Source organism: Thermobia domestica, chromosome 2 (genome assembly GCF_964235325.1).
Source record: "Thermobia domestica chromosome 2, izTheDome1.hap1.1, whole genome shotgun sequence".
NCBI lineage: Eukaryota > Metazoa > Arthropoda > Insecta > Zygentoma > Lepismatidae > Thermobia > Thermobia domestica.
In genome coordinates, this window is record NC_137455.1 from 59,368,387 (window position 1) to 59,440,475 (window position 72,089).

The window sequence follows — 72,089 nt, forward strand, 5'->3', positions numbered from 1 at the left end:
CCGATTATACACATACTAACATTATAAGTAATATCGGTCGAATTTGTTATCAAATTATATTTCTTCATCAACATATATATGGACATGCGATAATAATTTTGGACATGAGTGTACATTTCTGTACATTTCATTGGTCTTGATTATTCCCTCTTATGGGTAAAATAAATACAAAAATATAAACGCATGCACTATCTTGTACCACGTGGAAGGTGTTATTGACCTTGAAGTTTAACACGTTATATGAATATATGGTTGTGTATGGGAATTCATTTCCTTTAATGTTCCTTTTCAAAATTTATGGGGTAAATAGGACAACTTGTTAAGTTTGGGAGTTATCAAATAAGAAAATTTTGTAAACGCTTCTAGACCTCACCTGGTTCTGCTTATTTCTCTCTAAGATGAACAATTGCCGGAGATTATTGACCTAATTGAGACTTAACTACAACGTACAATTGTCTGGTTAATTCTAAGACTTAGGTATATAGATGCACTTTGAGAGAGGTACGTAGGACCATTCTTTAAATTTGGGAATTGGGATAAACAAAATTTTAGCATGAGGCGCGAAGTTTGAATAATGTGCTTAACGTTCAATAATCGATTGATATGAAACAATATTTTGAACTTTAGTCACAACTCTTAGTCTAAGATCCTTGGTGCAAAGTTATCTTTACTGAAATCTGATTCGTTGATTGTACCTCGAGCTTTAAATTATGGATTGATAGGTAACGTTATTGAATCTTAAAGTTGTAGTTACAACTCATAGTCTAAAGGCAATATTTCAACACATGATACCAGATATATTACAACACTGAAATTTAGTCACAACTAACTGTATAAGGTGATGCAATCTGTTTGGTTAATCACTGAAAAAGTTATTGTTGATGCAATTTGATTGGCTGATCACTATCTTTCATGCAATCTGATTGCTTGATGACTTTCAAATCTATACTGCTTACAATTTAAAATTTTGCTTAACATCTATCGACTAATGTTTAATTATTTATTTAAGAAACTTGGTTTGAAAAAATTTAGTTTGAACATTTTCGTTAAACGTTTCACACTCACTGATAAATATGATCAAAACCGTTTATTTCTTAATCGAATAGTTAAAACCGGATAAAGTTTGACGGTTAACTGTGAAACATGAAATTATTTTAGTTGGAAATTTTATTTTGAACTTTTGTTTTCTTAATATTTTTGAAATTTTTTGTTTGAAAATATTTAGTTTCAAAATTTTTGTTTGAAATTTTTGATTGAAAATTTTGTTTCAAAGTTTTTATTGAAACTTTTTGTATGAAATATTTGAAAATTTTTAGTATCGAAATTTTAGTTTGAATACATTGTTTTGAAAATTTTTAATTTGACATTTTGTTTGATTTTTTTGTGTTTCAAAAGTTTGTTAGAAATTTTGTTAAGTTTGTAAATTCTTGTACTCGTTAATAAAGAACCGGAACTGTTTAGAACAAAAACATCTGGCAACACTGTCTCATTATGATGATGATGTAATAAGATCTCAGCAAAGGGGATAAATTAGATCAAAAACCTGATACGTGGTACAACGTATTGCTTGCGTTTATATTTTGGTAATTTTTTACCCATGGAAAGGAACGAAATAGAGCACCCAAATTTATAGCGCTATATATTTGGGTCGTATACTATTATATCAAATGTTTAAATTTCAGAATTTCCAAAATTTAAGGGGTGGGCCAGTGTACTCCTCCCAAATTTTAAGAAGTGTGTACCAATATACCCATTTCTTTTGAAAGGGTACCAACCCCTATATACGCCCATAAACCATATAAGGTAATAGAGCATCATAGATCAGAAACCGAACACGAGGTAGAACGTATTGGTTACATTTATACTTTGGCAATTTTTTTTACCCATGAAAGGGAACGAAATGGACCACCCAAATTTATAGCAGTATATATTTAAATCATGCTCTATTATACCAAATGTTTAAATTTGACAATTTCCAAAATTGAGGGGATGGGCTAAGGTACCCCTCCCAAATTTTAAAGGGGTGCACCACTATACAAATGACTTATGAAAATGAACGGACGATATGCACAACGATATAATCATATAAGGTAATAAGACCTCATCAAAGCGGGTAAATGAGGTAAAAATCCTTCGAAATTTGATTTTTTGAACTTTTTACCCATGAAAGGAGCAAGATGGACCCCAATACTTATAGACGTACATACCCTGGTTCTAGGCTACCATACCAATTTCTTTTTTTTCTTTTCTTTTTTTTATAATTTGACAATTTCCAAAATTAAAGGGGTGATTCTATGTACACCTGCCAAAATTTAGAGGGTGAGCCGAGGTACATATGCCAAAATGGAGAGAGGGTAGTCCTAAGTACCCGTAGGTCTTTGATCTGGACGTCCGGAATCCGGGCGTGCAAAAGTTAGATCAAGTATCACAATTGAATGTAATAAAGAAATAATGGCCATGTTTCTAAACGTTCAATTAGAGCTGGACAATCTACACGAAATTTGGAATGGACCAGTTGAAACGGCACTTTTGTAGCAGTTGTGGTTTTCCAGATGACGTTGTCGAAAATTGGGGACAACGTAAAACTATCAGTTTCATATATATATATATATATATATATATATATATATATATATATATATATATATATATATATATATATATATATATGTATATATATTGTATATGCAAAGATATGGTGCAGCAGTGGCCTAGCCGGAATGAAGGATAGTAGGAGAAAATTAATTATGCCTAAAACGTTATATTGTGTAGATTGTGCTTACAAATGTAAATATAAACAGATGCGAAGGAAGGTACCTCATCAACAGCAGCGATTTCTCTATAACTATGGGCGTGCCAGTTCAGGGGTATTTTTCGTTTCCACGTATAATCTGACAAGATATCAATAAGGAATTTAATATTAGAGTAAGGATCCACAGATAGAGTTCAAAGAAGAAGTTTTGTCTAGACTTTAATCTATCTGTTGAAACTAGAAGTTGTGCATATCTCTGATTTTCTGTTTTTAACATTGATCTTACAGTGCATAAAACTGATATAGATAGCGACATATAGTTGCTTTTATGTACATTCAGTACCATGAATATGTTTCATCTCTGATTTTGTTCTTTCTATTGCAGCTGCAAGTGGTAGACATCAATTACCACTTCCAGTTTTAATATTAATTTCCATAGATCAAAATGAGTAATGGATATTTGTTATGCATCCAGCGTCTAAAAAACAGGTCCTTCTTTGATCTTACTATTCCTCATTTACAACCAGTAATTCTATATGCCCTACTTCATGTTCGAGTATAAAATTCACATAGTTGGGAAGCTTACCGTAGTTTCACACTGAGAAATGAAACTCACTTGTTTTAGTTTACGAAATACTTGTTCTATACATATTAAATCTAATGTATATAAACAAAAATTAAAGTGACTATGTGTGTAGCTTAATAACACTTGAACAACCACACCGACCTCAATCAAATTTTCTACATAGATGATGTTCGGGTTTGTGATATCTTTCATCATTTCACTTTGAGGGTGCAACTTACTGTTAGGGGAAAGGAAGGGGAGATATTAAAAATGAACGAAAATGACTGATATTAGTGTCGAATTCATAGTTTTTCGGGGTCGCTGAGATGAACAGTGACACTTCCGATGCCATTTAAATCCAATTTCAAATCGGCAACTTGCAGTAGGGGGAAAAGAGGTATATAAAAATGATCGAAAATATCCGGTATTTGTGTCGAATTCATAGCTTGTGGGGTCCCTAAATTTATTGGTGACAGTTTTGGTGTCCTATATGTCCAAAATGAAAGGTATTCTTCCGTGCGAAGTATGGACATTCTCGTAGTTTTAAATATTGTGTCTAATATTTGCTTGTAAATATTATAACTTAACGCAGGAAAGTTAATCCTTTTCAATTACTGATTATTCTGCTATTGGTATTATTAACGACTCATACATGCTTCTTTAAAATAAACCAGTATAAAGCAAGCTTAGTTTTAAACTCTATTAGGAATAGGGTCTAATGATTAGTTTTTCGGTAGAGTTGTAGGGATCTTTCAGTTCTATTCATGAACCTGAAAGATTTTTTTATTCTCAAAGTAGACGCGTGGTCTATAAAATTGAACTTAACCTAATCGTGATAATATTTGTACTGATGAAAATAAATTAAATTTCTTGGTTAACGTCCCAGGTTTATACCTTTCATGCCGAAGGAAACAAATGATTATTGAAAGCAAATCATTATAAAATAATTTTTAGAATAAAAATGTGGGAAGAAATGGAACATACCTAAGAATCCCCCACACGTAGTTATCCACCATAAACTCACATGGCCTCTGATCTAGCTAGAAATATTTTGCACCAGAACACTAATACACTTGGTATACTAATCACACTATTATTAACAATACTTCATAAGATGTTTAAAATGCAACTTAGATTGTTCCATGGGCTAAATGCAAAATTTTCCTGATGCTTATTGTAAAAGGCAAATATTGAGTTCAATCAATTTTATCTTCCATAAACAAATTCTACCTATACAACTATGTGTACTTTCCATTAAATATTAGCGGGACATTGTATTTGCTATTCTCTACATGTGAATAAATAAACAATGACAATTGTGATTTTATGGGGCATATCAAACATATGTTTTCTCGATAACTAACAAAAATCAAAGATAAAATTTGAATAAATATTAGAATGTAAATGCGTGTTTTAAATAATGAAATAACAGAATGTCATTTTTGACACCTACTTCCTCGTTTATCATAAAACAAGGAAATGAACAAGGTTTTCAATACAAAATGAGGATATTCAGATAGGTCAAACACCAAAGTAAGCTTTTCACAGTTTTTCAAGTTAATCTGTTCGAAAATGTACAATATATCTATATTTATATCTATATCTATCAGTGGCGGTTGGTACTATATGTTGCATGGTTGTGCAACCGGATATTTTTTTAAATACTAAAGATAATTTTAGATATTAAAGTAGTGTATCAGTAAAAAATAAACCTTTGCTCTTGAGTGCAAGACAGTATTGATGCATTTCTAAAAAAAATTGAATTAAAAAAACTGAAAGAAAGAGAGAGATTTGCATTTCCAGTTGTAGCGAGCGTTGCCACTGGAAGCAGAAACGTTGAGCATATAGCGGCGAGCGCCTATCTCTTAACATGGGGTGCCTGCTTGCAGTTGCAGCTCGTTCCGCAACTTGTGTATCGTCAGCTTCTGTAATAGTTACGAATTCCTCCGCTTGGCAGCGCTTTATTCAATTGATAGGGTAGCGTACAGACGCTTGGAAGAATGAAGTTATTCACAAAACAAACTCGCAAAGAACAAATACGCGTCTGGTGGTAGTATTGTTTCCTTCTTTCTTAATATCGGGGGAGTAGGGTGGTTGTGCTTCTAAATATTCATCATGATTAAAAGTTAGAAATTATCAAGATATAATATAATTCTGTATTTTAATTTTGTGCTCGTATCAGTGCAGTTTTTAAAAATGTTTACTGCCTCAAGAACTGTCCCTATTGGTTCTCTTTCAAGCAAGATGTTCTCCTTTTTCCTGAGGGTATTGTCATGTTGGAATCTCTTGGTTTTATGGCTGGTCACATTACCAGCCATAAAATCAAGAGATTCCAACATGGAACACCAGATAGTATGTGTAATAAAAAACTGAAGTATAAATGTAGTCAACGGGACTTAATACTGTATTTATGATATTTCTTCCCACTCCACCCAGCTAAGTAATTTGTAATTAATTTTTCATCAATACTTTTTATGGCCATATGCTAAAGAATATGATGGGAATGAATGAAATGTTGGAATGAAGAAAGTGAGAGGAAACACACGTACACCGTGTTAGTCTAACACGAAGCCCACTTGAGACGACCTGGGATCGAACCAGGGGCCGCAATAATTTAGAATATAGGAAATAATTATTGACACTGAAAGAATAATAATCTTACTATTCACAGATGTATACATATTATTTTTGTGTTTAAGAGGTTGCTTGATTTTGTTTTCACAAAATTTCTCCAATTTAAAACATCGTTACAGTTAAAAACTGAAATAAAGAAGACACAATAGTCAAACATACATGTAATATGATGTACAGAATGATTGGTAAACCAAATCAAGTCAAATGAACATTGATAATAGCAGAAATATCTAGTCCTTGTAATCGCAGTTCGTTCTTTTTTCCTACTTTGAGGTATATACCTACCATTCCCAAAAGAGAAATTCCTATATTCAAGATATTTTCAGCATCAAATTCAGTGATTTAGAATTCACGGTTAATTCCCATCGATTGAAAAATAACAAATCATTCCAAATATTAATATTTAGTAAATCATGTCTTGAAGGAGAAAAAGTCCTACCACTGGTCTAATTCCAAGCTCCGTGTCTTTCATGCACATGATCCCGTGTTCGATTTCCGGCGAAAAGCATAAACAAATAATCTGAAATAATTCACTTTCAATAATCATCTGTCTTCTTTAGCCTGATTTGTTTGAATGTTAAACTATTTTTTTTTATTATTTTCGAAGGAAAACATTAGATTTCATGGTTCTTTATAGTAGAACAGCAGACAAAAATACGTGGTTACTGAAAATTGACTTTTTGTGCCTTATATTCATACAAAGAAATGCTAACAAAATGCGTATTGTTGGAAGAGAGACGTGTTTCTGTACCATAAAGAGAATAAAACGGGAAATATTTGCGGTAGCGATGCTTTTTATTCAGAAAAAACTTGGCGAGCAGCATTTTAGATTTCAATAAAGTCATAGAAAAATTTGAAGCTCGAAAAAAACGAAGAAAGACCTTTTATTTTAAAATAATGCATAGTTTATTTAGTTAAATATTTTTTTGTTTAACTCCTTGCTTGAATATATCAAATTTCCTTGCTTTTCTTCTTCTTTTGGGGTTAACGCCGTCATTCATGGCTTACAGCACATACTATATATTCGATTTATCTCGTGTTCAATAACACGAGTATAGAACTTTCGTACCTGGGTATATAAGTAGTTCATGGACGTACTTTGATAGTGGTTGTTTCAAAAAAAGAAAATAACTTATATACTAAATCAACATTAGAGAATACACTTTAATCAATATATATACAAATATAGCTTAAAAAGACTTTCCTCTTCATATTTCCTGAATATTGTTTTGGATAAAACTTAAGAATGCTGGGGGAGGGAAACACTTGCGAGTATCTACATAACTTTGATATTGCAACCGGTGCTTCTACAGACTACGAGTCGGTACTGATATCTATCTATCTATCTATCTATCTATCTATCTATCTATCTATCTATATATATATATATATATATATATATATATATATATATATATATATATATATATATATACTAAGCCAAACACGTGTTCTTCGCAGAGAAAAAATACCTTTCATTTTGGACATAAAGGGGTGAATTTGGATTCATACAGTATCGGAAGTGTCGCTGTTCATCTGAACGATCCCGGAAACTATGGATTTGACACTAATATCGGTTATATATATATATATATATATATATATATATATATATATATATATATATATATATATATATATATATATATATATATATATATATATGTCTGTGTGTGTGTGTTGTTCAGTCTACATTTGGCCAATTTCGACTTACCTAAAAATTTAGAAGAATCCATGGCGCCAGGTCCGTAAGTACACGATGTGTTTCTTTTGGTTCCTAACAATAGCCCGACAGCGTACTTTCCACTATAATAGGTTTCTCTGAAGGGCTGGGGGGAATCTTGCCCCATTCACTTTGCACAGCTTTCCAAAGTCCTTACACAGTTGTCACACGCCGTTTTCCCAGAGCCCGCTTCAGCAATCCAAGTCCACAATAGTCCATAGGACTTGCATCTAGAGATTTAGCAGATACCTCATTGAAAGGTATTACCTGTATACCACTTGCCTCCTCCATCTCCCTGTAGAATGTGAGGGTTCGATCGTGAGGTATGTGATGAGGCCTTGTTATGTGAATGCACAACAAATTGGCGTCATTTCCGTACATTGTTGGAATCTCATGCTCGTAGACCTTCCGCATGATCTGCTCCTGAAGATACTGCGAATTTATTTTGCAGTTCTTCGCCACCTATGTAACAGTAGCCATTAACGACCATGAACCCTTTTGGGAAGGATTCTTTACAGACACGGACCCACCTTTTGAAGTTCTAGGCGTCTTTCTCTCGGTACATGATCACTCTCGGTTTGCCGCAGTCCGAAAGTAAATACATTCTCCATCGAGCGTTACGACGTACATCCACTTTTGTTTTGCCAGATGCCGTTCGTACAGGTTCCGGGTGTTACACTTTCGTTCATTTTGGTGGACATCCGTGAGAAGTTGGCCGTGAGCTTTCATGACTTTTTCCAGCTTTAGTTGATGGTGTAACGTCCGACTCACAGTCTCCAAAGACATGTCAAGACGATTAGCCATACGCCTTTGTGTTGGCGAATTTTCTTCCATCGCCATTTTGGGAAGTTTCCTCTGCATGGTGGAGGTGGCCTTGGTGCATTCCCTTTCTTAGGCAACTTCGTTTGTGATCCAAATGGTGGAGCTTCGTTGTCCTTGTACTTTTTAATAACATTTTTTATTCCACTTAAACTGATGTTGCAACCATTCTTCTTGCACTGTTTTCTAATGACAGAAACACTAAAGTGGGCGTCATAAAGAGCCGCAACACAGCCTTCCCAAAACCGGCTTAGTTTGGGAGGCATTTTGGTCACAGAATGGAAACCCACACACGTGGAAACAAATTTAACACAACACTCACAACAATGGTCCTGTTTTGTGCGTTATTGTCGTCCGCGCGGAAAAACAACTCCGTTCCCAGGAAGCCACTGCACAACACTGCAGGATGCCATGAGTCAGGTCGGGTGAGTCCATTCTGCCCGGGAGAGGGAAGGAAATAAATCGGCCAAACCTATGTTGAACAACATCTGTATATCCAAGTAACGTTGCTAAATTTGGATTTAAATAGCATCGGGGTATCACAGTTCATCTCAGTGACACCGAAAAGTATGGATTCGACACTAATATCAGTCATTTTCCATCAGTTTAAAATATATCTCCCTGTCCTCCCACCTACGTTGCTCCATCAAAGTGAAATGATGAAATCACTCCCAGAACTAAAACTTATCTCTGTTGAAAATGTAATCGAGATCGTTTGGATGATTCAAGAGGTGCGAAGTCACAAACACATTGACTTTCATAAATATGTATTTGAGTGATGTATTTTTAATTTTTATTGCACGTATTAAAAATATAAGCCTTGGAAAAGACTGAAATAAAATATAAATTATTGAGAAAATAACCCTTCTCACTACTTGCTAATTAAAACTGCTAATACTACAGCTTGTAACAGATAGAGGATAAGCTCTCTCTTGGTTCTATTTCAGTGAAGAGTTTTTTGTGAGCAAAACAGAGATCATTAATTTTGAAACGAAAGTATGTTATGTTTCGCTTTAGACACACAAAAATAAATGAACATCGAAGAGAAATAACTCTAAGGTGCGTTATAATAAAACCTTTGGTGTTATAAAGAAATTCGTGAACTGAAATATTAATTTGAAGCAAAATGTGCGAACAATCTGTGTTACTAGCACCTTAGTACCTGATTTTGTTTCCTTTGTCCTGATTGTCCAGATTTACGAGAAAGATAACTTTGCCATTAAAAAAATATAAGTATTGTCCGTGGGTTCTAACACGAAAACTTAGGAAAAAGGAAAACAATCACAGTGAATTATTTATACACGAGAAGGTCTGTATGCAGCCCGAAACAAATAAAGAAAAACATCGTACGGTGGGAGAAATGCTCGTTTTGCGCACGGAAAGCGTTTTTAATATGAAAGTGTGAAAGTACGTGTAAAGCGTTTTTTTTCTGTTTTTAAGGAGCTTGATGACATGAGCTCGATTTCAGTACCTCTTCACAATATCAGCTCCAAATACATTTTCATGACATCAAGCCCAGATGGAATAGTTTTGTTTTCGTACTGTAAACTGTAGTTTTACTCAAATATTTGCAATAATTAGGAAACGTGTTTAGTTGATCTAGATTCCTCACGAAATAACATTTTTCAGAGTTGCAAGTGTGTTTGCCAAAGTTTATTTTAATTTTAAGTCGTCTCGCTCTCAAAATCAGAATAATATATCCACAAAGGTTTCTAATATCCGGCAAACGGAGACAAAAAATCAATTTCACTCGAAGTTAAACTTGTCGGAACCTCATTTTATCCTCAGTTCACGAATAGCTTATATGCTAAATTTAAATTTTTGTTTTTTTATGATTTGAAGATAAGAAAAAGAAAGCTTCCTTCTCCGTATCACCCAACTTGTCGGTCGAATTTCTCAAAACCCAATTTATTGTACAGCTTAAGGTTCGAGTTAAATATTTTTCAAGTTCCGAACAGTTTCGGAGATCTAATTGTGAGTTAATAAGTATCTTAATGCATTTACTAATACAAAAATACGTAAACTTTAAACAATACGTAATTCTGATTAATGTAACCTGCATATTAACTTTATATATTGATATACGCTAAATTTATATCCATAAAAATCAGCTTTTCCATACAAGGATCAGCAACTATTTAATTCGAGAATGTAAGATTCAGTATCCTTCAACTGGGATTCGATTATTCCTGCACTAAGCACAATAGAGACGATTATTACGTACATAATACAAAACGTATATAAACAAATCTTGAACTCTCAACGAACTCAAGCTGGTGTCACTGAAGACAATGTTATGTACATAACATTCCAAGAAGAGGAGCTATTTCGGTTCTTATCTCTCTATTGAAACTAAGGGTGCACGAATCTTATTATTATTAATATCACTATTTAACCCTATTGTTTGGATATCTATCTCACTCTCTCAATAAACGTAACTAAACTGATTCTGTAAATATATCCTGAAAATATTTCATGTAGTGTATATAAATTAATTCAAAATTAAACAATATCTATAACACTATTCTACTGATTAATGTACGCAATGTCATAGATGTGTTATACTGACACAAGTCACGGATTGTCCACCAGAAAATAGATACATGTTGTTCCAATGCTTCTTTCCAAATATTCTTATTTTTGCTCTTTCAGTGTTGTTGATCGTGTGGCAGGAAACTACAACTTCACATTTTGAGCACAATATCAAAACTTTAATGTGCCAATACAGTCAAGGTAATGAAATTTTTCTTTGGAGGGACCCAATATTTTCCGAACGTACCGTGCACTATATATTTTTAATACATAATTTTCGGTCTATGTAGTAAATTCACTTGTTCTTTATTCAAACCAAAATTAGTGTGGCGAGCTTCAGAATAATCTAGAAAGAATTATATTTTGGGGAATAATTTCTTTTATTTATATAGTATTTCATTATATACTCTGTATATGGACATTTCAAATGGATGGTTATTGAAATTCGACAACTTAATGCGATCCAAGAACGTAGGCCCGCAATTGGACAGCAATTCTTGAAATTATCCACCAATCTGATGTTTGTCAGAATACTTTAGACCCTCTTCGTCCTTCTGAGATGCCCATATCCTCCCAAAATAAGGTTTCATCCAGTGTTTTACTATTTTTCATTCGTTTTACATTTTCCGCTGCCAAATTTCTTTGCTTTGATTGGACTTATTTCTGACACCTTAGTATTATGGCGCGTATCCATGTCATTCTACCTGGGAAGAGTTTGAAGCCACACCACGTTAATTCGGCTCTTGAAAATAATGGAATTTTTGATGGGAGAAGCTTCTAAACTTCTTAGTGAAGAAAAAATTATTACAGTAGAATCTCTTTACACCGTACCAGGGGGTCCAAAATTCCCAATATCTAATTATTTTCATTTCTTCTACTTTTAGTAGATATAGTGTTTTGAAATTAGTTGTAGCGAATCTTGCGGACTGGGAGCGACTGGTAAGAATTTGGTAAACAACTTACTAGTACAAAATTTATTTTATTTTTTTTTTAAATTTGGCAAATCCCTGTTAGGAGTTCTTTTATTTTATTGACTTTATTCTAGTCTCAATACTTTACTCGTAACTTTTCTCAGTTTCTGAGGGGGCGGATAATTTTTTAATTTAGAAATTCTAAATTAAGAGACCACACCATCATCCCGGTAGGACCGGGGTCTCCAATGGCGATTGACCGGATACAGTGAGGAATGGGATTTGCCTAAAGCCCTTCTCTTTATGAAAATCCCATTGAGGACACAGACTTGTCACGCACATGGAGACATAGTTTAAGGGTACATATTTAGTACACCACCTGTTTTTGGCATATAAAGTATATTTGGCTGTGATTTGTCATATGTCTAAATGACACCACTTATCTTTGTAGTTTTAGTGTCTTAGCTTATTCCTTTGGCTCACAACTTTTATTTCGTCTTTGTCTCTCTGTTCTCTTCTTCAAGATTTTTTTAATTTTTCAACTTGTCCCCAAGTTTTGAACTTGACATATATCAACCATTTAACATACATCATTTGAACTTGAATTACCAACTGAGACACGATTCGTGGAGGCATTCGTTGATGTTGAATATCAACTGATCGTTTTCCATCAAAATTAGACCCACTGCGATATCGAGCGATATAGTTCGGTATACGATTAACTTTTGTTTTCGTTTCTTTTATCATTATCCGTTTGGAATTCTCCGTTGGACTATCAATCATTTCTACTTTCCTTTCCTTTGGTTATCATAAATGTGAATGTTGTTGTACTTATTTGGGCCCAAAGGTACAAAGGTATATTTACATTTTTAGAGTTCTTTCATCTCTACATTCTAGGAAAGAAAGAAGCTTTTATTCATATGTCCACAACTTATTTTCGCGTTGCAGAGTCGTTTATTCATTTGATTCCAAGCTTTCGTCCTTTTTGAGATGCTTCAAAATATATCCAAGAAGAAACATCATACCTTTCTTTGAGAGTTTCCAAGCCATACACAATACTGAATCTTTCTTATTTACATATTGGCATTCCTTTCAAAGCTAAGGAATAATATTCAACCGTAAGCTAAAAAGTGCTCAAAATTCACTAATATGTATACGATTATAGTTTACTTTCGATTAGATAGCGCTACGTGATAGATAAGAACACTGTCAATATTACTTTAAAAGAGCATCAAGAGCCATGTTCTCAAGCAAATATCAGTCGAGTCCAAGGAAAAGGTGGAGGATGGAATCTTTAAAAGCTCGGAGCTCATGAGTTACCTCACACACACACAAATACATGGCAAACATACAGGGAAATTTTACCGCAAGGTATAACAACTCATTCCAAATGAAACACACAATATTTCGATGAGAGAAGCCTTTTACTTTAATAGGCTGTAATACGGCGGACAATTTCACACCGTAACTTTAAACAAAGCATTCTATATTATACAAATGATGGTCACAAACAAATATTTTGAAATGAAATAAGATGATGGCCACAAACAAATATTTTGAAGTATAACCTTCTCAAATAACATATATCTGCTTTGTATTACTCCGTTCACTTCAGATCCGTGGAGAGCTTATCTCTTGCCTGGGCTCTCTGGTTAGATTCCCGAGTAAGTTTGTGGTGGACAACATTGTATCCATGGATTTTCTCGGGATACTCACGTTTCCTCCAACACTCTCATTCCACCAATTCTTCGATCACTTACCTTAATCATCCACATCCTTTAGCCTAAAGGCTAAAAGATGTGGGACGTTAAACTGAAAATGTTTATTTCATATTTTCACTTCAGTTCTACCAACATCAGTATTCTTAACATATATATAGAGCGTACTGGTACTCACAGCTCACTCTGTACAATCATTATTGATAATAATACAAAGTGATATAGGCTACAAGGTCTTACGTCTGCCCCCGATGAAATATAAAGACCTCTGTTAACATATAGGTGAATGTTTTGTTTGATAGAGATAATTAGAACTACTTGGGGTAACAAAGAAAAGAGATGAATAATGATTTGAAAGAAGAAAGATTTTAACAAAGAAATAAGAAATCCAGCCTAGAAAAATATTGAAGAGAACGGAATATCCCGAAGGATGGCGGCAAAATGTAAAACATTAGAAGATCCAGAATTAACAAAGATTGGGGACAGAAGAAGGAAGTGATTTAAAAAAAAAAAAAGTGAAAAGCGACTTAAACAGGGGAAAGTGGATAGAAAGTATCTTTAATTAAAGAAATTGACGAATTTGTACGTTATTTAGACATAGACAAGGGAGAAAACTGGTTGTCAAATTAAAAAATGGTTAAAGTTAGCCCTTGAGAGAACAATATTGCCTAAAAGGTATCCCTATGTGGTATTTCTTATGATTTAGGTACTAAATATTTTCTTTTCCCCCAAGATTTCTTTTTAAATTTTGCAGTTTAGAGTCTAGCAGGCAGTGCTAGGGACAGTATCGAGGCGAGACGAGACGAGACGAGACGAGACTTAGTACAGTCTCGGTCTCGTCTCGATTGATAAGTAACTGTCTCGATCTCGTCTCGAGTCAAAAATCGCCGTCTCGGTCAACAGATGTTTGTCTCGATCTAGGTCTCCGTGTCCAAGATCAAGTCTCGATCTCGTCTTAGTCTCGTTTCGAAAGTCTCAAAATAAATAGTGTGAAATTAAAATTGTGAAAGGATTATTATCGTACAGTCTATCGCTTCCGCTTCTTATTTTCGCCTTCAATCTGTCCTTATCCGGGATGTATTTAAACCTGAACCCATTCCCCTTGAAATGCGGGTGACTATATATTTCCTGAAAGCTTGGATCAAGGTAAGATCGAAACCGGTTTAAAAATTGACAACACAAAAAGATAGCGAGAAAAATATGAAAACAGAAAAACACGTCTTTCATCATTCCAAAAATACAACATACCAGAGTAAAATAAATTGTTCGCAGGGTCCCAGACGGGGTCCAACTCAAAATGTTTAAATAAAATGGGGAGTGAACTTGCATATCATATAAAAGTTGGTGTTAAATGAAAGAAGATAAACAATGTTTTGTCTCTTGATGATAAGCCTGTGCAAAATAGCGGTGGGTCACTTATCATCAAAAGTCGAGACTTGTTTCACCTTCTTTCACCTAACATCAGCTTTCATACGATACTCAATTTGAACCCCTTTCCCATTTCAACGTTTTGAGTTGGAGTACATCTTGGATCCTGCGAGGGACCCTGGAACACTTTTGTTTTTATTTTGAACCATTATACTTTTGAAATAATGACATTTCCGTGCTTTTGTTTTTATATTTCTCCCACAGTTTCAGATTCAAACAAGGGACCATAGACTTTGCAATGAAGAGTGTGTTGATATTTTGTCCCACCGCTATTTTGCACAGGCTTATCGTAGAGAGTCGATACTTGATCTTCTTTCCTCTAACTGCAACTTTCATACGATATGTAAGTTGATGACCCTTTCCACTTAAAAATATTTGAGTTGGACCCCGTTTGGGACCCTGCGGGAGACCCTGGAACAATTTATTTCATTTTGAAATGATGAAATACATGCTTTTCTGTTTTCATATTTGTTTCATCGTTTCAGATATTTCGGGGTTGCAACGTACTTTATAGACACGCTTAAAAATTTTAATAAAAATTAATGAAGTGCTGTCCCCAAGCGGAATGCATGAGACCTCCCCAATTTTGGTGACCGGTTTTGATATTACCTTTAACCAAGCTTTCAGGAAATATATACATCACCTCAACTTTGTGGGTTCAGGTTCAAGTACATTTCTAGTTAGATGGTATTATGTACCCCTTCATAGCTAGCTCTAATGCTTTCTATACATGTGTTCCACGTTCAAATCAGTGGGTATATCATACGTGGGATAAAACCCTAACAATAACCCATATTTCACTTTTAGCAAAAGACTTTGTCTCATACACCCTCAGTACTGCCTATGCAATTAAGGTATACTCTATTAAATTGACTCCAGTATTATACAGTAGTAAATTTCCTTCCTTTGTGTCAGAATTCAATACGTCCTAACGGATAACGCAACACATAGCAGCACGAATGAATTTAATCGTACCGAAATTGAAATTTTACAATTTCTCGTTTATTATTCAATACATTCTGCTGTGACTGTCATTTTCAAAACAGAATATAACGTTCATTATCTTAACAAATAGAGTAAATTATTACTACAATATAGTTTGTTTGAAATTGATCAAATGCTTTATTACCGTTTCACATCTCTGTGTTTAATTGACACTTTAAAACAGGAACTTCCTGAACCTTGTGGTGGAAGCTACGGTACTCATCTTTGCTATCTGTGGTCCCTGATTGGATCATGATACAAGTTATATTCAAAGTCCGATGTTTCGTATAGTTCGCGTCTTAATTTAAGTATTTTCTGTTTTTTATACAAGCTTGTAAGGTCGTAATGTATTACAGAAGCATATGTTCAGTGCCGTAACATAGATTAAGCTTATTCTTGAGCTCGCAGCGTTGCATGTGATCATTATTAGAGAAAACTAATCGTGCGTTCATTATGTGGAAATTGTATATTGATTGAAGATTATTTGCGAAACATGGACAACATATTATATAAGAATGTAGGTACTTCGAGCTATCTATTTTCTCTTCTCTCCCCAAAACAAGTGATTGCTAACTTTCTAGTTTTCTTTTGTATTAATTTTTCTAATTTTGCTACAACATGAAGGATCAAAAATATATATTTTTTCGCTACACAACTTTCTTTAAATTTTAGGACCCTACCTTACTTAGTAAAAGTTATATATATATATATATATATATATATATATATATATATATATATATATATATATATATATATATATATATATATATATATATATATGCAGGGGCCGATTAAGGCTGTTGGAGCCCTGCAGCAGACTATTTTAACGGGGCCCTATGTTACGAATAATTCCAGAGCAAAAAAATCCAATGCTGCCTTCCACAGTCTCATAGGCTTATCAAAATACTGATATCTATGCTGTACCTCAGAGAGCCCAAATTGATTTGAATAGGAACGTTTCATTGTTAAGAAGATTTGGAAAAACTCCTACATTTGCTTTAAGTAATGACAGAGATGTTTCAAATGAATAGTCACCACAAGCTAATAATTTGGTTTGTAATAGAGCCCCGAAATAGCTCACACCCTCATAAAATAAGTATCGCAAAGACTCTGGTGGAAAAAGACTTAAATTTCGCGATACTGCGACCGGTATAAATAGCATGGGTCTGAAGCCTATAATATAATAAGTTGATTACTATATTTTAGTTTTAAACAGAGGGATTTTGGGGGCCCTCTGAGCTTGGGGGCCCTGGAGCCTGGGCTCCATTGACTACGCTCTTAATCGTCTCCTGTATATATGAACTCTAGGTGTAGACAATGATAAGTCACTCTTTGGTCGAAATTGAGTTAAGAATATTTTTTAGTAGACTATGTTTTTTCTAGTGGTGTAATATTGTAAGTCTAAAGCATCCTATTACTTTGTAACTATACTTAGTATAGTTTGAAAAACAGTACTATAGGTCTTACTTAAGGAACCGGTTTTTCGTTTCTCCTGTAAAATTACAAAATTATGACCTAGTTTAGTTAACCTCTGACGTCCAGGTATAATAAAATCATAACCATAATCATAATCAACCCTTATCAATCCACTGATGGATGTAGGTCTTTCCAAGTCTTCTCCACAACTATCTTTTCAGGAGCAATTCGTTTTCAGGTTACTCACAAGTAATTCTTGATTCCATCATACCTTCTTGAATAAGGACGTTTTTTAGGCTGTTTTTGTCTCGTGCTATTTAGTCTAGAATTGTTTCCGTCCATCGATCATAATTTCTTGCAATATATGTAGCATATTTTCCAGCCATGTTAAAAATTATTTTATTAGTACCATTCATTAGTTGCCAAATAATTGATTTCTATACGTTTTGGCTTCAAATAGTAAAAATCCGCTAATTTTGGAGCACAGACACGCTAATTTTTGATCTTCGAGTTGGGTTGAGTTGATTTTGAGTTTAACGTCCCTTTCAGGAGCGAGGCTATATGAGAAGAGACCTACTGATTAACGTGGAATCCGAACCACATGAGTTCCGTCCGGGAATCGAACCGGAGTCCCCCACGCCATTTTTGATCTTCGAATCTGACAACACTGACTCAATGATTTAAATCAACACAATGTGAGGACCTCAATTTGGTCTACCGGCTAGTACGCTTGAATTCGGTTCGCGTGGTCCAGAATTTGATTTCCGGTGGGGATACAGTTGAACGACCGATGTGGTTCAGATTCGGATTCTACTATAATCAATAGCTCCACGTCTCCTTCAGCAGCCCCAGCGTAACTGGATAAAGCGGAAAAGTATGGTTTAGCCCCCCCCCTTGATCATATCCTGCAGAGAAAGAGAGAGAGATAGAGAAGGCTATATACATTAGCAGTGGATTTTGTTTCGGGAGAGGCTTGAGGAAATGATAACAAACACCTGTGTTGTACGTGCAATGCGAAAAAATGATCACAAATGTATTTGGGGAGGGGCTTGAGCCCGATAGCAACCCTCTAAATACGACACCGTACATCAGCCAACCGTTCCCATATTCTCTCACACAGCAACGAAACAAAATTTTGAGTAAAGTCAAAATAGCTATCAATATTCGAGACGAGACCGAGACTGACCCAAATCGCGTCTCGATCTCGTCTCGATGTATAGATGTTTGTCTCGGTCTCGGTCTCGTCTCGGTATATAAAACTCTGTCTCGGTCTGTCTTGTCTCCAATTATCGAGACGAGACCGAGACTAGTGCCGGTCTCGGTACCATCCCTAGCAGGCACTAACTTGTATGAAAAATTATAATATATTTTTTCGGTCTTTAAATTGAAATATGCTTTCAATTGTATTTTTCTGTATGGGTTATGGGTTATTTGCCTGGAATGTGAGTAAAAATATGAACACTTTTTAAGAAAATAAGAATTACTATTATAATGACAGTGAGGATTTCGAAGATTATGGCTATACAGAACATAATAGATCTCGAACAAGCAAAATTGAATCTTATTCTTCAAAGATGGTCATTTGGGCTTATACATTGAGAATACAATATTAAACTTGATATGGCATTGTGCGAACAGCTTTTCAGACACTTATAGAAACTTCGCTGGTTCTCATTTATCTGTTTGGGATTTACTTCTTATTCCTGATGATTTACAAGTCGTAATGTACTTTTCCTTATAAGCTAGGTGAGTAGTAACTGAAGTGAACCAAAAGAAGGATAAGCAGACATAAAAATGTTGGCTATATTTGGTTTATCAAAGATGAATCTGCTAATTGCTAGGAAGCATAGAGGTGAGAATCAACTAGTACACAAGTATCGTGCAAGAAACAAATAAGAAGATGGCTCTCAGCTTTTTGCATAAACTGTCTCGATATTGCTATAGTGAATTCCTTTACTGCTTTTTGTTTTATCATAATCTATATTGTAACTTAAATTCATAGCAACCGCGAAGTAGTTTAACAATGAAGCGCCATATAAGAGAATGTACTGCAAATGCAGCAAGCTACAGCAACTAATTTAATAAGACTGAGAATAATGCGAAGTAAGTTAAAATCCACATCAACAAGAGAACTACAACATGTTGAAGATGAAATGGTCATGCGATGTCCTCATCCACCTAAAAGAAGTATAAGCAATATACTGTTCTTCATATGTTACAATAACCTATTTCCGCTGTTGTTGCAGTTTTATTTAGATATTCCATTACAATATTACATTATTATTAGTGAACTACAGGGGTATAAAAAAATCTAAAAACACTTAATTCAGGACACATAAGTTTGGCCTTCCACTGTACAAGGCATTGTTTTGTTTTCAATGTGTCATGTGGACCTTCCTCTTCCGTCAGTAGTAACCAGTTCACCTTTGAGTATCGTGGTGTGAAAGTGTTGCAGTAGAATGGGCTACCTGACAGACTTCCAAAGAGGCATGATCGTTGGTGCCCGTCCGATTGGAGCTTCAGTGGCAAAAGTGGCGAACATTGTAGGGGTATCGAAAGGCACTGGGTCCAATGTCACGAGGGCATACACAATTCATGGGCAAACGACGTCTCCAAAGCACAACAGTGGTCGAAAGAGAATCCTGTCAGATAGGGACCGGAGGGCATTAAAACGGATTGTAGCAGCTAAAAAGAAGACAATTGCAATGAAAATTACGTCTGAACTCAATTCCGGCCTACAGAACCCGGTTTCATCGAAAACAGTGCTACGGGAACTTCATAAAAAAATCATGGAAGGGCCGCTATCGCCAAACCCCTGGTCACAGCAGTAAATGCAAAGAGGTGCAAGGATCACAATGCGTGGACTCATGAGCAGTGGAAACACTTAATGTGGTCCGATGTATCGACCTTCACCTTGTTTCCAACAACGTAAAAAGAACACCGTCGCAGACCTACGATACAGACTGCCTGCTCCCAACTGTAAAGCATGGGGGTGGTTCTGTTACAGTATGGGCAGTGATATCATGGTTTTCTGCAGGTTCCATCATAGCCCGCATGAAATGATCACAATTTAAATTCAACAAGAAGTTATCATTTTGGTTTATTCTGAAAAATGGTTTTAGTAAGTGGCGCTAAGTACTAATATATATATATATATATATATATATATATATATATATATATATATATATTCTGGGGGACCAGGTTCTATCCATGGCCCAAATATTGTTCCCTGATGGAGATGGCACCTACCAAGATGATTTGATACCCTGTCACGCTGCAAAAACGGTGAAATCATGGTTTGAGAAACATGACCAGGAGCTATCACACCACCCCTGTGTCCTACAATTACAAGATCTGAACATCATTGAGCCATTGTGGTCTGAGTTAGAAAGGCGTGTTCGGTCTCATTACGTTCCACCAGCATCCTTAAGGAACTGGAGCATGTTTAGGAGGAACAATGATACAAAATTCCACACACCAAGATTCAGGAGCTGTATACGTCCATTCCACGTCGGATCCAAGATGTTTTGGACTTAAAAGGGGGCCCCACACCATACTAGGTATGGTTTTCACACTTTTGCAAATGTTTTAGATTTTTTGTCCAACCTCTTTTTATACATAGTTTCGTGTTACACAAAAGACCAAACATACTATTTGTTATAATTTAGATCTAAGTGATAGAAGGTTTGTTAATTACAATAAAGTGTCGTTATTCTTGTCCAATTTTGTTCTCTAGATTTTACCACATTTGAATTTTAAAAATTAAGAAATTATATAGCTAATAAATGTAGTGGATATCCATGTGTTCTACTATTCCCAAAAGCTTGACTTTCAACACTCACATTTACCACTCATAGCCATTTAAATAGATAAAATTTACCAATATTACTCTTACATTCATTCACAGTTTTATCGATGAGGATATTTCAAAAGCAATAATAAATGTATTACTAGTAAGAAGAGTATGTAATGCTAATCTACTCAAAGCTTTCGGAAGATGGAACAGAGACCCCTCTTGCCTAGGATAAGTGCTAATTCAGTATTCATATCTTAATATGGTATATTTTTATACTTTCATAATATTCTGTACAAACGTTGGATTAAAACATGGCAACACCCTCTGCGCGCCACCCACTGAAGATAGACCAAAGTATTGTAAAATTTAAGTAATATACTAATATCAGTCTGTTGAAGCTTTTCTACGCATTAATATGTCATTTACTTACACTAAAAATATGAAAAAAATTAAGGTGTCTGAGGTTGCAAATTAGAGTGTAGGAGTGCAAGTTCTTCTAAGAGTTAATAAAGGAAGGAGTTTAGGTAAACAAATAAAAAACAACGTATGGAAGAAAAATACTGTTGTTAGATAAATTAAACTTTTCCCAGAATAGTAAACTGGGCTCAAGAATGTTTCTATGAAGAAGTTTGCTAGAAATAAATATGATTAAATGGGATGAAGATAGATATAGTAGAGGTATGTAGTTGTTAGGGAGGATTATGTGGTTCCAGTGTTACATCGCAGCATGAAGTTCCTTTTAACGAAAGTACTTAGAATTACTTTATTATAGCATATGGAATTATGAAATGTAGAGGAAGAGTAGCTCTTGGTAGCCTTGGAGAGATAATTGAGAACACACAGTTTATTGAAGATTTAGACAAAGTTTCCTAAGTAGCCTTAAGGAGCTTGTAAGTCAATCTTAGAGTGACACTGTTAGCTACAAGATCAAGGAAATTTATAGTCATTATACAAAGATCACAACTTAAATTCAACAAGAAGATATCATTCTGATTTATTCTGAAAAATGGTTTTAGTAAGTGGTGGAAAGAACTAATATATTCAGGATATATAATATATGATTATTAGTATTAGGAATTAGATTTGTGAGCTTTCAGCTTCTATGGTTATGTTGACCCGTCACGTACGAGGGATGACGTCTCTTGGCGATTACACTATCCTTGGAAAGGGAAGGAAGAAAGCAACCTGGGAACCATCCCGGCATTTGCCTAGTGTGGATGGGGAAAATCTCACTCAAGATGCTGGCCTGGAATAGTTTTTACATTTTTTTCGAGCGTCTATCCCCATCGAGAATGGAACCACGGATCGCCCGGACAAAAGACGAGAGCATTAGCGACAATGCGGGCCATTATTATTATTATTATTATTATTATTATTATTATTATTATTATTATTATTATTATTATTATTATTATTATTATTATTATTATTATTATTATCAAAAATAGTATTACTAAGCATTACCATCATTGATCAATTCTGAAACTAGGAATCTAGTGGAAAAGCAAGTGTAAAAGAAATACGTATAAACCTTCGCGAACGTAGCAAGCATAAAATTAATTCCAAATTTTATTTGCAGTTATACTACGCTCAATATTTTATTTGCAATGGAACTGTTTAATTAACAAAAGGGGCCTTAATACTTTTCGGTTTGTATTACAAAGCTCACTGAACTCATTCTTTTGCACGACGTGCGAAATGAATGATGTTCAACACTCTGCAAGCACCTTTATTTATAGATGATTGTGGACCAAATACAATCAGTACGAGTAAAATCAATATTGATGCACATAACAATGTTAATTAGTCTGTCCGTTGACAATTTTCTCCATGGATAAGTTTAATTATACCTGTTAACGAATTGAAAGATGGGGAGAAAGTGAGGAGGAGTTCACTCAGGGATATCAGTTGGTTCTAAAGCAAACGGAATATGGCAGTAGATTTTCAATTTTAAGAAGAGGTACTTTATACATTTTCATATTGACGCTCATTGAGTATTTATTTATTTTTACATATCTCTGCGCGTTACTCGTACCTATGACCTTAAAGCTGTCACTCGACACCCCTCGTTTTAGGAAAGACGTCCCTCGGCGAGCATACTATTGGGTAAGGGGAACGAATGGAGCGACCTAGGACCTACATGTTAAGTCATCCCAATATTTCCCCAGTGTACGTGAAGGAAATCCGGGAAAACAGAATGGCTGGGCTGGAAAAGCGGTTACACATTTTTGTTCGAGTGTCCCTAGCTCATCTCATTGTTATGCATATATGAAATTGAGGCAGATGGAAATAAGACAGAGTTATTATAAATAATTGGGAAAATAAAAAGTACAAGGAAGAGAGAGAGAGAGGAGATAACTCATAAACAGAATACATTCCATCACATATTTACATGGCAGACTATCGAACTAGTAACTGACTTTAAGTGGAACTCTCTTTGTATTTACTACTTTGCACTGTAAGTTGCAAAACCATAACGTTCATCTAAAACTGGAAGTACAGCTTTCAACTGCATAACAGAAGCCTATTTCGGTGCTTCAAAGGATTACTAGCCGTCGCCGCCAGCTTAAAGTGTTAGTGCAAGTTGCGTAGTATCTTTCCAGATGTTTCCGATACCCGCAAAAGTATTGTGCCCAATGTATTGTAGTATTAGTAGTCAGGGGTTCAGTTACTCTTACGACTGACTGTACTACAATATCAATTTAAAGTAATGCAGTTAGGGAGAATAAATTATACTCCTAACACATAAAAAAGTATGACAAATACTAGAAAATTGAAATGCAGTATTTAATGGGGTAACACTCTATATCATGCTCAATGAATACATTTTAACAGTTGATACTCAGAAAATATTTTGCAAACTATGGTTATTATTATCATCTTGTTCTCATGCGATATGTTCTAACATACTGATATAGGGAAGACCGGCCCAAAATGACATACATCGACTTTGTTTGAATATCTCCTGAAAATAGGTTTAAAACTTACTCGTTCTTTATGAATTCTTCTTAGGAATGTTGTTTGAATATTGACGTGGAGATTAGTAAGATTATTTATTGTTAACGTTCTTATTTTCAGATTTAAAAAAATAGTTCCGAAAGTCCATCTTGAGCGGGTAGGCAGGGTAAAATGGCACAGTATCTTGCTGTAATGAAACATATAAACAGAAGTATAGGAAAGTGAATACTGATTAATAGAAAAACATACAGAATGGCTGAAGGAACATTTTCAAACAAATACATTAAACATATAAATGTGGGCCTAAACTTTATTTGCAAAACAACATAAAAATTACGAACATATTAAAAGAAATTAAAGAATATTAAAGAAATTAAAAATTTGTTTCAGAATTATTCCATACCAACAACACAAGATGAAAACTGAAAATGAAGCACTAAGAATAATTTAACTTTCACAGACTTCACAAACAAACATCTTGGTCCTTGGAGATAATCCAGCACGTGCAGTTTGGCTCCAGAGGGAACAAAGCTGACAACGGGACCAACCTTCTCACGTTTTGGACATGCTGTAAATTTCGTTACAGTATTTACATGGTGCATCGTTATCATCTTCAATGGCTTCCAAATCTTTGGTTAAAGCACTAAACTCTTATCTTCATCACTAAGATCAATAAAGGTCCTACATTTCATAGTTTTTTTTTATCTTCTTTTGGGCTGCAGGTCTAATTTTAGATTCGCCCTTTGCCTTAGGTTCAATGAGGTATAAACTACACGGGAGGAACTGACTTTCTTTACGTGTAAACTTCTTTGGTTTTTTATGTTCGCGTTTTCTTGGTAGCTCGTGGTTCTGGAGAAATGTGCTCAGTGAAGGTTTTAGGGTACACTGCTACAGGAACCACTGAAACACATTCCTATTCTGATGTAGATGAACCTGGTTCTGAAGGGGAAATATCCTCAACGGAAGTAGCGTTTTTATCTTGCGGGTTTATGACTTGTTCACACTTTGAATTCGAATCCAACTCGGTTCACTTTCGCCTACTGGCTCAGGGCAATCTGTAGTAGCAGCTGGCAGATACAAATTGTCTGGTGAAATATCTTGGTTGAAAAAAAGGACATATCTATGCTAGTATCTTTGAATCCATTAAGGGCACTGAACGTTGTTGCAGATTTCAAAATAATCATTCGAAAACAATTTGGCGACTTTACTAGGACTCGTGGTTCTTCCCGGATGTGTTTTCAACCACCTTACCTCTTTTGATTGTACCCTTTTGATTGATATGTGCTAAATGCATTTGAAGAAAACTGCTTTAAACACTTCAGAACTTCGGCAAATTAAATCAGGACAAAATGGAATAGTACAGTGTGTACCGTGCCATCTTGATCGGATGAGCAGGGTAAACAAAAACAGGTAGATGCACATTATGTGAAAACTTAACCTTGAAGTTTTTAAGCTTAATCTACCTTTAATATAGTGTATTTTACAATTGATATGTTTAAATTTGTGTACTCCCTCGTGATGTAAAATAATTTAACATCAAAAACAGAAGAAAATAAGTTTTACCTACCAAAATCAATTTTTCGCTGATAACACTGACTGCATTTTACCTACATACATATTATTTTTGCTCACAAGTGTTGCTAGATCAAACTCTCATTTAAAATATTTACTGCCTGTTTCTAATCAAATAGTTTTCGGAAACAGCCACTGCGCCATTTTGTCCAGGTAAGCCATTTTGGGCCGGTCTCCCCTACAATAGTTTAGAATGTAGAGTAATGCGCATGTCATTGACTCAGTTAATTCTCACCTTATATTAATAACTATGTTGTCTAGCAATTGTCAATACTTCAAAATCCATTCCTTGTAGGCTTATTTTTACTTATTATTTGTATATGCAAATAATTTGTTCCTTTCTATATTATTATTAATGTTCAATGAAGCTAGTTTCTTTATTTCAATATTATAAATTCTATATGTTTAATTATTTTTTCTTCGTTTACTTACAATTAATCTATTTTATATTATTACATTCTATATATCCAATCTTCAGTTGATTTTGATTTGCTTTGACTTTGAATTTAGCGTCTGTATCAGCAGTGAGGCGAAAGGAAACTTAAAAATACAACGTAACTAGATTCTAAGCTACATGAGCTCCCTCTGGGAACAAACTCTGGTCTCCCACTCTAAAGACCTTTACGCTACCAGTTTAGCCACGAGGGAGCTCTGCAATCTTCATTATATACCTCTCATCATTTCCACTGATCAAAGCATATGAAGCCTTATTTGATGCATGAGGATATCGAAGCATATATGTCAGCATTTCTTATAATTACAACATTACTAGTAGCTTTATACTTCAAATAATGGGAACAGAACCTATTCTGCCCTTGCAATGTTATGTATGATTAATACTATGGCAATTACATAATTATATGATATCTCCGAAAGCTGAAACAAGCATTTAGACGTAATTATATAGTAACGTAAAACAACTTCAGTGTACAAAAAATGTCTAGATATTTGCCAATTTACCTACGTATTTTATTTTTACGTGTGTCGGGGTTTTGTTGTCAGAGAAAATAACTCCGAGCTAAACGTGCTTAATATTTTATTTTGCTACTAGATATCGTAGTCAAATATTCAACAATAATATTTAAAATCCATTTTAGAAATCACAATTATGTTATACTAATAAATATTTTTCGACATATATAAGTCATGATTCTTCCTAGAAAATTATAATTATGTTTTTAAAACAAATTTCAGTAGTTAGTTTAAACTAATTCTTCCAGCGACATTTTAATTGATGTATTTATTTTTTATATTTTACTTTTTCTTCTTTCTGCCTGAAAACACATCAGGTTCAAATTGTTTCTCTTTTCGCATACAGTAATATCAAACTCCACAGTGTTGATTTAGAGCTTGTGTACACACTTGAGTATGTAAGAGAATTTATAGACTATTCAATAATAGCCAAAACAAAAGAGAAATAAACATGGAAGAACATATGAAACAGAAGAGAAAAGAGTATTTCTAATAAGATATAAAGATAGAAACGAAGAAACAATAAAGTAAACAACTGTATGCAATGCTGAAATAAGAAGGATAATACATTGCTCATTATTTACATTTACAACATCACACGATTAGCACAGATCCAACTGGTAGATAGACACAAACTACAGTTAACTGCAGTAACAATTTCCAGTAACTTTTAGATAACTGTTTGCGTTACATCAATTTTCTACTTAAGTAAACATTAATTCTGTAAAACGTATGGATAAATAATCAGTAAAAATACAAAGGAACCTGGAAATCCAGAAGAAGCAATATTTGTGTAACATATTCCTCCTAATGGTATATTAAATCCACTTAGATCAGCCGAGCAACATAAACAGAGTCAACCTAACGATAACCAATTATATATTGTGTGCATGTTTTTTTACATACATGATTTAATAATATTATTTTATCGAAATGTGTTGTTATACCAAATTAAGCATGATTATTTAGCATCGAAATGTTTACTAAATATTTAAATTCGTGCATCGTTTATTTTTATTATATATGGCTATATACTGCAAACATAGAAACGATTTAAGTACTATTTTACGAGACAAAGTTCTCTGAAGAATATAAAAATGATGGTTTAAATTTCAAGTACCTTAAATTAATTTCACGTGGCTGAATTCCCCAGGGTCAAGCTTGGCTCGGCTCGATTCGCCTTGTATGTGGTACTTCACTTCTCTGTAACTACTGCACAGATCTCAACGAAATTTGATGTGTAAATTCCACATAGTCCACTGATTAAATATATAAATATATTTGGCAGTCATATTCAGCCAAGGGCAGGCTTGGCTAGGTATTTTTTTGTGTGTGTGGTAGTTTATTTCTCGATAAACTATTACATGAGTCTGAATGAAATTTGGTAATCAAGTAGTAATAAGTGTTAACCGTATCAAGTAAATTTGGTAATCAACTAGTAATATCGTAGTAATAGATATTGTATGTCACTACACAAATGAGAAGTACAAACACTGCGCATTGATATAAACAACTCGGAAGCTCGAGCACAGCTGGCCACTGAGATAACATGAACACTTCTGCGGAGTTCCTTCTAAAGAAATATAACTGAATTTCAAAGACATTCACATCAGCTGCTGATGTTCTTTTTTCTTCTTTGTCTTCTTCGTTCTAGTATGGATCGAGAACTTTGTTCACTGTCTTTCCGTTTTAGGAAATGTTCTTTTACGTATGGAAACGTAAATGACGAAGTCAGTACATGCTCACGTGCATACATTGTTTTGAAATTCTGTATAGTTAGGTATTTTAAGGGATTGTATTTTAAGGGATTTAAGTATTTTGTTTTTCTACATTTAATAATATTCCAAGATATGTTATTACACGTAAATGAAGAGAAAAACAAATGCATAATTTTTTTCCAATTTTGAAGTTTGGCTTAGTGGTTCGATCCCACCATCTTAGGTTTACATTTTTCCGAAGATACTCGAAGTTGGACTTAGAAGAAGTTTAGCTCTAAACAGCCATAATCAATGCGCTCATTCTTTTTTTTTTGGGGGGGGGAGATAAGGTGTACGTAAGTATCGATTGCTTTTAGGATGTACTACAGCAACTCCAATACAACAGAAAAGAAACTCTAAACCACTTAGCTGATCACCGACAATAGTGGTACTATATTGCTTAGCTTGGGTTGTCAGAGTTTTCAAAGGACAAGGTTTTCAAGAATTTCAGTTGAGGAGGAAGAAAGTTATGTAATATTCAGAAATTTTATATTAAAAGCACATATGCATTCATAGAATAACTTCAACTGGAAACTAGAGAAGTTTGAGTAAAAGTAACTGCAACTCATGGTATACAAACGAGATATTGGGGCGATGCGGTGGCTCAGTGGTTCAGCAATTACTTTTAGTGCGTGGGGCCTCGGGTTCGATCCGCGGCTAAGTTAGTTTGAGGTGGATAACATCGTGTCCGTAGGTGTTCTCGTGGTACTACCGTCTCCTCCCATTTTATCATTCCACCAATTCTTCCATCAAGATTCTCTTGGCTTAATCATCGACTCCGTTAGCCTAAAGGTCATAAATCGTGGGACGTCAAACTGAAAAAATTCCTTTCATTTCAAAGAGTATATTACAATTTCTGGTGGCAAATGTTTCAGCAGTAAGTGGAGTATGAACTATGGGCTCGATTGAACACTATAGGCTCGGCTGAAGATAAGGGAATTATATGAATAGAGATTATAAAAAAGTGACAACTTTAGTTACAGTACATTGTCATTTAATATGGAACAACCATGTAAATAGTAGTAATTCTTGTTTTTTTTTTTATTTTGAGCAGGGGGAACACGTGAAATACATAATGAAATGTTTTCCTTCTTCTTTCTTTCTTTCCAATATTGTCTCATTTTTCTCTTTCTTCTATTCATACCGCGCATGTTCTATTGTTTCAGCATTTTCGTTTAAACCATCAAATGCTTGAATTTTCTCCTGTATTATTTTCTGCTATTTATTTCTTCCGTATTTATCTTTATTTCTCTTATGTTTGCTTTGACCTCTTTCAACCAATACAATTGCATTTTGTGATCTTAGTTGAAATATTTGACAATCTATTTTTTTTTTTTTTTTTTTTTTGTTAACCTTTCGTCATTCATCCTCTTTATATGCTCATAAAATGTTACGATTCCTTTCCTTGCCGTGATCACAATTCTCTGTTTTGTTATATATTTATGTATTACTTCTCGGTTTTTATATTGCATTCTCATACTTTGATCCCAATTCCATATTTTATATTACTTTTAGTTATTTGGCTGTATTTAGAGCAAGAAATCTTGGCACATATATATATCTACTTTCTCACTTAATAACTGTGTTGTAGTGTCTACTACTAACATTGCTATTTATTTATTCATAATATTAATACTATTACTAATTAAAGTGACAATAATGATTATATTGTCTATATAATCATCATCATCATCATAATCATCTTCATTATAGGTATTCTGTCATTACTGGCAGGATACTTGCCGCAACTGAGAAGCTTTTATTCTCCACAATCTTTGGCTGACCTCTTCGTCTTTACGTACATTTATTCGGTTTTGATATCGTCAATTAATTGTAGTCCCCTTCGTCCCCTTCCTCTCTTTCCTGCCACCACACCCTATTCCACGTCCTGAATTAGCCAATGTCCCAACCAATTTATCTTTCTCTTCTTAATAATATCTAAGATTGTTCCATTTTTAAGATTCAATCATTCATTTTCTGTTTGACCCAGCAAATTCCGTCCATTCTTCTTTACATCCACATTTCTATAGCTTCTAGTATTTTTTCATAATTTCTTGCATAATGTCCATGTTTCTAACCCATACAGTAACAGTACTCCACACGAAGCATTTCATGAGTCTTTTTCTCAACTCTTCTATTCAAAGTCCCACAAAACACGTAATACCTTCTTCGTCTTTAAGGCTTCTTTCATCTTTCCTGTCCTTGTTTTTTATTTCACATTCATATTGTCTATATATATATATATATATATATATATATATATATATATATATATATATATATATATATATATATATATATATCCTCATAATTATCTCAAAGTTAGTCGTTACATCGTCGTCCCTTTTATTGACCTTATTAATTTGGGTTTTCCTTTTCTGTCCCAGAAATTTGAAAGACTCTCTCTTAAACAGTTTTATTTCTTACCAACTTTATATTCATAATGATATAGTTTGTAGAACTTTATAGAATTCGCATACTGCATTGGGAGCTATTTCGTTTCTCACCTGCAGGGCATCAGCGCGGATAGCAATGGTGCTAATGAAAGACAACTACTATTTGAAATGAGATACACAAGAAAGATTCACAAGGGTAAGAACAAAAAACTGAAATAGGAAAAAAGTTCGATTAAGAATAAATAATAAAAGTATTGTTTTTTTTAAAAAAAAACTATTAAGCTTTGTGGTATATTGATTATGGCTTTGGGCTAAATGTTATATTAAACACAAACGTTTATTGACAATAGAAAACAATGATTTTGTAATAAGTCAAAAAGTAATTTTAATTAAACAAAATGTCAGCAATACCATTTATGTTACTTTCAAACAATAACTCCCTGGAGATACAATTCACAATTCAAGCGAAATCAGGCAATTTTGAAAAGTGTTGTAGTTTCACCGTTCTCGATTTTTCTCGTGTTTTGATATGTTATGAGGTATCAAGGGAGGAGTTGAAATACAAAATGGCAGATGCCGATGGTTCACCATTTCGAGACAGAGAGCACTGAATAATGCATATATTAAAGAGTTATAGTTTGGTGAATGTGAGGAATCTGAAACTTTGTCACAGTACACACAATACTACAGATAAGAAACGTACTAAAAGGTAAGAAACTAATATCATTACTGTTGCCACCGCAATGACGGATCAAATATAAAGGTCCTTCACGAAAAAGTGACCCAAGTTTGGTCATCTTTGTGTAGTAGAAGGGAGAAAAACATTAACCCTTATGTTATGACTGACAACCTTGGACCTTCCTCAAAACATCGGTGAATTTTTTCAGCTGGTGGTATGTTGCCCTTTCCTTTGTATGGATGTTATTGTAACTTAATGTCATCAATATTGGTTATATTTTGACGGACATATTGCTAAAGGGCCTGGAAAAAAATATTCAGCATGTGGGAAAATAATCTGCTGTGGTATATTTCCTTGCACAACAAATATGATTTAATGATTCACAATATTGTCAATTTATCAATAGAGCAAAATGACTGTGTTCAGATAATGAAAAACATGGTCGAATAGTACATGTAATATAAATGTATATCATTACAACCTTTTTTATGTTCAGAATAAAAGACATATCATCATACCAATAGATAGTTGACATGCAAAATTAATGCTTACATAACCTGGAACATAAAAGTATGTATGTCTTCAGGAATTTCTTGGAATACACTACCACTGCTGTGTACACATTCCAGAAGAAAGTCCTACAGCTTTTAAAACAGCATCAAACACACATACAGAAAGTTGTGTACTTCACAGAAGGCGCCGCTGGCCAGTATAAGAATAATAAAATTTAATTATTCTACTGCACCATAAGGAAGATTTTAACTTGGAGGCAGACTGGCACTTCTTTGCCACTGCACATGGGAAGGGGCCATGTGATGGTGTCAGTGGGACTGTGAAGAGGCATGTGGATAAGGCTTAATTACAACGAATGAATGATCCCATTCAGACAGATCATGAGATCTTCAAATTTTGTGTAGAGAACATCCGTGTCATACAGTTCATTTATGTGTCTTGAATGGAGATAAACGAACAAGAGGTTCAATTCACTTCAGAACAGTTATACTTCCGCTGTGGCTGAGAAGAACACTAGACAACATCACTGTTTCATTCCGACAGCCGGTAACTAGTTACGATTTCAGCGTGTTTCCAGCAGCAGGGAGTTCACAGTTGCCGAAGTTTCCAAACATTCCTTGACTGGCGTAACGGCCACAGAACATCTGAAGGTTGGTGATTATAAGGCCTCTATTTACAATTCCAAATGTTAGGTAAGTGTCATTCAGAAGCATTCAGAGGAACACTCAGATTACTATATCAAGTTCTTCCATCCCTCCGGTTCAGCAACCACATTCTCTCTGTTCAACAATGACTGTGTCTGAAGTGCTCAATCCCACATACCCACAGTTCTGTCACCACTGCGATTAACCACTGCAACGTGCAGGATTCACACTATCAGTACTGACCTGTGCATTGCACTCATACAACAACTGCATGACCACAGTCGCAATTCGGCTAAGATATAATTCGTACGACATTTATCTGCGTTGCATTCAGTCACGAAATCATCATTTGTTTTTTTTCTTTTTTTGATAACTCGAACAATACTGTGAACCACCAAATCATATTTGTTGTGCAAGGAAACATACCACAGCAGGTTATTTTCCCACAAGCTGAATAATTTTTCTCTAGGCCCTTTTGCTATATGGCCGTCCATCTATGGCCGATATTGACAGCATTATATTACAATAAGATCCACACACGGGAAGGGTCAACTTACCACCAACTGAAATATACGCCGATGCTTTGAGGAAGGTCCAAGGTTGTCAGTCATAAAATGAAGGTTAGTGGTTTCTTACTCTTCGAATGTAAGTACTCCACGAATATGAACAAACTTGGATCACTTTTTCGTGAAGGACCTTTATATATGGCCCGCCATTGTGGGGGCAACATTAGTTATATTGATTAATTTCTTCTTTGGTATGTTCCCGTATATTATTATGGGTACCGTGACAAAGTTTCAGGTTCTTCACATTCACCAAACCGTAACTACAAATATTTTTGTTTATCATGTTTGGAGCATTTTTAATGTATTCAGTGCCCTCTATCTTGGAAACGGTGAACCTTCAGTATCTGCGACTTTGCATTTGAGCACTTCTCTTGTCACTTCATAACATACCAAAACACGAGCAAAATCGAAGATGGTACAACTACACCCATGTGCTGATTTCGCTTGGGATCCGACTTTGTTCTTGCGTCAGACTTTCACGAGAAGAGTTCTCTACTTGTTAGTTCAAGAAGTTACCTAATTTTGTCACGATGCTTGGTCAACACCATTATATCTAGCCCACAACCGAAAATAAACCCGAGACCTCCAAATCTAGTGATAATAAAAACTAATGTAAACGTAAATGCATCACCAAAAGAATAACCAAAAGTAAAACAGAAATATTCTAACAACGTAAGTAGTACATTCACGGAGTTTTTCCAATATGTTCCGTTCAAAGGTTTTACTCATATTATGAGACAGTTGCGTAGGAATTCAAAATAAACAATTCTGAATTAAGAAACAACTCACTATCTGAATTGAGAAATTCTTTGTAGTTAAGCAGCTATTTGAAATGAAAAAAAAAGAAACTCAGTTACAGTTCCACAACTACATTGCTTGTCATTAAAATTTCAACCAAAAGGGGACAATATAGCAGCCAAAGTTCGCATGGCAAAGACCTCATGGAAAAAGTAGCAAATTATTACAAATAACGCTCTTTGCGACATGTGAGAAGAAGGCACTGCGACAGCGGGGTATTATTGGCGACTCGTTTGAGCCCACCATGGGCGGTCAGGATGGCTACAACTCGGCGAATCATCGATAGGATGAACCCCCGGATGTCTTCCTGGAGTGTAACAAGCCATGCGTCTTTGACAAGATACAACAGTTCTGTACTTGGGTAGTTTCTTGGTGGATACGTTGAGTCCATATGCGTTGCACTGCGGCTATAATTCGTGAAATATGGGCACCAATCTCTCAGAAGTACAAACCACACTCGCGATACGCCCTATTGCTCAGCGATCAAGGGCTAAAACCTGTTGAAATGACTGCCGTATTCGACAACTAAGCATCCGTGACTGGATACACACACTAAAGAAACACTGGTTTACGGCTACCACTAAAGTCTGGCTGTCTGGCTTTTCTCCACTTCCTGTTACTAGTTGGCATACCAGGATCCTTTGCAGTTTCACGGCGCTGTTTTGGTAATCAATCCTTACCTTCCCATACTAGACTTTTTTTTTTCAAATTTGTATCTCGTATGATGTTTCCCTTTCGGTGTTGCATTTTTAATTGTGAGCAGCAGTTATATTTCTATTAAGAATTAATAAATAATTGTGTAGAAGTTTGAATTGTTAAAATAGTGTAAGAGTTGTGCAGGTATTTGTAGTACCAAATCACGAAGACAGTTGATTCAATAAATAACTAATAATTGTGCAACTATTTGAACTAAGAAACATTGTTTACAATAAGAAAGAATTGACAGTTGCTCAAATATTTGAATTAAGAAACAGCTCACAATTTGTACAACTATTTGAATTAATCAGGTGACAAATGTGCAACTATTTTAATTAAGGAACAATGAACAATTTTATAATTTAATTGTACAATTAAGAAAAACTGCAGTTGTGGAACAATTTGAATTAATAAAAGTAAAAGTCGCGCAAATATTTGAATTGGGAAGCAAGTAATATTTTCGCAAATATTGTAATCATTGGCATGTTTATGGGGGCTTCCGGGCTTAAACCCCCGAAAATGTATTTCCTATTTTAGAACAAATGAATTATTTTGCATAATTTTCACATTTCCAGGAATTAACTTTGCAAAGTCCCCTCCCGGAAACAAAATAGTAAATATACCACTGATTGTAATTATAAAACACCTTACAATTTTTCAACTACTTGATTTAAAGAATAGCTGATAGTTGCATAGGCATTTAAAATAAAAAATAGGAAACTTTTGTATAGAAAATTGGAACATCCTAACATGTCACGGCAACGTGTTAAATACGAATCATTCAGTTAAGCATGCTTAGTTAAGATGAATATACACAGTGATTACTCTAGTAAAGTTAAAATTTCCTAATCGCATCTTGCAATATCCTGCCCTCTGCTCCCAATATATCTTCATACTAGCATGAACCGGGTCATATGTTGACCAGAGGTCAGAACAGCCGACCTCGTTTTCGAGTAAGGCCTTGTACTGCATTAGCACTTGACGACATGGTAGGCAATATTTCTCCAACGCTGTGTATGAGTGACATTGTCAATACACAGTCTCTCGTTCTGCATTCTCTCCTGTCAGTCTCTGACTCGCCTTGTCTGATCTGGTAAATATGCGGTCCGCGTTTCCAGTAGAGAGAACTACCTTCTCGTCACTGCTAAAAGTTAATATCCACTTCCAGTATATTTTCCACAGGGACACCGTGTGTTACCAATTACATATTAAGGATCGTACTTACGCTATTTGCCACATTATTGTACTTTATTTAAGAATTAATAGATACTAAAAAGCATAAAAATGTAGAAATATTGGCAGCTAGTGCTATGTACACTCATGTCCAAAATTATTGTCGCCTGTCTATAAATATGTTGTAGGAATATAATTTGATAACGAATTAGCCCCGTATTTCATGTAATGTTAGTATGTGTATAATCAGCAAAGACATGTGTGGGGAAAATTTCACGTCAAAAGAGCAGTAAATAACAACAATAAAACGAAAATAAAAACTTTCTTGTTCACTTAGCAACATTTTGTTTTACTTATTATAATTTTCATATTTATAATTCTTTTCTTATGAAATTTACCACAAATATACATTTCCAGTTATACACATAGTATCAGTATTAAAAGTACCCTGCAAAATCATTATCAAATTATATTCTTACAAGAAGGCAGTTATAGATATGCGACAATCATTTTGGACATGAGTGTACACACAAAGCACTATTATATGAATTAATAACTATTCCCATTTTTTCTTAAGTTAGTAATACGGATATCCTTGTCTAATGACGTCACTATTGTCAAACTAAAAGTTCGTCCTGTGATACGTCCTAGATTCAAAATTAGATCATTGTTTATTAACATTTGATTATTTACAAATAATAATAATAATAATAATAATAATAATAATAATAATAATAATAATAATAATAATAATAATAATAATAATAATAATTAAGGAAGCATAGTTAAGACTTCTAACTTGTAGATGCACTCATCACACAGAAGATCTTGAAAGCAAACTTCAGTCCTCAAACACTTAATTATTTATAACAGTCATGCCAATTAATAACAAACTCCTGCCCAGAACACAATGAGAACAATACTTGATACCATTTTCCATTTTAGTTTATTCCCCAGTGGCAGAGCCAAGGGAGGGCCAAGGGGAGCCAGCCAGGCACCCCTGCTCAAATTCTTGCCCCCCCAGTGCCCCCACACACACAAATGATGCTATCTGTGACTTGCCGGTGGCTACAAGTGAAACTACTTCCAGAACATCTCTAGACAACAAAGTTACGAACTGCAGAATACCGTTGCGTTCCGAATAAAATAGCTCCACTCGTTTTAGTTTGTAGTACGGGAAGATCTAATTCACGGAAATCTGTGGGATGCTTGCATTGACCTCGCCACCTGGACATTCATTTTAACCTCTGTCTATTATCTAGTTATCTCCTTTGTTTTTGACAAACAACCAGAAAAATAGAAAATCAGTCGGCATTCTCATTCGCTTCAATGTTGAAAGTCATACTAAAGTATGATATGCATACTTACAAATAACATGCACTGCAGTAAAACATTATACTTGTGTTGGACGAAAAAAGTCTTCGTACACTAAGTAATTGATTTTCATTGATTATGGCGACATAGAACAAATGCATAGCATCCATTAAATAATTTGGTATTATTATTATTATTATTATTATTATTATTATTATTATTATTATTATTATTATTATTATTATTATTATTATTATTATTATGAGTTTATCTACGAAACAACTATTTATTGATTAATAAAAATGATTAATCAATTATATTTAGTTACGTATGGTAGATGACTTCAGATTATATTATTTACTGACCGACAGTATCCCACGCTGTCGTATCTGTGCATAAGAGGTAAGTTCTAATCTTCTCTTTGTAGAAGTTAAGTAAAAGAACCTGTTTTACCTCGAAATGCTTAATTACAATTTTATTTACACAAAGACAATTCTAACATACAAGATGATATTAACGATGCTATTTGCATATACGAGTTACTTGTCACAAAAACTAATTACGCTAGGAAACTAAAACTATGTTCAGACTGTCTTTCTTAGCTAACTTTTACAAGTGGTAGCAATTGAAACTCACATGAATATATGGTAACCTCTCACCCGCAGTCCAAGGTTAATCTCTTTGCACATGGCTTAAAAAAAAAACAACCGAAGAACGTCTCTCTTGCGCCCGTTTTCACTCTCCCCCTGTGCCAGCCTGAATCCCCATTATATTACCAAATGTTATCAATCTTTAATTTCAAATTAAGTGCTTTATGATTTTTTTTGCAATTATAAAGTCTCATTAGTTTCTATCACCGTTGTCCCTTAGGACAAGTTATTATAACAAAGGAAAAACATATTAATGGTTCCTCTTGATTACTTTTCAAGGCTTTTTCTTATATCTGATTACTTGATCTGATTACTCTTACTCTTGATTACTTTTCTTATAAGCAGTATCACTTTTTTTTTTTTACAAATTATCATATCCATTTAATCCTTTTTTTTTTTCATAAAATCTGTTTTCAACACTTTATATTATCATGCGGTATTAAAACAAATCTGGAATTTCTGATATTTATTTACCTCCATCATTCCATCCGGAGGTGAAAATTAGTGTGATTTGTACACGAGGGAATGTTTTCGGGTTGCTAAAATTAAGATTACTGGTGCCATGCTATAACTTTGAGTTTCGCCTTATCTCAAGTAGATGCAGACATGTCAGAAGGTTTGATCCTTGTAGATACACTAGTTTAAATGCTGTCCAAGATGAGGTCTGGTAAATATGGCTCTCAACGAATAATATTCGAACAAATTTATCAAGAATGTTTGGAGATGTGCAAAGAAAATGGTCTCGAATTCCAGAGGCGGAAACAAATAAAATATAGGGGTTCCTCGTGGAAACGAACTAGACATCCGTCATCGAAATATCACAAATTTATTTTGGATGAATCTTTTCCTTCATTGGATGCAGAAAACGAATTTTCTAAAGATAATATATCTATCAAGAGATATTTTTCTCCTTACTATTGATAGACAATCACTGATAAGGAAAACCGCTTTGTATCATGTTGCAAAATCATCAGATCAATCACCACTCTACATCCAAAAAGTAAAAACTTTTTTAAATTACAACATTGTCGAGCCTATAATCCAGCATTATGAAGTGATCTGCAAACATTAAACTGAGAACTCAAAATCCTCCCAAACACAATTAATGGAGCAACCCAAAAGCATAAAAAGCATATAAAGCATAACAGCAATTTAAACATATGGCTGGTACCTTGAACATGATTGTGATTATCTAAGGGTCCAGAAGAAACTAGTTTTAAAAGCATAATTTTAGAAAATAAAGCATAAAGCAAAATTTAAAATATATAGCACAATTCTTGGAAAATTCTCTTTAACTGAAAGTTTAACATACTGTGTTAATATTTTTTAAAACCAATATTTACAATGCAAAATCATTGAGAACATAACCATGGAACAATGAAAAGCTTATTTTCATTTCTGTAAACTTTTCGGTGTAATCCTTTGATGTGGAGAAAAGAAGAAAGTACAAGAATAAATTTTTCCGCCAACAATGAATAGTATGCAGGAATTCCATACTATGTTGTTATGTTTACTTTTTGAACTTAGGCAGTTTTGATGACATCTTTTACTTTCCCTTTCTGTATATATGTACCTGTAAGGCACACACAAATGATAGAAAAGAAATATTCGAGCAAAGCACATCTCTTTACAATGAATTAAGTAGAGTTCATTAAATATGAGAGAAACTAATTGCAAAAAATATCAATAAATAGATCAAGATATTTAAAATATATAATGTATAATAAATATTATATATTACACGATTAATGTAAAATAATCATTGAAATTAACAATAAAGCATAATTTAAAAAAAACATAATTAAACAAGAAATAAAGCATAATGTGGGTTGCTCTAACAATTAAGTTGTATGAAAACGAGAAGAAAACCAAAAGATGATTCCTTAACGAATTTCGTTGATATTCTTTGTGTCTACACAAACGCATTCCTACAAACCTACACGCTAGGTATCATCTTTGTAATTATATCAGTTTCTAGTCCTACATGTGAAAGGTCATTCTCTTCTTTGAAAAGATTAAAGACTTGTATACGCAATTCAATGACTCATGATAGGTTGAAAAACTTAGTGTTACTTTATATTGAGAAGAAAAGTGCTAAATCGTTAGATCTTTAACAAGTTTTTGATATGTTTGCTGCTGCCCACACGAGTAGAAAGATCCTATTCAAGTACAGGCATGAACCTGTAAGTTATTTTCTTTACTTGTAAAAGTGTGTTTGCTTCCACTTAAGTCAACCAGCTACACATATTTTAAACTCCATGATTAAATAACTATTTACTTATATTAGAAATCAATTGCATTAATGAATCCTAGTTGTTTAAGGTACTAAATTTTTATATTTTCACTGTTTTCCAAAGAGTAAAATCATGAACAACAAAGATGGAAACATTCACCTTGAATACACACGCACACACACACACACACACACACTTATATATATATATATATATATATATATATATATATATATATATATATATATATATATATATATAGATTGGAGATGGCCCCCTGAAAATCCTCTTGGGCCCTTCATTGCCCCCCCCCGTGGAAAAAACTCTAGCTACGCTACTGTTATTCCCTAAGGAGACGATGCACTAAATGTATGAAAGGCATATATTTTCCGAATCTAGGCTTTATTATGTTTCTTATTTCTCGTGACTACCTGGAATTATCACCTCAGCTACGAATATTTGAATGTTACTCCATGAAATCTTCATTTTCTTTTTTATTTTATTTTTTTTTTAAATCCTGGTATCAACGACCTTACCTTGTAGAAAGAACTTCGCAGTTAAAAGTTAAAGAAAATATTTTGGTTTTAAAAGTTAAGTATGAATTCACTGTGGTATCACTTCCTGTGAAGTATGAAGTTGAAACAGACGAACAAATCACATTTTATTATTATTATTCGCGGGACGGATCAACCTTTGACCATAACCGGTTTTGAGTATTTATATATCATATTTGAAGCATTTTCTCGTAACTATAAACATTCACCGAGTTCATAAATCTTTACTTTCCCACATAAGAGTAGTGTCAGGCGTGTAGCCGGAATACGGCGACAGAAGTCAAGTGGCCCGCGTAGCGTAGTCACTGACTCACTCGCCCTTGGTGGGAGCTGTCTCAGATTCAATTACCGGTGCGGACACTCAGTCCGAAACTTGTAAATGCTTTTTCAGGTCGCCATTCTGAGTGAGGTTTTCCAGGATTTTCCTCATTCATACTAGGTAAATGTCTTGATTATACCTACCATAATAAAGAAGTAAATTGAGAATAGTTTTAGACAACATACAGATATTACCTATATATATATATATATATATATATATATATATATATATATATATATATATATATATATAGATAGATAGATAGATAGATAGATAGATAGATAGATAGATAGATATATAGATAGATAGATAGATAGACGCTTCTTTATTATGTAAAGTATAATCAAGAGATTTACCTAGTCTAGGTAAAATTTAGATTAAAGTGGTATATTCATTTTGCAGTTATTGACGCATGCATGTTACATCAATATTTTCTGATGCCACTGATGCGTAACACTTCCACTTATGGCATCACTATTACAATTTGATGAAAACGTTTTTAAAGCACACTTTATTTGTCGTGGTTATTCACACTTCATTTCTGGAGAGCTAACCCTGTTCTCTTCCATTAATATTAGTCAAACCATAATCCACCCATCAAGCTGCGTCATCAGATTTGAATAAAATTTTCGAGGAGTCGTCGTTCTAACTGCAGATCTATTTGTAGCTATTAATAACCTGTCTGTTTGATCTTACGTTAAACATTTATCATATTTTCTTTCTAGTATTTTTTCTCTGTCTTTTATATATCAATCTATGGAGAATAAAATAAAGAAAAAGTGTTTGAAAACTTTTTATTCGGTTTTTTTTGCTGTTTCATAAGATATTTTCATTTCTTTAAGATGGAAGATAAAATCACATAATTCATTTTCCAGAAGAGGGCGTTGGCTCAGTGGTGTCGAACATGTGCCGTAGTACTGTCATTACTATAGATTTAATTCTCTTTCATGATTTTACTTATTTTCCAAGTATTAAATATCATATGTTTTTTGTCTGATGGCCAACACTGTTGTATTTCAAACATTAATATCAGAGACGTGTTCATATCACACATATCTTGTTTTAAAGTGAACAATAAGCCAAGCCTACTTTTGACATTACCTTTACTTTATGTGCAAGTTTTTTTTTGGGGGGGGGGGAGTGTATCACGTGGTCCAAAATATACAAAACTAAAGGTTCATTACAATATTATTATATGGTAGTTTATATCAACTTTAATTTTCCGGCTTATTCGAGTGTTTCCTTCATCCCGACCAAAACCCAGAAAAATTGAGAGATTTTAAATAATCCACTTCAGTTTTGAGACTAAAGAAATCTGACAAATATGAACCTTGGTTGTGAAATTGTTAAAATATTTGCGAGTGGATTTTCATATGGTTTGGATCATACTTGAATCAACATATTCATGTTGTCAACATCAACTTTGGAAGTTGAACACTTTAAATGATCCAGTTCAGTTTTGGAACAGTTCAAAGAAACCTGACAAATATGTCTTTTGGTCGTGTAAAGGTTAAAACCTTTGCCCGTGGTTGCTCATATTTTTTGATCCTAATTGAAGTTGTATGTTCATGATACAAATACAAAGCTTAGAAATTAGGTATTAGTAATCGTGCATTCAATCATTTTAGGCTATTTGTGGACAGGAACTATTTTCGTATGTGTTAAACTATATTCTGTAGTAATGATGTTATGGTACAATTATTGCTAATTATCTGTTGTCACATTTTATAACATAAGTAGTGTCTAACAAGGAAGAATCTAGAATGACACAGCTTCATAAAATGAAGTTTAATCTCGAATAACGCTCTACGTCAAATATTTCAACGCTTACGGAAAGAAAACAAACATATCCGATTTCACAGTTTGAATAGGAACATTACCTCCTAGCAGAAATTAAGCGTATTTGAAAGTTACATGTCTTTGAACTTTTGGTGACGACCATAGTCGCCATTCTCAAGATTTCAGTTATCTGATTATCTTACTCGATAGAGGACTATCATAACTCAACATTCACTGTAAACGAGATTTAAAAATGACCATGATTGAATTCAAAATCATACGACTCTTACATTAGACGAGAAAGTTGAGAGAAAATGTGACCCAGGAATATATAAACATTAGAAGAAAAAAGACTCATTCTGTCAAATCTGTCTAGGACCATTCCTTTAAATCTGCCAAGCCCAGCAAGAAGAAGAAAGCTCACCACGCTTACCTGGCAACTCAAGCGAACACCACCACACAGTTAAAATGGTGAAACTGGTGACTGGGAAAATCATCTAAACCCATTTAGTTAATAATTTCCAAACATGGCTTAATTTCTGCAAAGACATCCATAATTTCATCTGTAGTGGAAATGTAAGAAATTTAATTGAGTGAAATATTCATACTAGTCCTTGTTCTTAAGACGATGGTGCTGCATACAACTGTAAAAATAGCAATTCTGATAGTATGAGGTAGATACATCATTGGCGCGGTGTGCTATTTCTGATTGGAGATCACATCATGAATGGAAATTCACCGTTTGGCATTGACAAACACTAAGAGAATATTTGTATGCATTAGTAATATGGACAACATAATGTCTGTGATTTTCTTCGAGGTTCTATATTTCCTCCTTCATTATCATTCTACTAATTTTTAACCATTTGCGTTCTTTAACCTAAATGACATAACTGTGGACTGTTAAGTTAAAAATGTCATTTAATTTTTACAGCTAATTGATTTACGGTAACATCAATTTCATGCATTCCTCAATGATCGAAATACCGATAAAAGTACCGAACTTTCTTGGAAGATTCTGAATTTTTTTGGACTGGTATAACGAATTGTACAGCAGAATACTGATAGTCAAATGAGAATAGGTCGTTGTCTAACAAAAAATAAAAACTATACGGTCTTTCATCCCAGTTTCAAGAGAGCGCGAAAGTGAACCTTAATCACCGAAAGGAATTTCGTTATCTGTGACTGAAGTCTGCTTGCTTTTAATATTTATACCATATATTAAGCGTAGTTTTATAGTTAATAAAGAAATCTATTTTAAATTAATTTTCTACCTTTCAAACTCTACCTATCCTCATGTCATGAACATTGAAATCAATTTGCTTTACGTGTTTTCAAGTTACGCGATAATTTCCCGTTACGAATTAATCAAAGGATAGCTGCTGTGCATGGACATGAGTAATTTATTGCTTCGAGTAATACAGGTATGCACTTACATATGCCAATTAATGTTCCCTCAATTTATAACACCTATACTTTCTATAGTACCAGAAGCATGACAATTGTAGCATATATAATGGAACGTTGTTTAAGATATACATAAGAAGATATTGGTTTGTATGATATACATATTGTAATGTCTTTGGTAGAGTCAATAATGGTCCGAGATTTATCCCTTCACCAATTTTATTATAAAATTTGATAAATACAAAACGTCTTTGATTACAAAGGGAATAATGCTGTTTCCTCGTTAATGTCCAAGTAGAGGAGTATAGGTGTTTTGCACGGTGCCCCTTCTCTCAAAGCAGTCTCCAAGGCACCTGCCGGTTCGGTGAGTTTGGAAGGATAGCCCCCTCAGCTCAAGGCAGCTTCGCAAGGCTTTGTTGTTGAAAGGATCCCTAGTCCAGTGCGACCTCGGGAAGGATGGGTGTCCCCTAGTCCAGTGCGACCTCAGGGCGGTGTAGGTGATTTGATCAGTTGGACGACTGATCTGGGTCCCTCGGTGTTCCTCCTTTTATTTGTCCTCCTCGGGTCCTTTCGTGAGGTCCGTCTGCTTTCGGCGTTCCTCGGTGTCCTTCCGCGTTGGCTTGCTGTCTGCTATGTTGTTTATAAATAATAGCACGTGTTGAGTTGACACGTGCGTCTGTTATGATGTGGGGATCCTTGCACCCCCCACACTGGAAAAAATAATCTTGAAGATTATTTTGAGAAAGTACAAAATTGTAATTAGTAAAATTTAACTGCACCAACGCTGAAACACTTGGGATACTGTTTATACACAAGAAAACACTATAAACACTATAATACACCAATATCACTATGAAAAACTTGTTGTGAAATATACACATAATGGTAATAACACTGTGGTTCTTTCCCAACTAAGCAGGATCAAAAACAGTTTATCATTTCCCTCAAAGTGGGTAGAAGTGTCATCACTGTGATGAATAAATATATCAGTTTATTAAGGATTGCTCACATCCGGTATGAATAGTCTATATCAGTGAAGTCTCTTTCGTAGTATTAGTAGGCGCCAGTGAATTGTGTGTTCCTAATGGTGAAGGTATGTTTAGCCAATTGGTTAAGTTTTGTTTTGTAACGGGACTTATGAAGATTAAGGCACATTTTAATTATTGTTAGAACGAATGAAAAGAGAAGAATCAGTTTTGGAATTTAATAGCTTCTTTTCTTTAAAAAAGAAAAAATAGAGAATTTGAATTTTTGGTCACTCTATATAATGTTGTGAACAGCCTGATTTTATGAACATTCTGTATAAGAAGAAGAAGTGACGTTATAAGCATTCATGTACGTTTGTATTGAAGAAGAGATGTTGAAGACAAGAAAGTATTGTATTTCGACCTTGCAAGGATTAATGACTTTTGAAACTAAAAAAGAAAGAGAAAAATGTTGATCTTGCATTCTGCAAGAACGGAAACACAAATTGTAAGGATGTTGAATAATAGAATGAGATATAGTTTATAGTTGAAATAAAGAAGTGCGAATTTATGTCAGTGCATCTCTTTCTCTTTTTTTTTCTGGTGTTAGTTCCTCTTCTTTTCCTGGTAAGTATTAGAAATTTTGTTAAATTCTTCTTCTTGGATTTGTGCCTTTTTCTTCTTAATCTTGTGTTCCCTCAGTTTGGTCTTCGTAAAATGGTTTCAAACGGTCCACCGTAATTTCTTGAATTCTGTCCTTAAATTTAGATGGTAATTCTACTCTATACAAATTTGAATTAATCTTCTCCAGGACGCGTGCCGGGCCGTCGTAATGAACTGTGAAATGTTCGGGTAAGCCTATTTTCCTTGTGGGATAATATACCAAAACAAGGTCCCCTGAATTATAAGTTGTTTGTTTATGGCGTTTATCGTAAAACTGCTTTTGTCTGTTATGCGCCTGTTCCAGGTTATTTCGTACTTTCTTCCTGATGGCCGCTAGTTTATCTCTGTCAATTTGTATATGTTGTCTTGATTCTAGCGTACATTCCGGCGGGGTCCTGGGTTCATAACCAAACAATAAGAAACTTGCAGAATATTTGGTCCCTCCTTGTACGTACGTATTGATACCAAAATAACGTGCGGTAACCATCTTTCCCAATCCGTATGGTGTTCTTGCACGAAAAACTTTAGACAATTCTGTATGATTTTATTAGTTTGCTCTACTAATCCTATGGAAGCATGATTATATGCGGGTGAGTACTTATATACGAAATCAGTACTTCTGCACCAAATTCTGTAAACGAGTTGCTCCATGTACTGGGTGTCGGTCCCAATATAATGTTGTAAAAGCTCCAAATTTGAGGATAATATCATGTTCCAGAAATTTCTCTATGTTTTCCGCGTTTATGGCGTCTACTGTCTTTGCAATGACATATCGTGTGGCTAGTTCCGTGGCTACTAGTATGTATTTATTTCTTCCTTCTCTGCTTGGTAGGGGCCCTAACTCGTCATATATCCATGTTGTTGCTATCTCTCCCACCGGGTGATGTAAGAGTTCGGCTTGTTTCTTTTGTGCTAGTTTTTTCAGATGTTGACATTCAGTACACATGCGTATCTTATTAGCAAGATAGTTTTTCAGATATGGCATATAAAATTTCTTGATAGCGATCTTGTATGATTTTGAAAATCCAAAATGCGGATTTGTCGCCTGGCGGTGGAAGGTTGTGAACCACAAATTAGCTAGGGACTTCGGTATGCATAAAAGATGTAGTAACCCATAATCGGGGTGGTTTTGTTTTCGATATAAGATGCCGTTTTTAAGACAAAAAAATCTTGCTGATCTGACTGTGGAGATCTTTTCCGGTTCCCTTCCTTCTAAAACGGAAATGATGTCTTTGTAATTTTCATCCTTGCGCTGCTCTCTTGCGATATTCGGTAAAGGCTCGTTATTTCCTGCTTCTACAGTATTAACTTGAAGTCTATTTGATTTAAAAGCATAATAGTCCTCTCCTTTTTCTTCGTTATTTTCTTCTGTTTCACCTTCTTTCTGAATATCTTGGGCCTGTTCTAGCCTTCTGATTATGTCTGCTGGGTGTTTGGATCCAGGCAAATATTGTATATCAAAATCATAATCAGCTAGAAATAACTTATATCTTGTGTATTTCCCGACTTTGTCCGGTTGGGTATTCATCGTCGCGATACACTTTGCATCTACATAGAGGTTAAATTTTCTATTAAGTAGAAAGTAGCGAAATTTGCGCAATGTGTATATAAGAGCATATAACTCTTTTTGCCAAATGCTTGCTTTCTCTTCACTTTTCGTTAGCCTCCGGGAACAATAAGCAACCACCTTCTCAGTGTTAGTTTTTGGGTCATAGCAGGCGAGTAGTCCTCCTGCCTGAGTTTGACTGCAATCGCTATAAACGCGAATTTCTAGCGAATCGTCAAAGTGAGCAAGTGATGGAGCGTTTAGTATATCTTCTTTTAATTGTTCAGAGAGAACATCGTGATTCTCTGTCCATTTAAATTTAGATTTGGATGTTACTAATTGTTGGAAAGGCTCAATTTTTAACGTAAAGTCTTTAATGTGGGCCCTAAGATATGAGCATAGGCCGATAAAGCTTTTAAGAATCCGTTTTGTAGTCGGTCGCTTAAAATTTCGTATCTTTTTAGCTATTTTTGGAGATATTTTAATGGATTTCCCACTAACAAGGTGTCCTAATACGTTAAGTTCCTGATAGCCAATGTTTGTCTTCTTGGGTGATGCTCGAAAATCGTGTTTCCTAAGCTTCTGGAATAATAATTCTAGATCCTGCAAGTGCTGTGGAAAATTATACGAACTAGTAACAAGATCATCAGCAAAATTTGTAATTCTATCTGGTAGTCCCTCCAAAATCATTCTCGTGGCGACACTTAGACTTTGGGAACTTGTTTTGGCCCCCATTGTGCATCTCAAAAATTCGTATGATTTTCTATTATGATTGAGCTCGAAGGTCATATATTTACGGCTCTTAGGATGCAACAAGATTTGGAAATAAGAATTGGAAAGATCGGCAATGCTTATGAAAGTTTTCCCCTTTATAGAGTTTAGAACGTCCTCTGTTGCTTGAAATGGTACCGACAGATACTTGGTATAAGTGTTGCATTTCTGCAGGTTGAGAACTATTCGAAATTCCTTCGTATTAGGCTTCTTGAGCACAAGAAGTGGAGAAGAGAATTCATTATTGTCAGTTGGCCTGATTATGTTTGCCTTAATAAGGTCTTGAATTTGCTTATCTACTTGACTTCTAATATGTAATGGAATAGGTGGGGAGCGGTCGTGGAATACGGCAGATTTAGAAATTCTGATTTTATGAACGTATCCCCTAAAATATCCGATATCATCAGGTGCATATGTAAAAACGTCTCTATATTTAAATAACAAATCATAAACTGCTTGCTTTTGTTTTCTGTCCAATTCGGGATTGACGTCAAAAAGTTCTTTATTGAAAAGTGTTTTTGTGTACTTTAAACGTTCTTCCGTTTCTTCTTTTGTTTTAAATTGATATGCTTTTTCAAAAAAATCTGGTTCTTCTAGGGCGTTAAAAGAGATTTCGTGCCCTTCCTCAAGAGCCGCCACTGGCGTGTTTCTCTTTATAGTTACGCTTTTGCCATTTGGATTTGAAATTAACATGACCATTTTGCTTGTTTCTATCTTTTGATCAAGGGCATTTAAATTATATTTCGCGCGTAATCCAGGAAGCAATGATACATATAGGAATTCTCTGTCAGCTATTTTTTTCTTTCCTGCTACTTGTACATATGTATGCGATCTTGGAGGCAAAGTTATTTGCTTAGTCAGGTATAGACAATTGTGATCCGTCTGTGATACTATCTGAGTTGTTAAAGCTGACAATGTATTCTCTGTACTTTGAACTGGTAACTGCGGTTTCCTCGGTCGTTTAAAAAACGAGATTGTGTTCTTGTTTAAATCTATGGTGGAATGCGAACGTTGGAGAAAATCGATTCCTATTATTATTGGCATTGTTTTGTCAATTATCCGAAAGTAATGAGTGAATGTTGTCTGTCCTATTTTAAATTTTATTAATGCTATTTGGTTCAAATAAATGTTGTTGCCTGAAATTCCTTTTATTATTGTCTGAAATGGAATTATATTTGTCCCAGGGGGAACACTTTGGGTGGGCCATAGGGAAACAGTACTTCCTGTATCAATTATCGCATTTTGAAGGCCTAATTTAGTTTTAATTGTTAAATGCGACCTGTTATTTTCGTCCTCTAATGCAATATTTTCCCGTCTTTCTGCCAATTGTTCTGATTGTTCGTTTACTTGTATTACAGGAATTTCGTAATTTGTGTCGGTTTCTTTTGGGTCTCCTCGTTCCGTGTGATGGTAACTATCGGCCCCCTTGTCAAGGGGCTGCCTTATGCGTTTTTTGACGCTTGTAGCAATTAGATGCCCCATGCCCCCGCTTCCGGCATATTGCGCACACCAAAATTTGATCTTCCGTTGGAGCAGCGTGTCGATTATTCCGGGCTTGTCCCTGTTTTCTCTTCCCATTATTATTGTTTCTCCTTCCGTTTCCCTGGTTCCTATTCCTCGGATGGCTCTTATAATTCGTCTGGGCTATCACCAGCGACAACTCTGCCATTTTATTGGCCAAGGTAGAGAGGTTACTTTGTGGAGGATTTTGCTCTTGGTGGGGAACGGTCTTAGGTTCCTGGCTTGAGGTTTGAATTTCTTGATGGTTGGGTTGAGAAATTGCCATGGAAATATTATTTTGTTGTTGATATCCTGGTATATAGCTGTTCATTGGTTGTATAACAGGTTGCATCTGCACAGGATAGGTATGATGGTATAACTGTTGTCCAGGATATATTGATTTTGGTTCGGTTGATAGGCCATAGGATGTATTATGCAGGTTAGGTATATTATTCTGGCCGTATAACATATGTAATTTTTGTGATAGCTTTGCGTGTTCTTTTCCTTAAAAGGTCATTAGCTGCTTCCAGTGTGTTTAATTTATTCTGTAGCGCTTCTACCGTTGCAAACCTTTCTAATGCTATCTTATTAAGGAAATCCCTCTGCAAACCCAAAGATAAATGGTGGATCTTTTGTTCTTCAGTCGCTTCCGGTAATAACTGCCTTATTGCTCGGAGTTTACGTAAAAAGTACGCGTCGATTGGCTCGTCCATTCCTTGCTGTACCTCGAATAATTCCTGCTCTGCTTTATACCATGGGACCTTTGGTCTACATAAAGCTACTAACTTAGATTTTAGATTGTCATATGTCAGTGTGTCAAACTGATTTTGATTTTTAAGCTGTAATACGAGATCTAGTGCCGTGTCTTGTAAATATATTGGTAGAATCTCCTTCTTCTTAGCCGGTGACCATGCTTGCATTGCTGCCATATGGTCGAATATCATAAAAAACCTGTCCGGATCCTCGTGCATGTGTCCCGCATACTTCGTTAAGTGTGGCATATTAAAGGATAAATTAGATGCACCCTCTGTCATATTTGTGTTATTCTCTCCTGATCTATATGTCTGTTTACCCGATCTAGTTTCCGGCATAAATCGCACTTAAGGAAAGGAAGAGAGAAAAATTTGATGATTAAATTTAGAATTTTGATAGTAAAACCTAGATAAAATAGATTCTGATACTGAACTTCTGCCTGTTAAAAAAAAAGTTAATAAAAAGAGCGTCCCGTACAAAACTCCGATGCCTATCACCATGTAATGTCTTTGGTAGAGTCAATAATGGTCCGAGATTTATCTCTTCAACAATTTTATTATAAAATTTGATAAATACAAAACGTCTTTGATTACAAAGAGAATAATGCTGTTTCCTCGTTAATGTCCAAGTAGAGGAGTATAGGTGTTTTGCACGGTGCCCCTTCTCTCAAAGCAGTCTCCAAGGCACCTGCCGGTTCGGTGAGTTTGGAAGGATAGCCCCCTCAGCTCAAGGCAGCTTCGCAAGGCTTTGTTGTTGAAAGGATCCCTAGTCCAGTGCGACCTCGGGAAGGATGGGTGTCCCCTAGTCCAGTGCGACCTCAGGGCGATGTAGGTGATTTGATCAGTTGGACGACTGATGATGGGTCCCTCGGTGTTCCTCCTTTTATTTGTCCTCCTCGGGTCCTTTCGTGAGGTCCGTCTGCTTTCGGCGTTCCTCGGTGTCCTTCCGCGTTGGCTTGCTGTCTGCTATGTTGTTTATAAATAATAGCACGTGTTGAGTTGACACGTGCGTCTGTTATGATGTGGGGATCCTTGCAATATTATTATCACTATTTATCTCCGTATATTCGTATTTTATAATAATGCTAAATATGATACAGTGACTTTTCATTATGTTACATATTTTTCTTTTAAATTATAACAATAGAGTTGTGTTCCAATATTGTAACGCCTGTAGACTTCGAAATAATTTATTTCTAAAAAACTAGATGAGCTGACATAAAATAAACGGGTCTTTTCAGTTAACGTGGAAAGTTAAATTTTCCACGGTTGTAGCTTTTCCAGACTAACCCACAGGAGAGTTACCAAAGATGAATATTTTTAATTTTTAAGGGGTCTAAATGGGCGATGAATTAATTCCCTATGTTGTTTAAGTGGACCATTTTTGGACTTATAATCTCAAATTTTAGGTACTTGAAATTGGAATATAAACTTGAACTTCGGTATGCTTGTACGTTTATCTTAATGTGACCTAAGTAAACCACCAAAAATAAAAATTTCCAAGTGAAGAGTGGTTTTATGAAAAACTGAAAAATCTTTCCCATGTTATTTATATAGGACATCTACTACACCCCAAAATGTTTAGACACTTCCGGCAGGATTAAAATGATGAAACTTGGCGTGATTGTAGCTTTCTGAAACTAATCCACACCAAAAATGCCAAAAGTGAATATTTTTAATTTTTAAGGGGTCTAAAGGGGGATGAAGAAATTCCCATGTTATTTAAATAGTAGTTTTCTTGGGATACAAAATCTAATCTTTTAGATAGTTCAAATAGGAAAAGAAACTTGTAATTTGGTAGAATTGTAAGTTAAAGAGGTACAATATCGTAGGCCAAGCAGATGCAGGGGCCTGGGGGCAAAGGCTCCAGGTGGTCAAATTCAGAAAATATTAAAAACAAATTTATGAAATCTATTCTCGATGGAAAGGCTGATACATCAGAGATGCGAGGCCGTAGGCCGAGGAAACACGGGGGTCTGTGGGCGTAAGCTCTAGCTAGCCAAAGGTTAGTCTAATATTAAAACTAAAATTTTTAACATGTCGCCTTGCAGTAGAGAAATAAGGTCGGAAAAAGACCTATTGTTGAGACGCTGTATACAGTTTCTCACTATATATATATATATATATATATATATATATATATATATATATATATATATATATATATATATAATTAAAACCGAAAATAGTGTATATTTCTGTAGCTTTCAGCTTCTCTATAAAGGTGAAGGGAGAAATAGAATTTATCTTTGTAACACTGAGTCCATAACGAAAAACTGCTTCTTGCTATGCAAGCTATTACAGCTTTTCTTTCCTTCGGTCAGTATTGAAACTGCAATATGTGAGATTTTTATCAATTACGATTTAAATAGAATAATAGGGTGTATATGAAACATCTTATTGAAACACTAAATCGTTGTCGAAGAATCTTTAATAGAAACATCAGAACGTCTTTGTTATAATGTAGACCAATATTAAAACCAGAAGTTGTATTAAAGTTCTGAAACCTCCTTGTGGTCCCACTTATATAATAATATATAAAAATTCTAGCTTTAATATAGGAATAAAGTTGGATACAGAACGTACTCCAGGTACGGTCAATCCTTTTCAAGAATTGTTGCATCACATCTCGTTTTCTAGTAACTTTTATTTGTTATATTGCTATCCACGGTGAATATTGAAATGGTTAGTTTCTAATACTTTTTGTTTGAATAGAGGATTCAGATGGGAAATATATTCCTGAGACATTAAACTCATACTAAAGCATTTTTTACTTTTACCTATTATTTTATCTCTATTGTGACCAGTGGTGAAACTAGAAATCATAATTTCTTTAACTTTCTATTTGAACAGAACGATAGGGTTTAAAATAAAACCATTTTTTGGCGGGCGCTTAGTACATACCATAAAGAACATTTTCCGTATCTGCTACCATTTTCTTTTTCTCTATCCAGATTTCTACTACTCCTTGTGTTGGTAGAGAGACGAGGATGAATGTAAAACAGATTCTTCTGGCGCTGAATCCGTTAGGTAAGTTCCTGACTATATATTACCTTTCTTGTTCTATGCAGATAAACGTTAAAAGAAAACGGAAATGGTAGATTTCTCATACTTGCTGCTTGAACAGAGCCTTTAGATAGGAGCTGGGGTCCCCCTCTTTGTACAATGAATCAGTATCAGAAAATAATTTCTCGCTAGTCTTACTGGTTTAGTTGTAATACCTGTCCACAAATGGAAGGCTGGATGAACAGACACAGCCATTCTAAAAAAAAAAAAAAAAAAAAAAAAAAAAAAATCTGACGCGGTAGATCCGGGTTCAATTTCTAGCTTAAGTTTCTGTGTTTTGGATCCCACGTTAAACTATAGGTGCACATCTCATATTCTCTTCCTTCTGAACGTGACTGACACTAGACCCTAAATCAATAACAACAGGAAGACATATTTATGCATAGCATAGTTTGCAATTGCAATAATAGTTTATTTACTTCACCAGATTGCTGCTCTAGTATATTAATTGATGCTTTATACTTTTAATAAATACTGTATGATTCCAGTTCCGTTGGGAGGAACAAATCGTATTTTTTTCCCAACAAGTTCGTAAGTTATGTAAAGAGATGCTGAAGAAGCTTTTTACGTCCATAATCAATAATACTTGACACCACGTACATAAAATGTAGAGGCAAGAGTCATAAAATTCTCAGTTTGACAGTATCAGAACGTGCCAGAAACATGGCAAACCACCCTTTGAATTACGTAAGAACACAACATTGGTTTGCAGTAGTAGTAGTAAAAGTTTAAAACCGAGTTATTGTGGAGAGAAGAGAAAATGTGAAAATAGTTTCTGGATGTCATTTTTTTAACTTAAAAAAGTGTATTACCCAGATCAGTTTGTTAATATTACATAATTTCGTATACCTGTGTAACACGTAAGGAATGGTGAACGATCGAGTCTCTGATGCGCGTGGTTCTGCGTTCAGTTTGAGATGCAAACACACAATTTTCAATTTTGATTTAATGTCGAAAGGTGATTTGAAAACCACATGGTAAATGTTTATAATTATCGTCCATCATTTGATTTTTAATCTATCATAAAAGCCTGCAATATTCAAACACGGTGTGTTTGTGTTTTCTCGGGGTTCTCTCGTTTCCTCCCACTCTATTTAATCCACCATTTCATTCATTCATCATCATCACCGTCTCCTTTAGCCTAGCTGGCATAAGCGTGGAACATAAAACTGAAAGATTTCATTTCATTTCTCAAATTTAGAAATATTTGGCGAAAGAAAAAAATGGCAACATAAATCTAAGAAAGACGTGGAGCTCTCAATTGAACACAAGTGATATAAAATATACAATAATCTGCAAGTACAAGGAACAGAGCATAACTAGATTCGAGCATAAACATAAAACGTTTTTATGAAGCAAAGAGTACTACAATGTAAATATCCAAATGTGAATTAATTGTAGGTATTCAAAATGTCCCAAACACTAATGTATGATACATAGTACTATGTAGAGTAATAAGCTAAAATTCTTCTTGTCCAGATGTTCGTTTCCATGCACTTTCCAGTACAACTTCATTCCCAGAATTCGGTATCGGAGGATTACATTTAGAACTACAATGTAAAATGTATATTTTACACCTGAGAACACTGGTAATTTTGGAGCAATTTCATCACTAAGCACATTCTTTGCAATCTCTTCCCTACAATAAAATTAAAGAAATTGTTGAATTGAACTTGGAGATATGAAAAATGTGTTAAATATTCACGCTAAGTGCGTACTTTTACATAAACGAGTTCTACACCTTGGTGATAGCTTGCAATGGTTCGTCTGTAATTCTTTTCTTCATGTTTCTGATAAGTCTACACCGAACATCACCAGCATTTGGTTCATATAAATTCTTCCTGGACATAGTCTTAAGTTCGTCTGATTGCTAAACCACTCAGATATACACAAAACGTCAAACGAGAATAAATAAATATCTGAAACTTGACTTCAATTTATGCTCGCTTCATTTCTATTGATAAAGTTGCACACTTGACAAAATATGTTTGCAAAATCTTGTTTACCTACAGAAGAAAACAGAATGCGATTACAATGGGTGGGGAGGGGTGGAGAAAAACAAAGATCTTATAAGAGACTTGGAATAACATTTTATTAAGTGCAACTTGTGAATTTGTGGTGAGGAAATTCTTACCACACAGTTTCTCACTCCTTTTGAAAAAGATCTTTAATGAGCCCTGTTGGTTGTTGATAGGAAGAAATCTTTTTCAAATTTGATTATACAAGTATATTTCATACCTAGTACAAAACTTAGTGTTAAGCTTAACTGAAAAGTAAATGAGATCATAAATTATGCAAATAATATGGATTCGTTTGTTTAGAGAAGTTATTTTATCTAATACCTCATATGAATTAGTTTCATTTACTCTTGAATTATTAAAGGTCATATATTGAAGAAATCAAGCAAAATTATTTAATAAACTAAAGCTGTATGTTTATATAGTGTACTTACATTTGCATCTGTAGCAACTTCGACTACTCACGGAATGTATATAAAGAACGGTTTTCAAATAATTGTAAATAACTACTTCTATGGCCTATAGAACTCGAAGGTTCAATGGCACATTCACAAAAGCTTCCCATTAACTTCTGTCCTTAGCCAACTGAATTCAGTTTTTGCTATGTATTCCTATTTCTGTCAGGCTCATCTTAATATTGTTTTCGCATTTGCGCTTAAGTCTTCGTAATGGTATTTCTCCGATTGGGTGTCCAGTTAAAATTTTAAAAGCGTTTCCACTTCTGTCCATTCTGGCTACAAGAACTGTTTTACCTGAGACTCCTAAACTTAATGATTCTGACGAACATAATATAATAATACGTGTACTGGAGTATATGGCATATTCTCATTTGATATTTTTATAGTGCAGTGTATGCTCACCTTAGATTTTCGTAATATGCAATATATACTGGGGAGATCATACACTATACTCTTTAGAGTAGTATATACCTAACTAAGATTCTGCTAAGTTAGTACATCACTTCTAAATATGATAGGTAAACAGTACCAACAATAGTAGAGTTCCTTGTTATGAAGTTCCCGTCATTTTCTATTTCTGGTCCTCATGAATTCGAATATTGTTCTCAGGATTTTAGTTTCAAATATTTTCAGTCTGTGTTCTTCCTTCAAAGTAAGCAATTATGTTTCGCATCCATACAGCAGAACAGACGTAAATATATAAATTTTAAGCTTATAATTCTTCGACTGAATTCGAGAAGGCAGTTTGGATTGAATAACAACACACTTTTCTTGTTTTCATTCGACATTTGCTTGTTTCCTGGATATGATTTGGTATGATAAAGTTGATCGTAAATGTTCAAATATGTCTTTTATGTCGAAAGTATTACTTTATTTTTTCCTTACGTATCCACAATTTGCAGCATTGTAGTCACAGTAAATTTTCATGTACTGAATTTTCTCAACGTTTACTTTCAAATCCGTGTTCTTCTGGAAGTTTAATAAAATCTGTATTTTTTCTATTGTCCTCATCATCATATGCTATCAGATTGACATCATCAGCATAAGCCATAACATGGTGAGTACTATACAGTTTTAATACGTAGTTACTATAATAATTGCAAATAATAATACTAATTATATTAAATAACTATTCGAAAAATATATTAATTTTAGATAGATATTGAGTTAAATCGTTGTGAGGATTATTTCGACCTTGTACATTTAATTTGCTCTTCCTCATAAAACTAGTTTCTCATTTACGTTAAGTTATATTTGAGTTATATTGCAGTATATTTGCTTGTTGATGAAAATAAATGTTGCCAAATATTCCGGACACAAAGTATGTTTGAAATTAGAACAACGAGTCCATGCGGCTAACTAGAATATGTGGAGAACAGAAAAAATACGTATTCATGAATTAAATTCATAGAACTAGTTCGAAAACCCGATATGTTATTTGTTTCAAAGCCTGTGACAATTACTGCGTAGTTTCAAAAATTACCACCGATGTTGGATTATAAAATTATAGGAATCTCAGCAAAATATAAATTGCCTATAGTGTGGTTTATTTTAAATTAAAAACAAATACATAATAAGTGTGAGTTTAAAACTTTGGATCTCATCTGGCCACTATTTTGTGTGATATATTCTATATTGCGTAAACTTCTAGATAAGAGTATTACGCATCAGCTTCCATTTCTTTTTGCAACTGGGATTACTGTCGATTTAATGAGGCTAGATAGAGTTACCATGTAATTTCCATGTAATTGTATAGGGATTGTAAGGATGGCTTCACATTTCTTAACAATGTTACCACCAGGCAGTGGCGTATTTACGAATTTGTTTCGGGGGGGGGGGGCTTCGCCTGAAAATGTGAAAATTCTGCAAGATATTTTATATACTTTACTATAGTAAGTAAGATTTCGGGGGGGCTTAAGCCCGGAAGCCCCCATAAATACGCCACTGCCACCAGGGGAGGACATGTGCCTTGCTAATATTGTTGTGGCTTGTGCATTTGCTAATAAAAAAACGTATTTGCTGATAAAGTATAGTGTTATTCTTTCACCTTATATTACTCTGGCTTAAATATTAAAATAAAAAAAAACGGTTTCCACTATTACAACCTGTATTTAACTTCTACCTCAAGACATGAAGATTTTTCATCAATCACCAATTTACAAAATTAACTTGACAATCCAGATAAAAATCTATGCTTCTTCTTTTTCCTCTTTTTAGGCATGTGCACGGAAATCTAACCATTTCCGCCCTCAACATCCTCCTCCCCTTCAACTATTGTTCATATCCCCATCTATCCGGCGGTTTACGTATTCTTTCTGATCTTCTCCTGTATTCTGTACTACTAGCCTCTGTTTGCTGTGGTATACAGCCCCTTATTTCACTTTCACCATTGGTCCCATTCAAATAACTGTTTTCCAACCGACGGTCTGCTCCTAACTTCCCAGTAACTTTATACTCGGGACTTTTTAACTTCATCTCACTCTTATTCTCTGAGACTGTTTCCTCATTCTCCACACTGTTATTTAAATCATTAATTCTTACTTGGTGTCTATGACACTTACGGATGGTACCGTTCACTAGCACTTCTAAAATGTTATTACCCAAGTACCGTACAAAACGTCCTTTAATAAATTTAGGCAAGTCTCCTCTATAATTCTTTACCCATACAGACATGCCTTCCTTCCAATTTAGTTCCACTCGTCTCGAACCAATCTTTGTTTCAGCCTGACTATTGAATACTGCCGGAGTAACATTATACCATGAGCGTGGTTTGAAAGAGAACACCAAGGAAGCTGGTGAAGCATTGATAATTTTCAACGGTGTGTGTAAAAGAGCATAATTAATTTCTTTTAACCATCTAACTACGCATTGAACACTAATATGATACCCATTCTGAACATATCTTTTCTTTATTAATTTTTTAAAAGTTTGCACCGCCCTCTCAGCGCTACCATTACTCTCTGAGGAATATGGTGGTGTAGACACTAATCTTATACCTCTCTTCCTGCAATACTCTTGAAACTCATGACTTCTAAAAGGTGGTACATTGTCAGTAACTATCGTTCCAGGAAATCCTACTAATTCAAATAACTCTTCTAAACAATTTAATGTTGTGTAAGTGTTCGTAGAATCAACCTTCCAAACTTTGACCCAGTGTGAGTAGGTATCCACCATTATTAGAAAAAGGAACCCAAACAACTGACAATGATCTACATGTATTCTACCAAAAGGTTTTTCCGCATTTGGCCAAGAACAATAATTATTTCTAGGTGAACTATTAGCCATAGCTGCACAAATTTCACAACTTTTTACATAATTGTGCAATTCATTGTTCATATCAGGCCACCATACTTCATCATTCGCTAGTTTCACTGTGGCATACTCTCCCAGATGATCTTTGTGTAATCTTTCCTTATAGAGTGCTCTCAACTTTCGAGGAATCACTATTCTTCCCTTCCAAAATAAACAGTTTCCATGTAATTCCAATTGAAATCTTCTTCTGTACATCTCCTGATATTCCTTATAATCAAAACAAGGTGGCAATCTCTTGGGTCATCCCTGTAACATCCACTCTTTAATCTTTATTATCATATGATCTTTTTGAGACTCTTCTTCTATCTCTGTTTTATTTAAAATTGTAGTTGAAATTTCACTTATGTAATCCGGAGCTATTCCATCTTCCTCTGTAGAAACATCCAAGTGAAATCTTGACAAAAAATCACCTACCTTGACTGACTTACTATACACAATATCGTAATCGGAATTAGCTAATAGTAAGAACCATCTTTGCATTCTTGGAGAAGCTCCATCAGGCGGGGCTTTCAATCCGAAAATCCACTTCACAGGTTGAGAGTCCGTGATAATCTTGAAGATTCTACCAAACAAAAATTTATGGAATTTACGCACTGCAAATACCACTGCTAACGCCTCTCTCTCGAACTGCGAATATTTTTTCTCTGCTTCCGATAGAGTTGCTGAGGCACAAGCTACTGTTTTAAACTGACCGTCTACTTCATTGTACAGCACTGCTCCTACTCCATCGGGGGAGGCATCTGTCATCAATACCACGTTTGCCGTTTCATCGAAAGGATGTAAAATTCTGGCCTTTTGCAGCATGTGTTTTGCTAAAAGAAACTCTGTCTCCTGCTTGCTAGTCCATTCCCAGCTAACACCTTTTCTTAGTAACTTGTATAATTCTGGAATGCATGATGGTAATGAAGGTAGTTGTCGATGATAAAAGTTTAGCATACCTAGGAAGGACTGTAACTGAGTTATATTTTTAGGAGATGGCGTATCCAGTATAGGTTGTAACTTGTCTTTTGCAGGCAGAATACCTTTCTGAGAAATATCATATCCTAAATATGTTATGGAATCAACGAAGAAAATACTTTTCTCTTTGTTTACCTGTATGTTGTAATTCCTGAATTTATTTAAGACCTGTACTGTTCTTTGATAACATTGTTCTACTGTAACTCCCCAGATAAGTACATCATCAAGATAACAAGCTACTCCATCCAAACCTTGTATGACATTATCCATAAATTTTTGGAAAATTTGTGCTGAACAATTCAACCCAAATGGTAGCCTATGTTGCAAGTATAAACCCCATGGTGTGTTAATTACCAAATATTTCTGTGACTCTTCCTGTACTTCCAGTTGTAAGTAAGCTTGCTTCAGATCTAATAATACAAAGCACTTTGCATCTGACAATTTATTGAGCAAGTCTTGTATTTTAGGAAGAGGATAACTAACCTTTTCTGTCACTAAATTTAGTGTGCGTTTAAAATCTAAACATAACCTTACAGCTCTATTCTTTTTTTTAACGATTACCATTGGAGTAGCCCAATCAGCTTGTGAAATCTTCTTTAAAACTCCAGCATTACATAAATTATCTAATTCCTTTTTAACTTGTTCCTGCAGTGAATACGGTATGTCATACGCTTTCCTAAATATAGGCGTGACACCTTGTCGCAAAGGAATAGACACTTTAAAATCTTTAATTGGGACATTAATAGAACCATTAAAAACTTCACTAAACTGTTGCATAATCTGATTCTGTAAAACATTTACCGACTGACTTTCAGCAACTTCCATCTGTTGCAATTCTTCAGTACTATATAACATTAATGCCAACTGATTTCTCCACTGTGGAACCAAAGCATCCAACCAACTTCTCCCTAAAATAGGATGGAACTCTTCTTGCTTAACGACTATTAAAGATAAGCTTTCATTGTGTTCTAGATGCTGTACCTTGACAGTACATCTACCTAATGTGTTAATAGGAGAGCCATCAGCATTATTAAGTCGTCCTTGAAACGGCTCTATCAGTACTCCTTTTAGTAACGGTGAAGTATACCCAACTGCTGAAACGGCTGCCCCTGTATCCAGCAGAAATTTTATCATCTGATCGTTGCATTTTAAATTTACATATAATGGTTCTTTGAGCATTGTCATTATTAGTACTTAGGCCTATATCAAAAATACTGCAAGTAGTTTTGAAATACCGACTGCGCCATTTGTTATTCTTTCACCTTATATTACTCTGGCTTAAATATTAAAATAAAAAAAACGGTTTCCACTATTACAACCTGTATTTAACTTCTACCTCAAGACATGAAGATTTTTCATCAATCACCAATTTACAAAATTAACTTGACAATCCAGATAAAAAATCTATGCTTCTTCTTTTTCCTCTTTTTAGGCATGTGCACGGAAATCTAACCATTTCCACATTCAACATATAGATACAAAGCTATGGAATAGAATACGCCATTCACTCATTTATTGTAGCTCTTGAAAATACTAGTTCTATCGACACTTCCAGCAAAATGTAACGCAACACTTTCTGGAGAAAACTTAGCTAAGAATTTGTATATATTAGTAATTTTATTGAATTTGATCTATCAAAACTCCTTCATACATTTACTCTGTCTGTCCGTGTATCAGTCCGCCCGGAGACAAAACTCCCAGCAACTACTTGATGAATAATAATATTTTTTTGCCAGGATATAGAGGATCAGAAGTTAGGGATCAAGATCGCTGATCGGAGGGATCCATCTATCGAAAATGATAAGAATTAATTAATTCCGGTTTTGACGTTGACCATTGTAGAGCAACAAGTGTAGTAGAGTGCGGAAAGTGGTTTCCTGCAGTTTATTAAGCGTTCCAAGAATATTTTTCAACCGAATCCTTAACTCTCTAGTAGATCCAGAACTGGTAGAAATCCAAAACAAGTTTCGGTTTAAATATTGATCTGGATCGAAGAAGAACGGTAAGAGATAGTGAGAAAAGGTTTGTTTGAAATTAAAGTTTTGACAAATAGAAGGAAGCACTTGAAAAATATAATAAAATTGGTTTTGCGTATAATATGCACTCTACATAGTTGTAGTTTGCTTGAACAATATTATATTACTATTTGTGTGTTTACGTAGCACATGCGGATATTTCTTTTGCGCCTTTACAAGCACATAAACAATAAATACGTACGTGATTAAAACTTGCCACCTATCTATTATTTTTTCTTTGTTGTGTCGAAGCAATTGAATATTCACTTATCGCACTCTAAGGGACACAGCCTGACAGCTTTCAGGTTTATTTGCACGGCATAACTCATTTTCGACAAAAGTGTCACATAGCGGTTCTTCGAGGCGCAGCGACGATATAACGTTAAAGAATAGGTATCGGAAAGGTATAGGATAAAATAGGTATATAGAATAGTTATAGCAAATTGACAAAAAACAACCGCTTTATCTTTTATCGTTGATCGCCATAGAGTAAAACGCTGCAATTTGTTTTCTGCAATCAATTAAGCGTTCCAAGAATATATTCCATCTCTATTCTTAACTCTTTATTAAACGGGAAAATGTAGGAACCTACTACAGTTTCCGGTTTCAATAATAATTCTGAAAATACTACCCAATAAAAACCAAACTCCTTCATGTGGTATACTTGTTTATCTTATGTACTTAATTCTTGCCTGGTGTTGTTTTCTAATTTGATATTCTGTTTGTTTGTTCCTTTGTTACTTAACACAACAGTCCTATTTATATACAATGCAGCGTATTTCAAAACAAAACAGACAATGTTTGGGAGGTGATTCCTGGGAGCAAGATAAGACAAAAAGTGTAGACCAAACTGGGTACAGAAATCCGTCGTTTCGAAGTTATAACCGCCAAAAACATGAAAAAATAAGAGCTTTAAATGTCCATACCTACAAAACTATAGGAAATACCGTAGTCGGGTCAAAACTTCACTGAGGAAATAATATGTGCGCTATCCAAAGTAGATGTTTCAGAATCCTGCGGTATTCCTACAAAATATAAAAATTGTTGTGAAAGTACCGCAGGATTCTGAAACATGGATATTACGATTTATTCGAATTGCAAGGGATATTATACAAAGTTTAAACAATTTTAGCTATGCCGATGAAGTTTTCCAATACTTATTTATCAGCAGCACAAGGACGAAGTGTATTTGTGTCAAGGAAGACGATTTAGTTACAAGACGCATTCTTTAAGTATAGAAAGTATGTTAGAAGATTCGGATGGTCATAAAAAGTGGATATACTAACAGGGGAGAAAAGAGAAGCTATGCAACATTCGGAAATTATGGAAAGAGTTCTACGTTTTCAATGGAAGTTTTGCTGGGATTACAATTACGATTCCATCATTAACACATATTTTAGAAAGGAACTATCCGGTATAAGAATGTAACAAGAAAGGAATATCCAGTATCTAGGTGAAAAAATGTTTTGTTAAGGAACAAGTGGTGTATCTTTATGACGTCATAATGATGAGATGTTACATATTCGACTGTAACTAGATCTCGACACGATTGAATAGCACTACACAAATCTTCGTGTTAACAAACAGACAACTATTGATAAGGACTCATCACCAGACGAAGTGTGACGTTAGTTGTCTGTTATTTATTTCTTTACACTATAGAAACTTTCATAGGTAAATATACAAAAAGTGATGGCAATCTGTTTTCCACGCTTCTATGTAAATCAATTTGCACCTATAAAGTAAAATTACTAATATGAAATGGTGTAAAAGTACATTTTTATCAAGAAAAGCATCATATTTTCTTATAATTTTAGTGTAAATTTGTAAAAACAACCAGCAAATTTTCCACCACAACCAGCAGATTTTGTATAATGTAATCTAAGGAAATGTATGTCAACTTTCAAAATGATTTTACGTTGATGTTTGTCAATTTAATTACAATTTCTTTTTTCAGTGTACGTCATAAAGGCTTTCCTCAACAAATGTCACTCAATGTAAACAAGATCATACACTTTCATATCCTTGTGTAAATAACGTTGTTTATTTTACAAAACAATAAACAGGCAATTTGTATAGACACAATATATGTATTTTGATTGGAAAACATTGAAAATCAGTAGTATGCTCAAACTTTCACTCACATTGTTATACGGGTGTATGCATATATAAACATCCGCGTATTCAACTATCTGTCATCTTGTAATTGTTGATTTATCTTCCGATCCAGGCGTTTAATCACAACCGAGAGTAGTGAAGTATTATATATTGCCAAAGTTAGTTTTCAAGGTGTAAATTACTTCCCTATCATTGTGAAATTGTAATGGAAAATTTTCGTAATCTAGTCTTCGATAAAGTATGTAAATTTTGGGATTTTGTGGGTTGAACATCTTACCATTTCGTGTATGTATTACCCTTGAGACTTCAGTGAAAAGTTTAAAGATAATCTGCTTGCTGCTTAATACAAAATCTACACGTTTACTTTGGATTGCAAATTTGTTGTTTAAGAGAGTTTGTTGGAAATACTTCCTTATTTGAATTCCCACAGTTATACTCTTTAGGGTAAAAGGTAGTCGATAATTAATGAAAGTGAATGATTGTATAATTGAATGTTTCGTGTTCTTCCACAGGGAATCGAACACAGGACTACCTGCAGTAAAGAAGCACGCGCTAACCACTAGGCCAGTGGCGAGGAAACTAATTTCTTTAGGAAAATACAGTGATGGGATATTAGTGATTGTGTTTCTGAATAGCTTTCTAATAACTCTATTTGAGTTTTCTTTTCACCATTGCAATTAGAATCTATTTGATTACCTGCCTATCTTGCTGCTCGATTTATTGAGTTGGTATGGTATCTGTGTGGGCCAGCTTGAATAAGAATTAATTGACTTCACGTTTTAATATTTTCGTTTCTATTTATTTACTTATTTAAGATCTGTATTTATTTGTCTCCTTTTAACGTATTTTTGAAGGTAATTGCTAAATTCAAATCCAGCACACTCACGATATAAATACAGAATATGGTTTTGCTAACCATTGAATACCTTCGAATGAACCACCAAAATACGTTAAATTACAAAAATTTCATTTCAGTTCATTTTACAGCATATATTTTAAACTTATTTAAGATCATTTGTTGGCTAATTCGTCACACTATACAATTTTTTTTTATTTTAACCTTTGGATACCGTAGGAGGATACAAAAGTACCCCAGGCATACTTTTAATGTATATTTTATGTCACAGACACCCCAGATTGACTGGCGTTATTTATATTGTGAGCTGGACTGTAAGGTAACTTATTTCCTAGATAACAGTTATGTCGTAAGGTGATCTGTTTACGATTATGCCTAAACCTACACTGCGGTACATTAATACCCCCTTTGGTGTTACCATATTTGTATCAAGTATTTTATTGCTGTATTTTATTACTGTTAAGTGCAAAATTAAGAACAGGTAATATTAGAGCCTATTGTGATATATCGTTGCAATATTGCATTCGTATTGCAATATTGCTACCTTTCCTGGCATAAAAATATTACAAAATTAATACAGTTCTATAGCGTATAAACAAATTTCCTTTTCGCTAATGTAACGTACTAAACTTATCTTAAACTAACTTACACTAACAAAACCAACATAAACTAACATACCAATATTACCGATGCCACAAGTAAGGGTGCATCTAATTGCAAAAATTGTACTGATATACACTTGTTCCCCTGTTGTTAATCTGGAGTTTAAAATATCATGGGTATCTGATGGTTAAAATAATGGTAGTACAGTTTGATTAAAAACGCACACAAACAAATAAAAGACTCTGTTTTAACAAAAGTTTAACAATAGGTGGAAATAATTTTGCTCGATGTCTTGGGCAATGTAATCAAAGCTTGTAGAGACATAAAACGAATCATTATTTGATTATTGAAAGTATAAACACGTCAATTTCTTTCTGTGCGTGGAACTTTTAATGTCCAAAAGGCAATTCAGGAACTCCAAAGCAAATGCAAAGGTTGTAAAACTTGTAGAAAAAGCTTTAACGCTTTGCCATATTCTACCACTTTTCTAAGCGTTTGCTCATAAATCGGCAATGAACAGAGTTTTAAAAAGTTTGAAACGGGGTGTTAAATAGAATGTTCGAGTAATTCACTTTCTGTTCTTCTAGTATATGTATATCGTTTGTAAGTTCACTTTCTCTGATGAAAATATCTCGGGTTTACTTACTAATAAATACATGAACGTTTATTACTGAATCTTAACTTACAAAGACGAGAATTCCCTTTCAGTGTTTAGCCGTATTACTTTTGTGAAAAAAAAAGTTAGTCTTAAAGGTTTAGTTGGTTACTAAACTACATTCCACAAAGAAACTAATTGAAAACTAAACTTTTACTCATTGTGCTTATTTTAGTACTTGGTAGTAAACTAAAATGAATTGTATGCGTATGCTTTTCAAGTTAGTGCACTAAAGTTCGGAGACAGACATATTTTTTTTTGTTTCTCTTTCAGCACGAACAATTGGTGTGACTCTTTGATATCAACAACTTTCGTTGTAATTTCTTATTACATCTCTCTTAATTTACAAGTAATTTAGGTTGTTATCATTTCTATGATTATTTCAGGAGATATTATCCTGGAGGCATTTTCAGCTATCCTTATCCCCCTTGTCACATGATGGAACCATAACGTTTATGTATATTTAGTTACAGGACAATAAGGACAAAAGTCCGGTACCTTATGATAACAAAGCTTTTGGCCAAACTTGTCTAAACTTGTTTTATTTATGTTGTTAAAGATAAGTGAATAAGCCATATTTGATTGAAGTGTATTTTTCATTTCTGCGTAATGAATGATAAGTATTAAGGAAATACAACCTTTAAAAGGAATTTAATGTATTGAAATACGAGGGAGGACCCAAACGAAACCGGATTGAAACAGAGAGTTCTCCTGCTAGGTGGGTCTAGTAGAGACCTTCCCAGATCAGTTGGCCAAGCGGCGTCTGCGTAGGAGGTTAACGTTTGATCGTATTACTGTTTTTCTCAACTGTTCTCGTTTGCCGCCTACGAAATCGATATGGCAGATTCAAAAGAACAAGGAGTGTGTTTGCTTTCTACTTGGAAAATCGGAAACGAAAACTTAACAAATGCTTCAACAGGCTTTCAAGAAGGATACTATGAACCGCACACAATTGTTTGAGTGGTTTGGGCGCTTTAAGTATGCTGAGATGAGTGTTGAAGATCATTCTCGTTCTGGGTGCTCTTTATCATTTCCAAACGACGCAAACATCGAGCAGATCTGCCCCAAAATCAGTGAGGATCGTCGTTTCATGATCGATGATATTTCAAAACATGGAGGAGTGAGTTGGAGCTCGTGCCAGCGTGAGATTTTACAAATAAGGCATGTTGCCGCTAAGTTTGTTTGTCGCCTGCTCACACAGGTTCAAATCATTCCTCTGAATTTGAGTCAGGACTTGACAAATCAGTTTGAAAGTGATCCAAACTGACCAAAATAATGACATTTTCCGAGAATTAAACAAAATCTAAAAGGAAAATGTTTTGATGGTGTAGAGGCTGTAAAAACAACTTCGCAGAGCGCATTGGACGATGTAAATGTTCCAGAGTCCCAGAGGTGCTTCAAGCAGTGGTAAAGAAGATGGGAGAAATGAATCGCAATTTAATGAAGAGTACTTTGAATGAGACTGAAAGAATTTTGTAAAAAATGTAATAAATTATTTTTTTTAAAACGAAATGCCGGTATCTTTTGGGTTCTCCCTCGTAATTATCGGGGTAAGTTTTGGTAGATACTAAAGTAATTTTACATGAACTGCTACCCCAATATTTAATTAGAAATATGTGTTACAATGACATCTCCCTTCCATAGCTGTCGCAAAACAAGTAGTAGATACTTTTAAGTTTAATCAATGTTTCTCTCTTATTATGTGTTCATATCTCTATTTTCCCGACAACCCATAATAAATAAAAATATTTCTTATAATTAAATAAATATCCAGTAAATATTTCTGTCCTTCACTTCTCCCCCTCCCGAGAATAAAAATACAAGATAATGTTTGAAGCTGTTACCAGAATCCACCAGATCTTGTAGTACTTGGTAAGTGAATTCTAGAAAGAAAATTAAATGATGAAAACTGCCAACCACGGCATCTACAAATCAATCATGACATTTTCCGAAATACTTTAACCATCCTCAAGAAAAGAGAATATAAACTATTACCTTCTCCGGAATATTTTAATCATTCTCAAGAGAAGAGATTATTATCTATTACTTTCTCCGGAATACTTTAATCATTCTTAAGAGAAGAGAGTATGAACTATTTCCGGTGAACTACTCTCAGTATTAGATGGATCATAAATCAGTTTTACTTGGAAAAGATGTTAACTTAATACGTTTATCCCTTCCTAATTGCACACGGCGCTGAGAATTAAAAAGAGAAAACTTATGGGGATCATCCAGTATCACAGGGATTCCCTTAACCTTCGGTTGTTTCTGGATTGTTTCTATTATTCACAGATGAGTATGTGACATACTTCACAAGGTTTTCTCCTTGAATAATCATATTACTTTTATTACAATTTAATTAAATTTTCAGTGAATATTTCTGCTCCTAGTGGCAGAACTAGAAGGTAAAAACTGGAGAGCAACTAGAATCCAGACTATTATAGGTACGTCACGAGTTTACTATATACTTTAAAAATATATTAATAATAGATTAAAATATTCTTGTCATTCAAAAAACTGGGGGACTAACCCTCATGCCTCGGTCTAGATCCGCCATTGTCTGCTCCCCAAGCTGACCGTTCTCCACATCTCATCTGCGAAAATTTTCAGTAAATGGTTTACTATATTAATAAAGTTTACTAGGTCTTTACAGTAGTTTGGAATACAAAATTAAAGAAAGTGATCGAAGTGATTAATTTACAACTTCTTCCGAATTAAAAACTATTTCCCGTCAATAGATATAGGCACCCACAGAGAGTTCACCGGGCCAGGACACACCCAAAGCTTCCAAACTCAACATACATTTGAAAAATGTTTAAATAAATTTATACTTGTTTGACAGGGAAATGATTGCTGTAGTGTAAATTTTTGATTTTACACTTCATGTATACTTCTTCCAGTATGAAAACGATCTCATTCTATCATTTTTTTCTAAAAATAGTGGAAGAATTTTGCAACTATTTATTAGGTACAGAGTAATGCCCATTCAATACCACATAGAACCAGTAGCTTGTAGTATTGGTCCCCGCAAAGCTTGGACCCGCCCAAAGAAAAATTTCTGAATGCGCTCCTGCACGCATTAGAGACGATAGAAGGTACTTCTAATGCATTGTAATTGGTTTCAGGTGAAATTGTAAAATATATTCGCAGAAAATCAAATTAATTGAAATAGTTCTGTCCTTTCTAAAATTAGTCATGACGCTCTGCGTGACATGATACTTCCTTCTGAGCTGGAAATTTCTTAGTTTGCTGTTCCGGATTCAACTGATCTTATCCAAATGTTATACATCATGTACTCCAGCAGCATATTTGATAAGGTTATACTACAAAATTAAAGTAGATGACTACTTTGGTCCAACATAACTTAAAGTGCCATTTTGCCATTTTGCCGACATTTTATCATCATCTAACCTACAGTTTCGATCTCACACTTTGAAGTTTTACATTTTTCCGGAGGAGTTGGGTTGCCAATTGAGTAGGTTGTTAAGTGTTCAAAAAATTGCCAAGTGTTAAATGGAGCTAATTTAGCAGTGGGCTAGTCTACCATTTCCCATGATGGTCCTCTTACCATATGTGCTTCTAGAATAAGAGGACGAGTTACCTACGTTCAAATACAAGATGAACTAAATAATCGAAGATTGTGAGTTTAGTTTTAAATACTTTTTTTTTTTAGAAAAAAAGTTGATTGCTCTCTTCTTTCTGCATTGAGTTAAATATTTTCATTTTTAAGAATAAAAAAACTTCCAACAAATTGTAGAAAACTTCTAGTTGAGTAATGTTTTTTTTTGCTTTTGCCGTTTAATATGTTAAGTTTAAACTATATGGTGTAACATGGTAAACTCTTATGATTCTTTAGGTAGTGTCTGTCACTTTCATTTTCAGAAGTAGCTTTAATATTAAAATTAACATACCACACAAGAAGTTTAATTATTAGAATGTTATACTGATTTTTCCAAATGGGAAATAACACTAGCCTGCGAATTTAACTTTTGGATCATTGCATGAAGTATAGTATGTCACGTTTCATATTTTCGGTGTACCGAATTCAGAACAAAAATCGGTTTAGTCATTGCACATCAGGTTTTCTTACAAATTGCATATTAGCATTGCCAATATCAATGTATCTAATGGTTTATTGTTATTCATAACACTGCTACGAATACTAGTACATTTACTACTGTAAACAATAAATATCTTATATTTAATATATCTTATAATTATATAAACAACAATTATATCTTATATTTGTATTTCTAGTGCTGTGTGCGACAGTAAGTTAAATCCTAATCACAATATTAGAAACAAACAAACAGAAAAAACGGGGAAAAAAGAAGCAATGTTTATGGATAAGCATTCACTATAAATCAGTGAGACTCTTAAACCAAGCAAACGTAAACTACATAGTGTTTTTGAATTTGTGCTCTCATCTGCGCCATTTCAAAGGACGAAACAACGCGCCTATGAGTCATGACATGCCGCATAAAAAATCCACACTAGTGGGTTTTACGCCTCTTAGCTGAGAAACTGCGTTTTGTCGCGGCCCGCTTGTGACTAGTTGTAGAATCTTCTCTCTGCAACAACAAGCAGTAGTCTGCAAGCATGTTGCAATTCCATTTGCCTTGATAACAACATTCGAGTTCCTTGAAGTCCTGATGAAATTTCTCTCCTTGTTCCTCACTCACGACTCCAAGATTGTCTGGAAAATAGTCCAAATGGGAAAATAACATATGCACTTTCAAACTCATGTTACAACCCAATTCTTTAAACCACAGCAGCATTCTTTCCACCATGTCTTTGTAGTTTGGATCCTTTCTGTTGCCAAGAAAGTTTTTCGCTACATCTCGGAAAGCTTGCCATGCTGAACGCTCGTTCTGGTTCATGACATTTTCAAAATTTGCGTCACCAAAAAGTTTCCTAATATCTGGCCCATCGAAGATGCCGTCTTTAATTTTTGCATTGCTTATGCCAGAAAATTTTTTACACAGATATTTAAAACACTCACCTTCAGTATCTAGAGCCTTTACAAATTGCTTCATTAACCAAGCTTAATGTGAAGAGGAGGTAACAGTATATCATGTGCGTTAACAAGACTTGCGCGTTGTTTGTTTTTCGAACCAACATTCCACTGTCTATGTGGTCATTCTTTTTGAGCCCAGTGGACTGCTCTTGCCCGACTGTCCCACTCACACAGAAAGGATGGGAATTTGGTATAACCTGACTGTTGACCCAACAGCAGGCCGATGACCTTAAAATCTCCACATATTTGCCATTGATGTTCGTGGTACTTTATCTTGTTTAACATTAAATCAATGTTTTCGTAACTTTCCCTCATGACAACAGAATAAGCAACTGGAATGAATGCTAGCTTGTTTCCGTTGTGTAAGAGTACACACTTCAAACTCCGCTTGGAAGCATCGATGAAAAGTCTCCATTGGGAACGATCATAGTCAGGCGATCCTAATTCTAGTATTAACTCCGGAATGTTGTTGCAAAATACTATATTATCTTCTGCAGAAAAGAAAGCAGCAAATTCTTGTTCACGATGCCTGTACCAATAGTACGTTGT

The 72,089-nt window shown here is 34.5% G+C and overlaps 1 protein-coding gene across 1 annotated transcript; it reads right to left on the reverse strand.

The window, feature by feature from the left end:
- Nucleotides 1-45,915: 45,915 nt before the first annotated feature.
- LOC145679025 (uncharacterized) lies at nucleotides 45,916-46,383 on the reverse strand. The gene has a single exon (XM_081749626.1). The coding sequence runs from the start codon at nucleotides 46,381-46,383 to the stop codon at nucleotides 45,916-45,918; it is 468 nt and encodes a 155-aa protein (XP_081605752.1).
- Nucleotides 46,384-72,089: the final 25,706 nt, after the last annotated feature.

Excerpts from the sequence above, each read along its gene's own strand:
- LOC145679025 (XM_081749626.1), bottom strand. The coding sequence starts at position 46,383 with ATGGTTACCGCACGTTATTTTGGTATCAATACGTACGTACAAGGAGGG.